General features: G+C 47.5%; 1 pseudogene across 1 annotated transcript; it reads left to right on the plus strand.

The window, feature by feature from the left end:
- The first annotated feature begins 70,383 nt into the window (after nt 1-70,383).
- On the plus strand, nt 70,384-71,774 carry LOC307188111 (disks large homolog 3-like; annotated as a pseudogene). Its single transcript has one exon. The product of its transcript is annotated as a disks large homolog 3-like (transcript).
- Nucleotides 71,775-72,089: the final 315 nt, after the last annotated feature.

Consider the following 72,089-nt stretch of genomic DNA (forward strand, 5'->3'; position numbering starts at 1 on the left):
TTGTAGGAGAGGTCAAGTAAGTAAATGTGTTCATCTTGTTGGGCTCCAGGGCTCTCACTGTGGGAGAAGAGAGACACAAATATGGGATGGCGGAGGTGAGGAAGAACCCCCGGTGTTGGGTTTGAATTAGAGATATCAGACAGGAACACAAATGTATTTATTACCCGTCACCAACAGTGCCAAGAGGCAATGGCATCCCAGGTCCAATGAGCACACCTAGCACCCACACCTTGGTCTCTAAATACCGTTCTCCACTAAAGGGAACCAGGGATCTTTGGAGACATGACTGATGCAGGTAGGGAGGCACAATTTGCACCTGGAACACTGGATTCCAGAACCAAGGGAGCATTCTTGGGCTGATGGGAGAAATGCAAACTGACATAGGAGCTGCCTTGAACGGCCTCCTAGAAGACATACTGTTCATCAGAAAGAATAATTATGTGCTGCAACCAGTTCACCCATGTGGCATTCCTCCCCAGAATGTTAATAACAGGAGACAATCAGGCAGATGCAGAATGCCACATGTCCTTCAAGACAACTAGCCTAGACTGTTCTGTGTCGTGAAAAAAAAAAAAAACCCACAAAAAGTGGGCAACTGTTCTAAAATAAAAGAAAGTAAAAAAATCTAAAAACAATAAAATGCAGTGAAAGAAGTTTAACTGGGCCCTGGGGTAGAAACTGAAACCTCTATAAAAGGCATGTGGGACAATTGGAGAAGTGTGAAAATGGGCAGTGAAGTGGAGGAGACGTTTACATCCAAGTCTCTGTGCTTAGGCACCATCATGGCACTGTGGGCACCTCAGGGATACTGAGCCTCTACCCACCGCAACTGTGTGGCTCCCCATCCCCACTAGCTGGGGGGCCTGGGGGCTAGTAAGGAGGGTGCTCATTCGCTGTGTTTACATCCAACTTATTGAAGGGGGAGCAGGTCATTTCCCTGGCCTAGCTCCCATGGGTGTGATCCATCAATTTTCCCTGTAACGTGTGCCCCTCAGATTCCTGGAATTTATGCAAGAAGATTTTACTGGTGTCTTTGGGTCCTCCTGGCCCGGCTACAGCTATTTTCTGAACATGTGGGTTTCTGGCTCATAAGCTGCCTTCACAAATGATTGAGCTGTTTTTCTTTTCTCCAAACTAAGCATCCTTTGTTTCTTTGCTTCCTCTGCAGGAACTGGATCAGGTGTGCCAGGATGAGGCGGGCATTCTTAATTCCCATCCTTTTTTTTTTTTTAAACATCTTTATTGGAGCATAATTGCTTTACAATGGTGTGTTAGTTTCTACCTTATAACAAAGTGAATCAGTTATACATATACATATGTTCCCATATCTCTTCCCTCTTGCATCTCCCTCCCTCCCACCCTCCCTATCCCACCCCTCCAGGTGGTCACAAAGCACCGAGCTGATCTCCCTGTGCTATGCGGCTGCTTCCCACTAGCTATCTATTTTACGTTTGGTAGTGTATATATGTCCATGCCACTCTCTCACTTTGTCACAGCTTACACTTCCCCCTCACCATATCCTCAAGTCCATGCTCTATTAGGTCTGTGTCTTTATTCCCGTCTTACCCCTAGGTTCTTCATGACCTTTCTTTTTTTTCTTAGATTCCATATATATGTGTTAGCATACGGTATTTGTTTTTCTCTTTCTGACTTACTTCACTCTGTATGACAGACTCTAGGTCCAACCACCTCACTACAAATAACTCAATTTCGTTTCTTTTTATGGCTGAGTAATATTCCATTGTATATATGTGCCACATCTTTATCCATTCATCTGTTGATAGACACTTAGGTTGCTTCCATGTCCTGGCTATTGTAAATAGAGCTGCAATGAACATTTTGGTACATGACTCTTTTTGAATTATGGTTTTCTCAGGGTATATGCCCAGTAGTGGGATTGCTGGGTCGTATGATAGTTCTATTTGTAGTTTTTAAAGGAAGCTCCATACTGTTCTCCATAGTGGCTGTATCAATTTACATTCCCACCAACAGTGCAACAGTGTTCCCTCTTCTCCACACCCTCTCCAGCATTTATTGTTTCTAGATTTTTTGATGATGGACATTCTGACTGGTGTGAGATGATATCTCATTGTAGTTTTGATTTGCATTTCTCTAATGATTAATGATGTTGAGCATTCTTTCATGTGTTTGTTGGCAATCTGTATATCTTCTTTGGAGAAATGTCTATTTAGGTCTTCTGCCAATTTTTGGATTGGGTTGTTTGTTTTTTTGAATATTGAGCTGCATGAGCTGCTTGTAAATTTTGGAGATTAATCCTTTGTCAGTTGCTTCATTTGCAAATATTTTCTCCCATTCTGAGGGTTGTCTTTTGGTCTTGTTTATGGTTTCCTTTGCTGTGCAAAAGCTTTGAAGTTTCATTAGGTCCCATTTGTTTATTTTTGTTTTTCTTTCCATTTCTCTAGGAGGTGGGTCAAAAAGGATCTTGCTGTGATTTATGTCATAGAGTGTTCTGCCTATGTTTTCCTCTAAGAGTTTGATAGTTTCTGGCCTTATATTTAGGTCTTTAATCCATTTTGAGCTTATTTTTGTGTATGGTGTTAGGGAGTGATCTAATCTCATACTTTTACATGTACCTGTCCAGTTTTCCCAGCACCACTTATTGAAGATGCTGTCTTTTCTCCACTTATATTCTTGCCTCCTTTATCAAAGATAAGGTGACCATATGTGCATGGGTTTATCTCTGGGTTTTCTATCCTGTTCCATTGATCTATATTTCTGTTTTTGTGCCAGTACCATACTGTCTTGATTACTGCAGCTTTGTAGTATAGTCTGAAGTCAGGGAGCCTGATTCCTGCGACTCCATTTTTCGTTCTCAAGAATGCTTTGGCTATTCGGGGTCTTTTGTGTTTCCTTACAAATTGTGAAGTTTTTGTTCTAGTTCTGTGAAAAATGCCAGTGGTAGTTTGATAGGGATTGCATTGAATCTGTAGATTGCTTTGGGTAGTAGAGTCATTTTCACAATGTTGCTTCTTCCAATCCAAGAACATGGTATATCTCTCCATCTATTTGTATCATCTTTAATTTCTTTCATCAGTGTCTTATCATTTTCTGCATACAGGTCTTTTGTCTCCTTAGGTAGGTTTATTCTTAGATATTTTATTCTTTTTGTTGCAATGGTAAATGGGAGTGTTTTCTTGATTTCACTTTCAGATTTTTCATCATTAGTGTATAGGAATGCCAGAGATTTCTGTGCATTAATTTTGTATCCTGCTACTTTACCAAATTCATTGATTAGCTCTAGTAGTTTTCTGGTAGCATCTTTAGGATTCTCTATGTATAGTATCATGTCATCTGCAAACAGTGACAGCTTTACTTCTTCTTTTCCGATTTGGATTCCTTTTATTTCCTTTTCTTCTCTGATTGCTGTGGCTAAAACTTCCAAAACTATGTTGAATAAGAGTGGTGAGAGTGGACAATCTTGTCTTGTTCCTGATCTTAGTGGAAATGCTTTCAGTTTTTCACCATTGAGGATGATGTTGGCTGTGGGTTTGTCATATATGGCCTTTATTATGTTGAGGAAAGTGCCCTCTATGCTTACTTTCTGGAGGGTTTTTATCATAAATGGGTGTTGAATTTTGTCAAAAGCTTTCTCTGCATCTATTGAGATGACCATATGGTTTTTCTCCTTCAATTTGTTAATATGGTGTATCACATTGACTGATTTGCGTATATTGAAGAATCCTTGCATTCTTGGAATAAACCCCACTTGACCATGTTGTATGATCCTTTTAATGCATTGTTGGATTCTGTTTGCTAGTATTTTGTTGAGGATTTTTGCATCTATGTTCATCAGTGATATTGGCCTTTAGTTTTCTTTCTTTGTGACATCCTTTTCTGGTTTTGGTATCAGGGTGATGCTGGCCTCGTAGAATGAGTTTGGGAGTGTTCCTCCCTCTGCTATATTTTGGAAGAGTTTGAGGAGGATAGGTGTTAGCTCTTCTCTAAATGTTTGATAGAATTCGCCTGTGAAACCATCTGATCCTGGGCTTTTGTTTGTTGGAAGACTTTTAATCACAGTTTCAATTTCAGTGCTTGTGATTGGTCTGTTCATATTATCTATTTCTTCCTGATTCAGTCTTGGTAGGTTGTGCATTTCTAAGAATTTGTCCATTTCCCCCAGGTTGTCCATTTTATTGGCATAGAGTTGCTTGTAGTAATCTCTCATGATCTTTTGTATTTCTGCAGTGTCAGTTGTTACTTCTCCTTTTTCATTTCTAATTCTATTGATTTGAGTCTCCTCCCTTTTTTTCTTGATGAGTCTGGCTAATGGTTTATCAATTTCGTTTATCTTCTCAAAGAACCAGCTTTTAGTTTTATTGATCTTTGCTATCGTTTCCTTCATTTCTTTTTCATTTATTTCTGATCTGATCTTTATGATTTCTTTCCTTCTGCTAACTTTGGGTTTTTTTTGTTCTCTCTCTAATTGCTTTAGGTGCAGGGTTAGGTTGTTTATTTGAGATGTTTCCTGTTTCTTGAGGTAGGATTGTATTGCTATAAACTTCCCTCTTAGAACTGCTTTTGCTGCATCCCATAGGTTTTGGGTCGTCGTGTCTCCATTGTCATTTGTTTCTAGGTATTTTTTGATTTCCTTTTTGATTTCTTCAGTGATCACTTCGTTATTAAGTAGTGTATTGTTTAGCCTCCATGTGTTTGGGTTTATCAATTTTGTTTATCTTCTCAAAGAACCAGCTTTTAGTTTTATTGATCTTTGCTATCGTTTCCTTCATTTCTTTTTCATTTATTCCTGATCTGATCTTTATGATTTCTTTCCTTCTGCTAACTTTGGGGTTTTTTTGTTCTTCTTTCTCTAATTGCTTTAGGTGCAAGGTTAGGTTGTTTATTTGAGATGTTTCCTGTTTCTTAAGGTAGGATTTTATTGCTATAAAGTTCCCTCTTAGAACTGTTTTTGCTGCATCCCATAGGTTTTGGGTCGTCGTGTCTCCATTGTCATTTGTTTCTAGGTATTTTTTGATTTCCTCAGTGATCACTTCATTATTAAGTAGCGTATTGTTTAGCCTCCATGTGTTTGTATTTTTTACAGATCTTTTCTAGATATCTGTAATTGATATCTAGTCTCATAGCGTTGTGGTTGGAAAAGATACTTGATACAATTTCAATTTTCTTAAATTTACCAAGACTAGATTTGTGACCCAAGATATGATCTATCCTGGAGAATGTTCCATGAGCACTTGAGAAAAATGTGTATTCTGTTGTTTTTGGATGGAATGTCCTATAAATATCAATTAAGTCCATCTTGTTTAATGTATCATTTAAAGCTTGTGTTTCCTTATATAGTTTAATTTTGGATGATCTGTCCATTGGTGAAAGTGGGGTGTTAAAGTCCCCTAGTATGATTGTGTTACTGTCGATTTCCCCTTTTATGGCTGTTAGTATTTGCCTTATGTATTGAGGTGCTCCTATGTTGGGTGCATAAATATTTACAATTGTTATATCTTCTTCTTGGATCGATCCCTTGATCATTATGTAGTGTCCTTCTTTGTCTCTTGTAATAGTCTTTATTTGAAAGTCTATTTTTTCTAATGTGAGAATTGCTACTCCAGCTTTCTTCTGATTTCCACTTGCATGGCATATCTTTTTCCATCCTCTCACTTTCAGTCTGTATGTGTCCCTAGGTCTGAAGTGGGTCTCTTGTAGACAGTATATATACGGGTCTTGTTTTTGTATCCATTCGTCTTTTGGTGGGAGCATTTAATCCATTTACATTGAAGGTAATTATCGATATGTATGTTCCTATTCCCATTTTCTTAATTATTTTGGGTTTGTTATTGTAGATCTTTTCCTTCTCTTGTGTTTCTTGCCTAGAGAAGTTCCTTTAGCATTTGTTGTAAAGCTGGTTTGGTGGTGCTGAACTCTCTCAGCTTTTGCTTGTCTGTAAAGGTTTTAATTTCTCCATCAAATCAGAATGAGATCCTTGCTGGGTAGAGTAATCTTGGTTGTAGGTTTTTCTCCTTCATCACTTTATATATGTCCTGCCACTCCCTTCTGGCTTGCAGAGTTTCTGCTGAAAGATCAGCTATTAACCTTATGGGGATTCCCTTGTGTGTTTTTTGTTGTTTTTCCCTTGGTGCTTTTAATATGTTTTCTTTGTATTTAATTTTTGATAGTTTGATTAATATGTGTCTTGGCGTGTTTCTCCTTGGATTTAACCTGTATGGGACTCTGTGCTTCCTGGACTTGATTAACTATTTCCTTTCCCTTAGGGAAGTTTTCAACTATAATCTCTTCAAATATTTTCTCAGTCCCTTTCGTTTTCTTTTCTTCTTCTGGGAGCCCTATAATTTGAACGTTGGTGTGTTTAATGTTGTCCCAGAGGTCTCTGAGACTGTCCTTGGTTCTTTTCATTCTTTTTTCTTTATTCTGCTCTGCAGTAATTATTTCCACTATTTTATCTTCCAGGTCACTTATCCGTTCTTCTGCCTCAGTTATTCTGCTATTGATTCCTTCTAGAGTATTTTTTATTTCATTTATTGTGTTGTTCATCGTTGCTTGTTTCCTCTTTAGTTCTTCTAGGTCCTTGTTAAATGTTTCTTGCATTTTCTCTATTCTATTTCCAAGATTTTGGATCATCTTTACTATCATTATTCTGAATTCTTTTTCAGGTAGACTGCCTATTTCCTCTGTTAGGTCTGGTGGGTTTTTATCTTGCTCCTTCATCTGCTGTGTGTTTTTCTGTCTTCTCATTTTGCTTATCTTACTGTGTTTGGGGTCTCCTTTTTGTAGGCTGCAGGTTCGTAGTTCCCATTGTTTTTGGTGTCTGTCCCCAGTGGCTAAGGTTGGTTCAGTGGGTTGTGTAGGCTTCCTGGTGGAGTGCGGCGAGCCGTTTCTGACCGGCAGAATAACGAGCCGCCACACGCAAGATTCTTCTCGTATCACACTTTAATGGAGCACAGCTTGGTTGAAGAAAGATGGAAGGAAGACCCCGCAATCCTATAGCAGTCTGCTTATATAGGGATTAAGAACATGTGTCGCTCTGTGATTGGCTTTCGCCGATGGTGCGATTTGTGAGCCAGCATCGGATAGGTCGTTACTTTAAAACCTCATTAGTATACTTAGCGCAAGCGCAGTGGCCACAGGAAGGATGACTCAGCTTATTTCAGCTTCCTGCCGCGTAGCAGTTAGCTGACCGCGCCCTACAGTGGAGGGGACTAGTGCCTGTGTTCTGGTGGATAAGGCTGGATCTTGTCTTTCTGGTGGGCAGGTCCACGTCTGGTGGTGTGTTTTGGGGTGTCTGTGGCCTTATTATGATTTTAGGCAGCCTCTGTGCTAATGGGTGGGGCTGTGTTCCTGTCCTGCTAGTTGTTTGGCATAGGGTGTCATGCACTGTAGCTTGCTGGTCATTGAGTGAAGCTGGGTCTTGGCGTTGAGACGGAGATCTCTGGGAGATTTTCACCGTTTGATATTACGTGGAGCTGGGAGGTCTCTTGTGGACCAGTGTCCTGAACTTGGCTGTCCCACCTCAGTGGCACAGCCCTGACGCCTGGCTGGAGCACCAAGAGACTGTCCTCCACATGGCTCAGAATAAAAGGGAGAAAAAATAGAAAGAAAGAAAGAAAGAAAGAAAGAAAGAAAGAAAGAAAGAGGATAAAATAAAGTAAGATAAAATAAAGTTATTAAAATAAAAAATAATTATTAAGAAAAATATTTTTTAAAGTTAAACAAACAAACAAACAAAAAAATAACGGACAAACAGAACCCTAGGACAAATGGTTAAAGCAAAGCTATACAGACAAAATCTCACACAGAAGCATACACATACACACTCACAAAAAGAGAAAAAGCGGAAAAAATAATATATCTTGCTCTCCAAGTCCACCCCCTCAATTTGGGATGATTCGTTGTCTATTCATGTATTCCACAGATGCAGGGTACATCAAGTTGATTGTGGAGCTTTAATCCACTGCCCCTGAGGCTGCTGGGAGAGATTTCCCTTTCTCTTCTTTGTTCGCACAGCTCCCGGGGTTCAGTTTTGGATTTGGCCCCGCCTCTGCGTGTACGTCGCCGGAGGGCGTCTGTTCTTCGCTCAGACAGGACAGGGTTAAAGGAGCTGCTGATTCGGGGGCTCTGGCTCAGTCAGGCCGGGGGCAGGGAGGGGCACGGAGTGCGGGGCGGGCCTGCGGCGGCAGAGGCCGGCGTGACGTTGCACCAGCCTGAGGCACGCCGTGCGTTCTCCCAGGGAAGTTGTCCCTGGATCCCGGGACCCTGGCAGCGGCGGGCTGCACAGGCTCCCTGGAAGGGGGGGTGTGGAGAGTGACCTGTGCTCGCACACAGGCTTCATGGTGGCGGCAGAAGCGGCCTTAGCGTCTCATGCCCGTCTCTGGGGTCCGCGCTGTTAGCGACTCGCGCCCGTGTCTGGAGCTCCTTTAAGCAGTGCTCTGAATCCCCTCCCCTCGCGCACCAGGAAACAAAGAGGTAAGAAGTCTCTTGCCTCTTCGGCAGCTCCAGACTTCTCCCCGGACTCCCTCCCGGCTAGCTGTGGTGCACCAACCTCCTGCAGGCTGTGTTCACGCCGCCAACCCCAGTCCTCTCCCTGCGCTCCGACTGAAGCCTGAGCCTCGGCTCCCAGCCCCGCCCACCCCGGCGGGTGAGCAGACAAGCCTCTCGGGCTGGTGAGTGCCGGTCGGCACCGATCCTCTGTGCGGGAATCTCTCCGCTTTGCCCCCCGCACCCCTGTTGCTGTGATCTCCGCAGCTCCGAAGCTTCCCCCTCCGCCTCCCGCAGTCTCTGCCCGCAAAGGGGCTCCTAGTGTGTGGAAACCTTTCCTCCTTCACAGCTCCCTCCCACTGGTGCAGGTGCCGTCCCTATCCTTTTGTCTCTGTTTTTTCTTTTTTTCTTTTTCCCTACCCAGGTACGTGGGGAGTTTCTTGCCTTTTGGGAGATTTGAGGTCTCCTGCCAGCGTTCAGTAGGTGTTCTGTAGGAGTTATTCCACCTGTAGCTGTATTTCTGATGTATCTGTGGGGAGGGAGGTGATCTCCGCGTCCTACTCTGCCGCCATCTACTCCTGTCTCTGAATTCCCATCTTGGGGTTGATTCGCCCCTAAAACGCTGTGTTCACGCGAGAGGAGAAGTACCCGGGGCTGAGGAGGCGGCGGCTTAGTGGGCGCATTCGGTGACCCGGGCAGAGCACTGAACTCCTGGGGGCATGTAGGGGGAGGTTGCTTGTCCTGGATGGTCACCTTGGCCCAGTGGACTCCGTGCTTTGCGTGGCAAACCTCTGTGAGTCACTTGCGGAACATTAAAACAATGAAAACCAAAACCATGCAAAGAAAACCATGGCTGCTCTCACTCCTGGGGGCTCTCCTCCAGCAGGTCTGGGTGGGGCCTGAACACACACGTCCTGTTTAGAAAGTTCGCAGAGTCTTCTGACGTGTGTGTGTGTGTGTGTGTGTGTGTCTGTTGGAGAATCACTGGACCGGAACGACGTCCAGCAGAGCTCTTTCCAGAGGCGGGGCAGTTAAGTGGCTTCCAAAACATCCCTGAAGTTCAGAAAAACAACGCTGCAGAAACGGGCTCAGTGCTTGGGTCAGGCCCATTCTTCCCGCGTGAGGCTGAGTCACACCAGAGCTTCTGTCCTCCTCCACTCACATCTGGTCCTCCCAGATGTGGCCACCTCCTCCCCCCTGGGGAAAGAATGTTTTCATGCTCGCTGGCCGGCCCTGTGCCTTCCAAAGGGTCAGTTGAACCGGAGTGGAGCAGTGAAGGAAAAATAGCCGGTGAGTTGACAAGTGGGTTTGATTTCAGAGAAATCTGTTTTCAGACGAGGAAGGGCGGGCTGAGTTGTGACAGCTCCAGCCACTCGGATTTCACAATCAGCCTCTGGGTTTTCTTGAATCACACCCTTTCCAAGAAAAAGCCTAACCCTGACCTAGCAACGTGCTTTTTGCATCAAACACAAAGCTGATTCTGTTCAAAATATGGGAGTGAACAGCCTTGGAAGTGTCACAGGCTGGATTCCCTAAAAATTCCTCAGATGTTAGACCTCAATTCTTCTGTGGCTCCACAGTTTAAAATTCTGTGGCCCAAACTGTTAAAGGCCTCAGAATACATTAATTAAGTACCTAGTTGTCCCCTCCCCAGCTTCTCAGGCGAACACCTAGCAGCTTCTCTCTGGGCTCTTCCTTGAGGAGCCCACGTCAAGGTCAACAGGAAGGGACTCGACACTTGCCTGGGGTCCTGTGTCCTGATGCTCCCACGCCCCTCTGGCCATCACTGGCTCCCAGGGTCCCTGGAGGGCATATTTCTGGCTACTTGGTCTCCTGAATGACACCACCCAGCCCACCTGGGCCCTCCAGGCACCATCTTTCCACCTCACTCACCCCCAAGACTCAGTCCTCCCAGATCAACCCACAGCCTCTGTTCACCGCTCTGAGAGAGTAGAGAAAAAGTCTTCATTAAAACACTGACAAAACAGGTGTAGTGGGTTGAACAAGGGGGTCTCAAAAAGGTATGCCCACACCAGAATCCCTGGGACCTGTGAATGTTAATTTAATTAAAATAAATAACAATTTAAAAGTTCATAACAGGTCTTTGTAGGTGTCATTAATAAGGGACTCTGAGGTGAGGAAATCATCCTAGATTACCCTGTGGGCCCTAAAGCCAATGACAAGTTTCCTTATAAGAGACACGGAAGAAGAGGTGGAGATTGGAGTGATTCGGCCACGAGCCAAAGAACACCAGGAGCCCCCCGAGGCTGGAGGAGGCATGGAAGGATCTGTCTCTGGAGCCTTTGTATGGGCCCTTGAACACCTTGATTTCAGGGATCTGGCCTCCGGAACGGTGAGTTTCTGTAGTTAAAAGCCACCCAGTTTTGGGTCATTTTTAATGGCAAGCACAGGAAACTAAGCGCGCGCACACACACACACACTCACACACACACACACACACACACACAGAGTGAGGGCGCTATAAACACAGAGGCAGGGCTCAGCAGAGGGGTCAGAGGGCAGCTGAAGAGACCTGAGACTTGTGGCCGCAGCACGGAGGCCAGGACCATCTCCTCCTTGCACCCCGCACCTCACTTCCATCCAGGCGCTCCGTGTCTGCCCCTCAGGTGCGCACCATCCAGCCTCGGCCTCCAGGTCATTGACCTGGAACGTCCTGCTCTCAGTTCTGTGGCTCCACAGACCCCCTTGGCAGGAGGGCTGCTCAGCTGACCTGCCCAAATTCCATCGCCCGGCAGGCAGGCTGGCTCTGTCCTCCCAGCTGTCGGCCACCCCTTCATCTGGCCCCTCCCGTTGCTCCAGGACATGTCTGCTTCTGGAGCCAGTTCTGCGGGTCTGTTCTGTCGGCCCCTTAGCATCCGGGCCGCCCTGAGTGCCTGGACTCCAGCTCAGAGTCACTCTGGCCATACTGTCTCATTGACTGCACGTCCCCGTCACGCAGCCACGGACTGAGACTTTTTATTTACTTCTCCTTGAAATATATTCTGGGAATCCTTTCTTTACCATTTGGATTAAAAATGTTTTTTAAAAAATTGAATTATAGTTGAGTTACAAAATTGTGTTAGTTTCAGGTGTACAGCGAAGTGATTCAGTTATACATATATATAAATATATATTCTCTTTTTACATTTTCTTCCATTACATTAGATTATTACAAGATATTGAATATAGTTCCCTGTGCTATACAGTAGGACCTTGTTGTTTTTCTATTTTATATATAGTAGTGTGTATCTGTTAATCCCAAACTCCTAATTTATCCCTCCCCCATTTGGATTTTAAAGATGATTTGAGCCATTTTGGATTTTAATGAAGAAAATCCTGATTTTTTTTTTCTCATCCCCCTTTTGTGTGGGTGTGGTAATTTCGAGACATTGGTTATCTTACAGCGTAGGCTGGTGCCGGTTTTTCCTTTCTCACAGAAAGGCTTTCAGCACATTAATACTGCTAATAACGTAGTATTAACCTTGTTCTGAGAGCAAAAAGTCTAAACTTATTCTGTGTCACTTTTCACTGTGACTGTTAGTGTGATCTAGAATACAGATCTAATGTCTAGTTCATGCATTTTTGTCACCATTTTATTTCTTAACCTATAGAATTTGATGTTTCCTGAAATGGTATTTTCTTTCAGTTTGACGTTTTGTTAAAAAATTAATTAATTTGTTTGTTTTCCGGCTGCGTTGGATCTTTGTTGCTGTGTGCGGGTTTTCTTTAGTTGCAGTGAGCAGGGGCTACTCTTCTTTGCAGCGTGCAGCCTTATTGTCGTGGCTTCTCTTGTTGCAGAGCATGGGCTCTAGGCACGTGGGCTTCAGTAGTTGTGGCTCGTGAGCTCTAGAGTGCAGGCTCAGTAGTTGTGGCACACGGGCTTAGTTGCTCCCCGGCATGTGGGATCTTCCCGGACCAGGGCTCAAACCAGTGTCCCCTGCACTGGCAGGCGGATTCTTAACCACTGCTCCACCAGGGAAGCCCCAGTTTGACTTTTGATAAGACAGTTCAGAGAAAACAAATCTTGATAAAGAAATAGAAAGATGTAGGTAACTCATGACTTCACGAGGGCCCAGGTAACCCGTGACTACCTCTTTTCTGCTTTCACATCAACTCCTGCCATGACGGTTAATTGAGAAAAGCATTCCAGAGTTTTCACTTTTGCTGCTTCTTTGTAGCAGTGCATGAAGTCTAGTTTTCCGCAGGATAAATCAGTGTTGGCCTCTTGATGCCCCTACTGTCTGTGGAGCAATGGGGATGCCTTTCATTCCAGCCATAAGTGTAGCTTCTGATTTTCTGTGTACATTACAGGCATGCCCTTCCTCTCCTTCCCATCCGTCATGGTGGAATGCTCCAGTCACAGACTCTGATGAGAAGGGTCAGGTGGGACACCTGTTGGACGCACTGCTTTTGTCAAACCATAACCAGAAAGAAAATAATTGAAAGCAGACGGACAACAATTCATTACTAATTACACAGCAGGGCCATCTTGGCCTCAGAGGTACAGTTCCAACTAAGTGTATTTGGAAACTAAGTAGTATTAAAAAAAGGTTTATATTTACACGTTGTACATAGCTCATATGTTCTGAGAGACTTCAGAATTATAAGTCACCAAGGAGGCACTACGAGAGACCCAAAATAATTTCACTTTGCATCATGGGTAGCTTCACTTTCAAAATAAAATCTCCCTAGTCATGATGTCACTTAATTACTAATTAAAGCAGTCATAGTCCCATCTTGTGATGTTCTAAAATCGTTATTATTAGAACGCTAAATCTGACAGAATTCACTGCATGCTTTTGGGCTGATGGCAGAGTCCTGAAATCAACCACCAAATCTGTCCTCAGAGGCAAACAGAGGTCCACTAATGACAGATCCCCTTTTTGAGGTGGCCACTGGGGACAGGCTGATGGGCACAACCCCCCAAAACAAACACTTCCTCTCCTCCAGACCCTCCCCCATTCTCTGACCCATCCCTACCCATGGTTAGGGCATTTTGCTGATACAAGTAGTTTGTGATTTGTGTATTTATGTTTTTACTGCAGCTTTTCGGAAACTCAGAGCTAAGTGTAGTGTTCACGGGTAATAATTACTTCACAACAGCTTCCTCTGCTCCTTGAAGATTGTCTCTCTTCTGCCTTGATATTTAATTCTGTGTTACATTCCGCAAGCGTGGGGGGCTGCCAGGGCCTGGCTAAGAATTGGCCTTTGTGCTTGGAAGGAAGAGAAGGGAAGCAGGACAAGCTGGTGGGGGAAGGTCTAGAGGGGCGAGGGAGCTGTACAGTGAACGCTGTTTCCCAGTCTCCCCAGGAGTATCTCCAGTTCTTCCAATATGCCCTCCCCGTTCCCACGGCACCCCTTCAACTCCCCTACACAACTGCCCACGCTCCTGCCCTCTGGGATTACATATGGAGACAGCTATCACCCTCCCTGCCGAGGGGCTGTCTTGCATCCCTGATGAATCCTGGCTGGGCTGGACTGGGGCTGAATCCTAAAGTAATGTGTGGTTTCATTATCGAGTTCTTCAACAGTTTTATATGTATTCAGAATGGGAGATAAGGTGAGTAAAATAACCCCTTGCCCATAATTCTTCTGAAACAGCTGTTTTCAAAATATTGTTTTACCCAGAGGGTGCCACCTTCAGAGAGTTGAAGCAACTTCTGAAAGGGCCAGGCTGTCAACCTCGAATTTAATGCATGAGCTGTACTTTAACCCTGCAAACAAGATTCCCTCAATCACAATTTTTTGCTTCATGTCTGTGTCTCTTAGCTTTTCCCAAGTGTGGTCCAGAGCTACTCGCTTTAGAATCATCTAGAAATCTGTGGACTTGCTCCAGAACTACTCACTTAGAAATTCTCCTGGTAGAACCTGAGTTTAACAGGCTCCAAAAAGATACTTAGGCAACATAAAGTTGGAGACCTGCTACATTAGGAGTCGCCAAACACTTTCGAAGAAGGGCTAGACAGTAAATATTTTAGGATTTGTAGGCCATACGTCTCTGTGACAACTACCCAACTCTGCTACAGGCAATGCATAAATGGGATGGCCATTGGCTGCATTCCAATAAAATTTTATTTAAATAAATAAGCGGTGGGGTGTGTTTGGCCCGCAGGCTGTAGTTTGCCAACCCTGGCACTAGACAGTGAGTTTAGACAGGGGAGATGGTATTTACCTTGCTTGCCACTGCAAGAAATCAGCTCAGTCTGTATCATAAAATAGTCACTTAGTAAACACTGATTGAGTACATCAATGAATGGATGCTTCAAAGGACATTGACTTTTAAGGTTATTTTAAAATTTACATAGAGTAAAATTTACTCTTTGTTATTGAACTCGGGTTTGGCTGCTCGTTGCTCAAGAATCCAGCCCTGAGAGAAGAGTGTTCCCTAAAAGGAAAGAAAGCTTTATTGAGGAAGCTGGCGCTCCTGGAGAGAAGGTAAACTCATGTCCCAAACAACCATTTCCCCACTGCCCGTCAGGGGGCAAGAGCTTTTAAAGGGGAATTTCAGGGGTGTATAGGTGGAGGGAGGGGGCGACACGCAGAGCAGCTCTGACAGTCGTCTTGAAATGGATCATGCATTGTCTGATCAGTATCATCTTGATTGTTTTAAGTACAGTTAATCTTCAACTCTGGGGTTGGTTTGTTCCCATTTCCTTGAGGCCAGTTCCCGGAACTGTGCAAGATGGAGCAGTTTATGTCATGGCTGCTGTCTGGTCATCATGCAGTTGACTTCTTCCACATGGTGGGGGCCTCAGTATCTGCAAAACAGCTCAAAGGATGTGGCTCAGAATATTATCTATAGTGTAGCCCTTGAGAAGGAACTAAAAATCCTTGACTTTGTTTAATGGCTGAACTTACTATTTTGTCTTGTTCGATGGCTTTCCTTTGTCTCTGTATTTTCTCATTTCTCTGGTTAAATTCTTTGGCTCTTTTCTTATAGACACGAGGCAGACGGAGGACATGGGGAGCGGTCTGTCATGGGAAGGTCCCACAGGGTCCTGTTCCATTACACGTTTGGTGTACGGTTCTGTGGGTTTCGGCAAATGCATAGAGTCATGTGGCCACAATTGAAATCAAGGCACAGAGCAGTCCCACCCCACCCCAAAGTCCCTCTAGCTGCCCTTTGTAGTCAAATTGATCTGTTCTCTGTCCCTATGTTTGGCCTTTGTCAGAAGGTGAAATTGATAGCATAGTATAGCAGGCAGCTTTCTGAGTCTGGCTCCTTTCACTTCGCACAGAGCTTTTGAGATTCACTTGTGTGGCTTCTTGAATCAGTGGTCTGTCCCTTTGAGTGCTGAACAGTATCCATGGAACATTTGTGCCACAGTTTATCCATTCCCCAGCTGAGGGAAATTTTGGTTGTTTCCAGTTTTTGGCAATCAGGGATAAAGCTGTTATGAACACTCCTGTGGACATAGCATTATCATTTCTCCTGGTAAGAACCTAGGAGACAATTGCTGAGTTACAAAGGAAGTGTATGTTTAACTTTATTAGAAACTGTCCAACTGCTCTTTGAAAGCTGTCCTAGTTGCATTTCTACAAGCGACGTATTCCAGTTATTCCATATTTGTGCAAACACTTGGTATTGTTGTTTTTTTTAAAAAAAAATGGAAATCATTCCAGTAAGCATTTAATAGTATCTCATTGTGGTTTTAATTTGCATTTTCTTAGTGAGTAATGATGTTGAGCATTTTTTCACGTGCTTATGTGACACCTGTGTATGTCTTTTGTCCATTTTTTAAAAAATTAGGTTTTTGGTTTTTTGTTGAATTTTGAGAGTTGTTTATATATTCTTAATACAAGTTCATTGTCAGTTATATGATTTGCAAATATTTTCTGTCAGTTGGTGGTTTGTCTTCTCATTCTCTGTTGCAGAACAGATGTTTTGAAGTTTTGATGGTGTCCAGTTGATCTATTTTTTCTTTTATGAATTGTGCTTTCATTATCCTATCTTCATCTAACATAAGGTCACAGATATTTTTCCTATGCTTTCTCTAAAAACTTTATAGTTTTACATGCTACAGGCAGGTCTATGATTCACTGAGTTAAATTTCATACAAGGGGGGAGGTATAATTCAAGGTTTATTTTTTGCATATAGGTGTCTAAGTTTTCCAGTACCATTTGTTGAAAAGACCATCCTTTCTTCATTGAATTGCCTTTGAACTTTTGTTGAAAGTCAATTGACCATATTTGTAGGGGTCTATTTCCAGACTCTCTGTTCTGTTCCATTGATCCATGTGTCTGTATTTACCCCTCTTCCATTCCTGATATTAATAATCGGTGTCTTCCCTCTTTTTTCCTTGGTTAGTTTCACTAGAAGTCTGTTAACTTTATTGGTATTCCCAAAGAACCAGCTTTTAGTTTCTTCATTTCCCCTATTATTTTCCTATTTTAAATTTCATTGATTTATGTTCTAATTTTAATTCTTTCCTCTGCTTTGCATTTAGGTTTAATTTGCTTTTCTTATTTTCCTAGGGTGAAAGTTTAGATTACTGATTTTAAATCTTTCTCTAAATGTGCATTTAATGCTGTAAATTTCCCTCTAAGAACTGATTTCACTGCATCCAACATTTTTGTTTTATTTTCATTTTCACTTAATTAAAAATTATTATTTTAACTTCCTTGAGAGTTCTTCTTTAACTCATGGGTTACTCAGAAGTGTATTGTACAACTTCTAAATATTTGGGGATTTTCCAGCTATCTTTCTTATTAATTTCCAGCTAAATTTTGTTATGGTCTGAGAATGTACTTTGTATAATTTCTATTAAAAAAAATTGTCAAGATGTGTTTTATGCCCCAGCATGTAGTCCACCTTAGTGAATGTTCCATGTGCTGCCCTTGGAAAGAATGTATATTCTGCTATTGTTGGGTGTCAATTAGGGTAAATTCATTGATACTGCTCTTCAGGTCATCTATTCCCTTAATCATTTTCTTTCTGCTTTGTCAGTTAGTTATGGAGGAATGTTGAAGTCTTCAACTATACTTGTGGATTTATCTATTTCTCCTTTCAGTTCTATAAGTTTTTACTCATGTATTTTGGCATCCTGTTGTCAGGTGCCTGCATGTTAGGATTGCTGTCCTCTATAAGAATTGACCACTTGATCATTATGTAATGACCCTCTTTATTTTTTTAAACTTTTTATTTTATATTGGAATATAGCCAATTAATAATGTTGTGATGGTTTCAGGTGCACAACAAAGGGATGCAGCCATACATAGACACGTATCCATTCTCCCCCAGACTCCCCTCCCATCAAAGCTGCCACATAACATTGAGCAGAGTTCCCTGTGCTATACAGTAGGTCCTGGTTGGTTATCCTTTTTAAGTATAACAGTGTGTATGTGTCAGTCCCAAACCCCCTAACTATCCCTTCCCCCATGCTTCCCCCCAGTAACCATAAGGTCATTCTCGAAGTCTGTGAATCTGTTTCTGTTTTGTAATACAGAATATTTGTAATACAAATATTTGTAATACAAATAACTTCATTTGTATCATTTCTTTTTAGATTCTGCATATAAGGGATATCATACGATATTTCTCTTTCTCTGTCTGACTTACTTCACTCAGTATGACAATTTCTGGGTCCATCCATGTTGCTGCAAATGGCATTATTTCATTCTTTTTAATGTCTGAGTAATATTCCATTGTATATATGTACCACATCTTCTTTATCCATTCATCTGTTGATGGACACTTAGGTTGCTTCCATGTCTTGGCTATTGTAAACAGTGCTGCAATACAAACTGGGGTGTGTGTATCCTTTCGGACCATGTTTTTCTCTGGATATATGCCCAGGAGTGGGATTGCAGGGTCGGTAAATCATCTTCTTTATCCCCGATAATCTGCCTTGTTCTGAATTCTGCTTTGTACGGGGTTAATATGGCTCCTTCAGCTTCCTTTAGATGAGTATTTGCATAATATTATCTTCCTTCATCCCTTAACTCAACGTATCTGAGTCTTTATATTTTAAATGAGTTTCTTGTGAATAGCATACGGTTGAGTCTTTTCCTTTCAATCCAAGTTGACAATCTCTGTCTTTTAGCTGTTGTGCTTAGACCATTTGTGTTGGTTGTTCATTTACAGGCAGACCTTGCTTTGTACAGTAGTGTAGACTGTGGAAGAGAATATGGAAGATGAAACCACACAAAGTGGTCTTAATAAGCAATGGGAAAAATTATGATGGTTTCATAACTTTTAACCTTTCATAACAGTTTCCTGCTGTTGGTTACAGCCGTATAGGAAAATGAAAAAATTGTAAAACGATTATTTATTTAGAAGACTATAATTTAAAACAGGAGCAACACTGAGAATTAAAATGTTTCATTCTTGGTAAAAACTACCAAGAGTGTGTGAACAGTGCTTACCGTCTGCTCATTTATATAACTTATAATATGTATAAGTTATATAAGCATCTTTTCTATGCTTCTGCAAATTGTCCTCCCCCTTTCTAAATTTGATCAGCCTCCAACATTTTATCCTTTGCTCTCATAATGTCATGAAATATCTCCGAGAGTTCCTTTAATGGGAAGTTTTATCTTGCATCACTAGCACTGGAAAACTTCATCTTTTGTCAGAACCACTTTCCTCATTATGTTGATAAATTTGCCCTCTGTATGTTCCTCTGACTGCTTATGTAGTGTCTTTTGAAAGGTGATGGTGGCATTCTCAGGGTCTTCTATTTCTCCTATAAATCCATTTCTGTCCAACTGGAATTTTCCTTGAACGTTATCACTTTTCACTTACTTGATGCACTTTCACGTACCTTGGCCAGTTTCCTCTTCAGTTATCCATTCTTTGTAAACATCACATGGTTTTATCACTGGGAGGCAAGGAGGCAACAAAACTACATGCTTTGCTGTCTGTGAGGGGACTGAATAACAGATGTGCAGTGACCAACCACCAGCAGACTTTGAAAGGAGTGATGGAATTGGTGACTGGTCTGATACACATGTATCAGATGTGGACCAAAGAGCCAGCAGTGGAATCTGGGCTTTCTACAATTCCTCACAGTCAATGTTCCATGGTACCTGAATGTTGAATGGTGTCGTTGGGGGCATCATTTAACTGGATTGTTCTTCTCTCCCTGCTTGGCTTTGCCCTTCTCAGTCTGCTCTGACAGCAACCCAGCTGTAACCGGGGACCTCATCAACTGGAAAGGAGTGGGGAAGGATTGCATCACACAACGGTTCTCTTTCACTAGCAGGATGGGATATCTCTGTGCTCTCTGGAAACATCCTTCCCAGGAGGAAGGCTTTCGTTCGGTAAGCAGGAAGTTCCTGCTTGGGTTATACAATGGTTACTGCTTTCTTCCTCCTGTTGGGACAGTGGGACGAGGAGGTGTCCCCTCTGCATCCACCCCACTTTTCTCTGTGGGAGTCTGTTAGGGCTCCCAGAAGAAAAGCCTGCAGAGGTGGGGGGGTCCCCCCAGGTCTACGGCCCCCAGGACCTTCTCACGCGACATCCCACACTCAGATTTCAGCAATTCGTCGGAATTCCTACCTTGATGTTTCTGCTGGCTTGTGGCATCTGGTGGTTTCTATTCCAAGTTAACAAATTTCAGGTTTTGAATCTCCCCTGTGAACACACACTTCTTCAGATTTTGGGATGATGGGTTGCCCTGAGAACTCAGTTCTCTGATGGATCCGAGAAAAGTTGTTAATATTCAGTTCATCCAGCTTTTCTTACTACATACAAGGATGACAGTGCTGACTTCCAAGCTCTTCATGTGTCTGAGCTAAAACTAGAAGTCCAGCAAAGCCGTGTTGGAGTTTCCTTCTCCACTTTCTGGCTGTGAGACCCCCAGAGAGGGGGAGGCCACCAGGGGAAAGACATTTGCTGCAGGTCAGAGCAGCTTGGCTCCCGTCAGACCCAGACGGTTTAGGAGTCATTCCATGGGCGTGGTCTTGGCATCTTTCCCCAAGAGGGCTGGTAGCATCCCTAGGACACTCAAGCCAGAGGACAAAAGCTTCGGGGACAGAGCAGACCCGTCCTCCAAGTCACTGGGCTTTTCCTGAGTGCCAGACACTGCTCTGTCCTCCGCATGGACGAGGCATGTATAATGATCCCAAATCCAAGTTCACCTGCCCTGTTGAACCCCTACAATGACCCAGCCTCTGTGCACCTCACCACATCCACTTTCCCCAAAGTGTACTCTGAAGTGCTGGCCCTGGGAGATGTTAATCAGAGTCATGGGGGATTGGGGCAGAGGGGGGTGCCATAGGGAAACTAGTTTGGGAAACTGGCCTGCAACTCGGCGAGGACTCTGATTCCAAGGTGCTAATCCTTGTACAGAGCTGGATTCTGGGACTGAAGGAGGAAGGTGGTAACGTTCATGGGGGGCAGGTCTCCTCCAAGCCATTCACAAGGGACCGAAGGGAACAAATTGATCAGAAGTAGACCCCCTGGGAGGTGATTCAAAGGGGTTCTGAAGACAGGATTCATGCAGCCCAGCTAAATACCTGTTTAAAAATCTTGGTGGAGAAAGAATCTAAATGTACACTAGACTAACTGAAGCAGATGAAATAATTGATGCCCTTAGAGATCACACGAGAAGCCTCCGCCTCGGGAAAGCTTCCCCACAGTCAGAAGGAGGAGGCCACGGCCCCCCGGGGAAACCACATGTCCTCCCGGCCTGCATCAGGGAAAACAAAGCACGTTCACCAAATATCTGACTTAGAGACAGTTTTTACCCTGTCACTGTTCAGGAGACTCTTCCAAGGCAAGACAAGATCAGCCACGCCGTGGAGGTGTCTCATCTGACACCTGTGTCATACGAGCCAAAGTTCTTTCAGGAACATTCTTAAGAGGCGCTGGCTGTCGTCCAAGGCAGCTTATTCTGCAGGAAAGAAAAGCTCGTGCTAATGAGCTGAGTGTTCTCTTGGCTGAGAGACACCTGCACAAATGAGTGCTTATCTGAGACCAAAAATGTCAAGGAAGACTTGCAAAGGTTTACAAAATATCCTTATGTTCCTGATGTTGCACATGGAGCATTTGGCAGACGTCCGCAGGGGTGACCACCCCGAGGAGACGGGAGCACCAGGCTGTGGTGGGTGGGTGTCCAGGGCCCAGGGCCTCTGCAGGGTCAGCCCCTCACTGAGCATGAGAACTCGGGGCCAGCTTTTGATCCAACCCTCCCGCCTCCAGACCAACTGTCTGGCCTGGGCTCCATCCTCCCCTGTCTGATGTCCCTGGGGCAGCTCCTGGGAACAGGACTCTCGTCCCCCTCACCCCCCTCCCAGATTCCAGCACCCGGGGAAGAGACTGACTTCCCCCCGGGGAGTCTTCCTCACCAGGGGCTCCCCCTCCAGGCACATCCTCCACGCAGTGCGGGAAAAAGTGTCTCCACCAAGTGCTGTCCACACAGCAGAAAGTGAAAGCGGAAGTGAGTCGCCTTCCTTCCAATGAGGCTGCTTCTGAGGGTCCAGAACCACAGCAAGTTGCTTTTGTCTCTCCTCAAAGGATTTTGTTTTTTCCCTCTTCCTTTTATTGCTGTTAGGTTTTATTGGCCCAGATGGAAACTTGATAGGGTTTTATTATGCTTAGATAATTTTTATAACTGTAGTTTATATAAATCTGACTCATATAAATTAACTGATTTGATTTGATTATATTTGTAAGGAGTGTATTATAGTGTCTTTATTGTTGTTCAAAAATCACCCAAAAAGACAGAAAACATTTTATTTTGTCTTTTTTTTTCCTGGAATAATTTTGAAATTTTTCTATTTTGGTTTTACCACTACTATTTAAGTAAATATATACATTAACTCCAATGGAGACTTGATAGGAAAATTTTTAGGGCAATGTTTTATAAATCCACATTTGTAAATGTGAGTCTTATTCATTTGTTGTTTCCATCTTATTTGGTGCAATAGTATTTTTGTTATTACTTTTTTTTTTTTAGAAATTCATTCATTTATTTATTTATTTTTGGCTTGTTGGGTCTCGGTTGCTGTGCACGGGCTTTCTCCAGTTACGGTGAGCGGGGGCTACTCTTCGTTGTGGTGCACGGGCTTGTCATTGTGGTGGCTTCTCTTGTTGTGGAGCACAGGCTCTAGGCACAGGCTTCAGCAGTTGTGGCACTTGGGCTCAGTAGTTGTGGCTCGCGGGCTCAGTAGTTGTGGCTCACGGGCTTCATTTCTCCGCGGCATGTGGGATCTTCCTGGACCAGGACTCGAACCTGTGTCCCCTGCATTGGCAGGCCGATTCTTGACCACTGCGCCACCAGGGAAACCCTGGTATTACTATTTACCAGTATCTTCTACTGGTAAACAGTAGACCAAACAGTAAATTTTGGTCTCTCTTCTGAAGTCATATTAAATTTCCTCTCCTTTGATGTCACTGCTGGAGTTAAGTGATTGCACAGATGTTTGGATGGCAGCTCAATACAATTATAATTCTTAGGAGACCCTTTTATAAACGCAGCTTATTTAAAAGTGCCTCTCCTGTGTGCATGGTTCCCTTTCCTCTGTCTCTGCTTGGAGGAAGGACAGCATTTCTCTCATTGCTGTGCAGTAAAGCCCATGCCTGAGCATCAGGCAGAGGTTTACGTGAGCTGTCTCACAATCACAGGTATTTGGAACTCAAAGTTTACTTCTGTTTACCAAGGGGTGAATTTACTCTAGTTATGAGATTAACTAAATAAAGTTTGGTCTTAACAAATAGTTTTGGAAAGAACGAATAAGGCCAAAGACCCTTACCTCAACGTTCATTCTCAATGTTGAGCTGTGTGAGGAGGGGGCTGGGGGGCTTACGGAGGACCCGACAGAGGGTTTCGGCTCACTTCACCCATTTCACCACTAAAACTGAGGAAGAACCACCTGAAAGAGCCCCCAGTGGTCAAAGCCAGAACAATTTTGGCAACAGAAGAGGTAACATAACACTGGATTATAACCCAAAGTACAAAATAAACACGCATGACTCCATACTGGTTTAAATAAATGGTGGAATAAAGGAAGGGGAGAAAAGAATTCCAAATGACATAGGTAGGACTCCCCTCTCCAGGAAGTGGAGCTTAAAATCCTCTGCCCTTACGTGTGAATGGATTTAATGACCAGCTTCCAAGAAACAAAAAAATCCTCACACCACAGTGGAGAGGCCTCACAGATACCACTTTAACCAACTGATGGAGGTTAAGATCTACCAGGATAAGTCGCTCTGATCTCTTGTCCCGCTGATATGAGAAGGTCCTTGCATCTCTGTGGTTTCTTTCCCCAAATCCATAACTGCAGTCTAATCACAAATAAACATCAGACCAACCCAGACGGAGGGGTGCAGTGAGATCTCTGACCAGTACCTACAAGTCTATGAGATCATGAAAATAAGGACACACTGAGAAACTGTCACAAATCAGAGACGACTGAGGAGATGTCATGCCTGAACACAATGTTGGGTCCTGGAACAGGAAAAGGATACTGATGGGAAAACCTGTGAAATCCAGTAAGGTCTGGAGTTCGGTGGACAGTAACGCACCATGTTAATTTCTTAGTTTTGAGAAATGCACCCTAGTTATGTAAGATGTTAACACTGGGGGAAATTGGACAAAGCGGTTACAGGAACTCTCAGCCCTGCCTTTGCAACTTTTCTGTAAATCTAAAAGTATTCCAAAATTAAAATTTTATTAAGCTTCCAAGTCATCCTCTCCCTACTCCTCCTGGTGAATTCAACAAAACCCTGGACATAAGACAACAGACAAAGCTCTTAACAGCAAATCAGGACTGGCTGGGGACCTCAGGACTGAGGAACAACGGGGCAGTAAGTTCCCTGGCTCTTCTTTTTATGTTCCACATTTTCTAGAGTAGATGCTGGAGGAGCCTGAAACCCAGAACTTCCAACAGAAGCAGACAAGAAAAGCCCCAAGAAAATCCCAGTCTTTCTGGCCAAAAGACCGGGAAGGGGACATCCCAGTAGGACAGAAGGGTTTTGACAGCACCCGTGCCCCAACCCAACCCAATGCCACGACACCTCCTCCTCGCCCCACCCCGAGCTGTTGTCAGTGCAGCCTGAGCGGAGAGCATGGACACCCACCCTGCCCCCCAGCCCTCGGTATATTTGAGGACCCAGAGAAGTACTCCCTTCCCCGCTGATTCAGTGTCAAGGAAGACAGAGGGGGGACTCTGGGCTTCCCCCCTCCCCACTTAGAGAGCGAGGGAGACTCTCAGATCAGAGGGAGCTGAAGAAAGGGGTTCTCTCCATTTCCATGGAAAGTCCTGGGTAAACTCCAGACCACCTAAATCTGAAACTGACCTGAACGCATGTGCCAGGACTCAGAGCTGGACCACAGTGTGGAAAACCAGCAGGGCTTTCAGAGTGACCTCTGAGATGCACACAAAGTTGACAGAACGGCACGGCGAGGGCCCCAATCCAAATTGTTGTTGGAACTACAGCCCACAAAGATCAGCCAGACCCTGTGCAACAAACTTAGACTGAGTGACTGCTGCTAAAATAGGAGATTCATAAAGGATCCGATGACCTGATATACCACCCAGATGCCCGGGGCGCAGTAGAAAGTCACTGGTCAGATCAAGGGGTCTCTGGAATGAGGCACCCGGGGTTGTGCACTGCACAGTCTTGCACGGTGACACAAGTAGCCCTGAGAAAGGGCATCTGTACCTCAGCGCTTCTAAAGTTTCCGGTATTTCTAAAGAACGTGTCTTTGGGCACGTGCTTTGGGTGGGTGTGGGGTAGAGACCCCCAGTGACTTTCTCCTGAAAAGCCTTGAGAGTTGCAGGGGGTAGAGGACTGGAAAGGGGGAGGAGAGTCAGCTTGTGTAGGGACGGGGGGTTTGGACCCACTCTCCTGCTGTGTTTGGACCACCACTTTCCAACAGTGTTGAAATAAGAATAGGGCCTTTCCTTGGATCCATCACGTAGACTCTTTCCCATTGAAAATGCTCTTGACTTGTGTTCATGGCCAAGAACAATAAACAGACACTTTGTCATTACCTGGATGTCTCTTCTGAATTGGAGGAAGGATGAATGATTAGTTATTGCTAAAGAACTAAATTTATAGAGCGCCGTATTACAGTTTTAAATTTCACAACAGAATGAAGCCAGGACGCTTTCATCTCTTGTGTAAAACCTACAGCTCTTGCTTCTCTGGCTTGGAACATCCATTCTGTGCTGCTGGTTAGCCCCTGCCTAAGCTTTGCCTGAGAAAGGGGCTGTTGGAGAGTCAAAATCTTGTCTATCCTTTCTTTTCAAATGAGCAAACCAGACAAAACACTTGTAGATCATTAGAAAGCAAAATACCTTGATCACATGACCTCACATAGGCACCCCCCTCATCCCACCCCAAATGTTTCCAATCAGCTATGAGAACAGAGGGGGCAGTACAAACAGTGTGGAAATGGAATACACCTTTCGGTGTCGATCACCTAAGGTTGGTTAACACCCTTTACAGTTTACAAAGCCCTTTTTGCTTTAGCAGCATTTGTTTGAACCTTGTATTAGTCACATGGTGCCCTTTGGATTTGCAGAGAGAGGTTCATTATCACACCACTCGTAGGAATGGGTTTTCCTTCCTTAGACAAGAGGTAGGTCCTTGGGTTTAATGTCCGCAGCTCTTTCTAGATGTATTTGCGTGGCACCTTTTGTTTAAAAGGGCCAGTCAGGTACCAAAGTATTTCACTTTTGACTGGCCTTTAGGAAACTCGTTGCTAAATTTAATATTAACTTGTAATAATAAGCTCGTATTGGGATGTTGTAGCATTCACTCCTTCTGCGTCTTTAAGATGGTCTCCAATTGTACTACGTTTCATTATGTTCTGTCATACTGTGTCTTTTAGGCATGTTAGGGATTTTGGATTTTATCCAAAGGGCTGTAGGAAGCCATAAAAGGGTTTTGGCGGGGAGTTGACATGACTGAATAAGTTTAAACAGATCATTCTGGCTGTCATATGTGGAATGGAGTTGAGTGGGGCAAGGAGGGGAGGAGAGAGACCAAACGTGAGATTATTTCACAGGCCTGGAGCAGGGTGGTCACAGAGGAGAAGGAAAGGGGTGGACAGACTCAAGATCATTTTGGAAGTAGAATTGACAGTCCTTAGTGATGGTCTGGCAGTGGGGATGAGTTCAGGGACAGCGGCTGATGGATGGCAGGTTAGTAGGGAGGAAGCAGGACGCAGGAGGAAGTTTGGGGAGAAAAGGGGAGGAACAATCACGCATATCCGACTTCACGCCGATACGTTAGACTTCTGTTATCTGTGAAGTTGCAGGGAGAGCAGGGCAATGGGTCAGAATGGGAAGGGAGCTTGCATTTCTCAAGGAAATGGGGACACATGCACAGACTGGTGGCCCTTGTCAAGCTGCTCTGGTTACCAGTGTGCACCCTCTGTGAGGGACAGGTTTCCTGTCTGCTGAGTCACGGCTGGGCATTCTCCTACTTGTGACCCAGAAAGAAAAGCCTTTGGTGGTGGTGGCAGAGGTGGGGGCCGGGGTTGCCCTCTGAGGTCTATCTTGGCTGTCACTCACCACTCCCTTCCTTGACGCTCTTGGTGTGAGAAGATAAGGGGGCCTGTTGATCGGCTTCTCGAACCTCGCCTCCTCCGGCTTATCCCATTTCCCCAGCTTGGGGCCCCTCCCCTGTGACTGGGTCCCCCTCTAATTGTGTCGTAGGACATGGCCTTTTGTTGGAGTTATAGTCACCATCATGATGCTCTGATATCGGGAGGGCTGCTTCTCTCTGCTTCTCTTTTCTCTACGACCATGCTGCCCATGCCAGTGTCCTTCTGTGGAAGATCCCATCCTGTCTCTTGCCTGGTGTTCGAGTCCAAGGCTGTAAAAGAGGCATGAGGGCCAGGGCATCAAGCAGGTGTGCGCTCTCATGCCACAGCTGGCTGGTTCCCGGGGCAGTGCAGTTGGCTTCCGTTAAACAGAGACTCAGCGTTACAATGAGGCATAGAGTAAAAGGATGCTCCAGCCTTGAGCATCTCCTGGACCAGGCCACGCGGCACTCACCCCACAGCATTAGTTGGCTAAATGTCTGTTTCTATAAGATTCTGTCTTCAGTTTCGTGTAGAGAGCCTTTCTAACCTAATTCTGTGTGTCAATTCCATGGCTGTAATCAGTGCTCTTAGGTTAACCTCCGCAAACGGTCACATTTTGATGGCTTTATGGGCTGTCTCAGGGAGTCCTTGGGTTACACATGACTGATTGCTGCGTGATGGAATTGCACCGAGCAGCCCGCTGACCTCTAACAGGCACGTTAATGGTGATTGAGCCTTGGCACCGCCTTGCCGTTTGGCCCTTGTGTTGCGTGTGTCCATTAAAGTATGGATAATCGCGGACATGTCTAGCAAATTACAGAGTGACCTGAACTGGTTCCAAGTTATGAGTACTTGGTGAGTTTGCCTAAGAGGGAGTCTCACAATTAGCGCTGAAGTCATTCTCGTATTCCACCGCCCACCCCTCACCTCCCCACTCCCCAACCCAGCCCTGGGTTAAGTGAAGGGATTACAAACGAACCCAGTTAGGTTGGCCATCACGGTAAAATCATGCACAATGTCTCCTTGGAAATCCTGAAACGTGAAAAGGCATTTGTTCCTTTTATTCACTGTTCTCAGCTGTTTCTCATCTGGGATAAACATAAAGGTGCAACAGGAGTGAGAAGGGAGTTTCATGTTTATATCAAGTTATTTGATGTGTTTAAATATTAAAGGTCTCTTTGGAGCCTGTCTAGGTCATTATGGCTTTTCTTTCATGTTTATGAAGCCCTTTCTCCTCCTGATGGGTCCCGGAGATGCCATTTGCTCAACCTCTCTCTCTTTGCCCTGGGGAATTCTAGTGGAGGATATACTTGCAAACCTGTGGTTATCTTTCATCAAAAGTGGTCGTTTATTTTTCAGTGTTAAGGAAGCAGTGACCCGAATGTCTAAAGTCAAGCTATGAAGCTTCTTTATTGTTGTTATTCCTGTAACTAAAGATAAATTATAAGCTCATTTCATGGAGGGAGGTAAAGTAGAACCGGTTGTTTGGGGGAGACATTATCAATATTCAACCACAATAAAACATTAATGGGTAAAAGCAATCCTGATAGACAGTAAAGATTAGCCTCATAGTATAAGGCAGGTTACTCTCTAGTTGAGAAGACTTGAAGAAAAATAAATCACCTTTCCCTCTTCTGGGAGGTAAAATCTGGTGGTGTTTGATGTTAGGTACAGTGTGTATTCTTTAGAGTTCAGGGTTTAGAACATTAAGGTTTCCTGTGCTAGCTTGCAGCTACACTGTTTCTTACAAAAAAAGCAAACTCAGAATTGACTCAGCCTCCCCTTTGCCTTGCCCGGAGTCAGATTGTCTGGTTGTCTTGCCAAAAATGTTTTAACCCTTTGGCATTTATGGGACAAGAGTAAATAAGTTTCATCAGAGTCCAAGCCAGGTGGTGTGGCATGGGAGAAGCAGCGGGGGACTGGTGGTATGCCCTAGGTGGCTTGGGCTTGCTTGCCAGAGCTGACTGTCACATTTTCAGATGCTGGGAGAGCTAGATGACTTCACAATGGTAACTTGAAATTGGTCATGGTGGGAGTATTTACACCATGGCAATTGGCAAGTAATTTACACCACGGCAATTGGCAAGTGCTGCAAAGCAGGGTTGCCCCACCCCAGTCACCTGGGAAGTTAACGTGTATCAGCTCACCACTGCCCAGTCTAGAATACTGTAGGTCACAACCTGGTGCAGAGGCCACCTCCACCATCTGACTCACACAGGGAAATGGGTCATTCCTAAGGAAGTGCTTTGGAAAACACTAAGGCTGTGGGGGGTCAGGGACTGAAGGGAGCTGGGTTGTTTTATCAGCAGCCTTTGCAGCTGGGATTCTGTCACTCACACCCTGGTTCTGTTAAGTTCTGGGACCGGAGAAGCTTCTCTGCTCTGGGTTGCTTTCCTGGGCTCAGAGTCACCCAGCGTTTCAAATAGAGACGGATGAACTCCTGAGACAGCAGGATGTCCCGAAGGGCAGCAGGCGGTGAAGCGGGTTTGCACTCCTCCGTCCTGACACTCAGACTGGTGTGGCTGTCACAGAGAAGGTCCAGGTGGAAAAGTTTTAGGAATAAAAACATTTCAGGAATTTGTTTAAAATCTCTCATTTTAATCTTAGCCACTGACTTTTCCGTATAAAAGACAATCAAGCTAAAAAGATGTTTTTGAGAGGCCGCAGGCAGGCAGTGAAGATATCATCTCCTTGGCTTTATATCCAATCTTCCGGGCTTCGAGAATGAAATTTTACAATGTGTTGGATGTGAATGGCATGTCTCTTCTTCCTGTGGGTTTCCAAGTTAATTGCAAACCAGAATCAGATGCTTTGAAATCTCAGGTCAGGCTTTCCCCTACATCCTTAACCCAATCCACAATTCTGGCTTGTACTACAGCCAGCAATGAGGCATCTGAAAGCTGGCTCTCAATTTTTTAAAAACGTTTTTCGTTTTCACCAGCCAGCCATTTATGTGAGGACGTCTGAGCACCCGCTATCTTATTCCATTTAAATTAAACCTGGGCTCTTTTATTTCCTCTCTCTTCCCGCCAGCTGAAATTATAGGAAACCACAATTTGCAGGTGGAAAGAACATTTTGTGAAGTTCAGTTGCTAAGCTGTCTGCTATGAACGCTCTCAGCCAGAAAGGGCAATCCTCCAGGAATAAGGTTTCAGGAATCCTCCCCTCTGCTCCGTTCACCCATTCCCGCTACTGCTTTCATTTCAAGGGGGACTGGACAGTTTTTGCAATTTCATCTTCACCGTCATAACCCTTTCAGGGTTGATTTTATTACTCACTGAGAACTTTCAAAATACCAAGTTTTATTGTTTGCTTGTTTGTTAAATTAGTCTTAGGCTCTTAGCGGTTTCACAATCTGAATTAAGCAGACTGTTTGGGAAAAGGTAGGAAATTCATGGAATTATTAAGGTTTGAACCTTGCTATTGGAAGCACCCTAATCCAACATTCTACCCTAGTGGGCCTCACCCGTGGTGACTTTGCCTCTCAAGGGACATTAGCAATGTTAGGGGACATTTTCAGTTGTCACTGCCAGGAACAGAGTGCTACTGGCATCTGGTGGGCAGAGGCCAGGGATGTTGCTAAACGTCCTAGAATGCACAGGACCGCCCTAAGGGACAAATTATCAACTGGCCCATAGTCTGAGACTGAGATACCCAGGTCTACCAATGAATGCATCCCTTCCAGCCTTAGATGGGCAGCTCCAGGGATGGAGCAGTTCAAGAAACTATTCACAGGAGCATCTCCCACCTGGACCCTCACTACAGCTTACCTAGCAGGGCCAGCTGGGAGAGCAAGAAAGGCCTGGAGACCCTGGCCCTGGGGACAGACCTCTGGGGACCCGGAAGCCTCAGGTGGCTGGTGGCTGTCTTCTGTGCTTGGAAGGGCATATGTGGATTTATTGAAAGAGATTGGACTTGGTCTGTATGACTTCAGAGGCAGATTTAGAAACGGTAGGTCGTAGTTACGGTGAGGTCAGATTTGGCTCTGTGAGGATGGGCGTACTAAGTCCCAGTTCCCTCTTTTCATTTCTGTTAAGTTCACAGTTAAGCAAATCTTGATGTTTCCTTCATATGCTGTGTTTACTAATGTCTCCAGCCCCCTGCTTCACCTTGTTCTTGTGTAGTTGATATATTGGCCCGAGTGTGGTCCTCATCAGGCTGGGGGTGGGGGGGACGTGGGAGGACAGAGAATGATGAAACTCCAAAGCAGGCCTGCGAGTCACTTCAAGTTCACAAGCACAGTCTCTCTGCCTTTCCTCCTGCCAGAACAGCTTCAGTGTCCCATCAGTGGGACGGGCTGTCGGGGCCAGACCTGTGAATCTTGCCCGAAAGGTGAAAGGAAAAAGCCAGACATGAATTTAAAGTTTAGGACGCGTGTGGGGAATGAGTGTGTGTGGACGGCTCATAGCATATCACTGGCTCTTCAGAAACTCTGGATCGCCCTGCAATAAAAACACCCAGCATCCTGCGCTGGGCTGAGAAGGGCTTTGAGCGTCTCCTGGGGGCGTCTTTGAAAGGCTGCCCAGACCGCAGGCCTGATGGCGGAGGCGCGTGGCTAACAGTTTAACAGGACCTGCTCTGAGTCCTGAGCTCACAGAATGGAAACCTGGGAATCATTTCCCTCTGGAGGACCGCACTTTGCTCCTTTCCACCTCCCGCCCCACCCCTGAGCAGATGCTGCCTCGTCGGGCTAGATGTTTGTTTGCACAGCAGCCGCGGAGGCTGAATATCCAGGGCAGAGCTGAGTCTGCTTCTCTGAGGGGTGGGGCCCGGGAATGTTGGCACAAGGGTCGTTGTTGCTGCACTAATATTGTTCGAGATGAATACTGCTGCTTTTATGCAGATGGATTCTTAAGCACTCTACAAGCTTTACCGAGTCGTTCAAACGAGGTTTAACTCTTTAATTTGTCTATCGTTGAGCGTGGCTTCTGGGTGATTCATGGGGTTTTTTTGACCACACACAGTAACAGGATATTGATCGTGGACAGCGTAGAACCAGGGCTTTCAGCCGAGCTTAAAAGAAGCCAGGCGTTGGTCTGCATTGGAAAAGCGCTGAGACCAGCATCGTCCTGTTGTACGTGGCGTGAGCCTGTGATGAACAAGGTGAACTTGAAGATAAAGAGGCTGCTGGAGCATTTTACATGTCCACGGGTTATTCTTTACAAAACTGTCTACACAGCCACGTGGGATGCCAATTTAAAGACAGAAAAATCCTCAGTGACTGTGGGTCTGGAGAGCAGGGACCTAAGGGGTCCTACAGGCAAAGGGGCCTCCAGGACCATCTGAGGGGTTTCTACTTGGGAGCTGAAAGGTCAGGGGAGGCTGTACCCCGGTCCCTGCCACCTGCTTCTCACCGGTTTCACGTACTGTAATTCTGTACAGGGTTTCAGCTGGAGGAAAGGTTCCACTGGTAAAGGAAAGAAAAATAAAATTTGTATACCTGATGTGTTCAGTGCCTGATATTATATGAACAGAGAGGTTGTGTGAGTGGTTTGAAGTCACACAGCTAATAGTTGGCCAAGCTGAAGCGGGACAGAGCTCTCTGTGCTGCCAGTCCAAGGGGCCACCAGTGACAGCACCAATTTCAGGAGGAGGGGCAACCCTTTCAGGCTGCAGGACTGGTCTCGGTGGGTTTCTAAGGAAGAGCCACTTTTCTTTTCCTTTGAGTTAAAGGATGGCAGATGGGTCGTGAGCCATGGGGTAGGGAGGGAGGGGTTGGTGCCTCTGCTGAGGGGCATGCGATGAAGGGGCCTTTTAATTTAATTGACTGCATCCTCTTTGCCCTGGGACACTGACCTCAGCTGGCTGCACGGGTTGCACGTAGCCTGTGATTGCATTTGCTCAGAGGGGTCTTCACTCGAATGAAATCCCCGCAGTCAGGATTTCTGTGTCATCTCATCCCTCCCTGAGAATATGCCTGTGGTGGTGGAATAATTGCCCCCCAAAGGTGCCCCTGTCCTTGTCCCTGGAACCAGTGAATGTGTCAGGTTACATGGCAAAGGGCAATTGAGTTTGCTAATCAGTTGACCTTAAAATAGGGAGATTATCTGGGTCATACGGGTGGGCCCGGTGTCATCCCGGGTCTTGAAAGTGGGAGAGGAGGGCAGACGACTCATCCAGCAGAAAAGCAGACGTGGGCACAGAAGCAGAGGCCGGAACTGTACAGCTGTTGGCCACGAGCAAAGGAATGTGGGCGGCCTCTGGAAGCTGGCAACGGCCAGGGAACGTGTGACAGGGAAGGCAGCCGTGCTGACACGTGCCTTCCGTCCAGTGGACCCCGTGTCAGACCTCCAGCCTCCAGAACTGTAAGGTGAGAGTTTGGCGCTGCTGTAAGCCACTGAGTGGTCACGTGTTGCAGCAGCGCGAGGAAACTAACATGATGCCCGCAGCATCCTTAGGCCGTTGCCAGTTCTCCCTGTGTGTGCAGGGGGCTGAGGGAGCGTGGCTCCTACTGTCTTGGACGGCGTGAGTTTTGCCACGGTGCCCACCTGAACACAGGTGCCCTTGCCTTTGAGAGGCTCCAGGCGTGTGGACTAGACCAGTTCTGGTCACTGCCACAGCTGACCGCAAGGACAGGCTGGGATGGAGGGAAAACCCTATTGACCACACAACGGGAAGGCCCCTGCTGTTTGCTAAGCTGGGCACAGTCACCTGTGAGTTTCAACCATTCTCTCAACAGATTTGAAGTCTTATAGGTGAATGGCCCAAACACCAGTAAGCGGCTGAGCTGAGGGGTTAGCCCAGGCGCCTGACTCAAAGGCCTGGTATATTTCTCTATTCAATATTCATTCATTCAGTTGTTTATTCAACAAGCATCATGGCCCCCACCCTGAGCCGGGTATGACATTAGGGGCCAGGGGCCAGGATGCAGAGCACAGCTGCATTCCTACACCTTATAACACACACCCTGTAGCCAAGGGCCGCACCTTAGCCAGGCAGGTAACGGGAAGGACTGAACGGCGTAGGAGGGGACTGAGACGTGGACAACGGTGATGTGGCCACCCGTGCTGTAGCTCCTCTAATGATCACCGTGTACGGATGCAGGTCCAGGCTTTTGTTTTTTAATCACTTGGCTTTCGGAGGAAGCCAGATATATGGATTTTTTTCTTTAATGTGAAATATTTAACAAATATTTAAAATAATGAATAAAAAATATTGACAACTAATGCAATTTTCAAATAGTGGAACTCATAAGAACCTGCAGTATAAAAAAATAAATAAAATTCAAAAATAAATAAATAAATTTATTTTTTTAAAAATCGTGGAGACCAACAGAACACTTCTGGGGGCTGGGTTTAATGTCAGCCTCTAGGTCCAAAGCCTCTGGACGGGTCAGAGCTGGTTTTGCTCAAATTGGAGCAAATGACAAATGTAACTTGGGAAGGAAGGAGTGAGGGTCAGGAACAATTTGAGGCCACTCAGCACCGGCCTTGATGGAATCCACAGTCTGCCCTCTGCAGCTCCTGTGTGATGGTGGGAAGTAATTACATGCAGACAGTGCTGGGTGGCCGAGAAGAGCCCTTCCAGGAGGAATTTCTACATTAACTGGTAGAATTGTGTTGCTGTCCTCAGCGGAGAGAAAAATATAACAGGTCAAGACGAAGGCACTCTTCCTCTGATTCTTCACTTCAGCGCTTCTCCTTAGGAAATCAAAGCGGAATCTTCAGTTAACATTAGAGGGCAAGTTTTGCGTGACCTGTGGCTCGCACCCCTGTTTTAAATAAATCTGCAGACTCCAGGACGTGGGCAGTGGGGCTCTGTTCTGGCCCCGCCAACCGCACAGGTCAGCATACCTAAATTCCCGTGCTCTTGGCAGGACCGTAACCCTGCCCACCTGGGGAGACTGCCACTGTCGCTCAGACGGAGCCAGCAGCTGGAGGGGAGGCGTGGGGTCGGCTTCCCCTTCTCCATCTACAAGGAGAGGGCGGGGGAAGCTGGGGCTCCTGGGCACGATGCCAAGGGCAGCTCCTCGCTGGGACTCAGGAAGGCGGTGGGGTCGATCACTGGTGTCCCCTGCCCCCTGCCAAGGTCTGATAGGATTGAACAGGGCATGTGCTTAGCTCTGACTTGTGAGCAGAAGTTCATCGTGTCCAAGTGGGGCATTTATTTGCCCTGGCTTTCTTCCTTGAGCCCAGTTTGAGGTGGGGGCTGCTCCATCAGCCGGATTCCCTGGGTAACTGAGAGCCTCCAGCTGCCCTTCAGTGGACGTGAGTATAAGTGAGAAATGACTTTGTTATTTAGGCACTGAGATGTGGGGATTGTTCGTTACGTAGCATAACCCAGTTTCTCCTGACAGATACATGGGCCAGCTGTCATCCACTGCCCCTCCCTCTCACTGGTCAGTGGTCCATATGATGATAGCCAAGGTCTCACCAATTCCTGGAGCTCCCGACCCTGAACCACATGTTCAGGCCACCCAGGTGACCTCTTAATAACTAAATCTCGGGAACTCACTCTTTGTCTAGGCTCCTTGCTGCATTCTGGTGGTGCCTGGGATACGTGTTCCAAGAGCACCCTGGAGGTCATTTGCACGGCAGCTGTCAGTCACCCTGAATCAGGGTCAGCACCTTTGCAGGTCACCTCTGCACATTGTAAGTCTGCTTCTCTCAGGCTTCCTGCTGCCCCTGCACCTGGCCTCTCCCGGTGTGGACACGGCCCCTTTCACAATTACCCAAGGACAGCAGAGGTAGAGCTGTCGCAGCTCATATGACTTGACTGAAGCCCAGGCCAGCAGGGAGATTATGATGTAGAAAAGTCAACTTACGTGGACTTGCAGCCATTCCTTTCCCAGCGGGGTCCCCCCTGGCTCCACCTGCCCTCAGTTCACCCCCTGTTGCCATGTATCAGGCACTTGCCTCACACCTCCTGGCCTGGGGCTGCCAATGTCCGTGCCCTCTTTTTCCGGGGTCCACAACAACCCCCGTCCAGGCACTTTGATGGAGGACCAGACTTTCTTCTCATCCCCAGGGTCCTGCTGGTCTCCCCATCACAACAATTTTCCAAATTACAAATCTGCCAGCAACCAAAACAGCTTTTGATACTCTTTACTGCACACAGCTGAGCTCTTTCTTGAATTTCTCCAACATTCCTATCTGGAAGAGGATACTGGCTTTCCCTTGCAAAGTGATTATTAGAGTGTTTGATATTACTCTTTTTTCCAAAGCAGAGTAGCAATCTGTCTTCTAGGACAAATCCAAATGGCCAGCTAGAGAGACAGGGACCCTGCCGCCACTTTCATGGCGTCCCCCAATTCTTCCAGCGAGTGAGGTTTCCGAAGCTTGGTGCTCAGCCTGACTCGGAGCAGTGCGTTACCTGCAATCTCCGTGGCCTCACCACACATCTGAGCCTGGGACCCATGGTGGATCATCACACCAGGGTCCCCGTCCCCCAGTGGAGTCCCCTGACCACCAGGCAGGCCGCCACGTCAGGGAGATGCTGATGGCTTCGTAGCACTGCTCATCCTCCCTTGCACCAGACTGGTGGCCCTTTGGAGGGCCTGGGTCTTCATGGCATGGGATTCTACCGGGCCGGAGGGGGTGTGCAGGGTCATTCCCTATTTCCTTCAGCTCATTCTACTCCATGACCTGTGACAGGAATCTGTGCTGCTCTTCCGGAGCAGGGATGGAGATGCCAGAGAGCATCACATTAGACCTCCCAGATCTCCTTTCGCAGGTACCTGGGTTGTAGAAAGGCCTGACACCTCTGCTGTCCCAGCACCTCTCTGGACCTGAGGTGGAACTTCTGACCATTCACAAGGCAACTGCTATACCAAGGCCGGCAGCTGTGCGGTGGGGGTGGCCCCATGGCCTCTTGGGTGGATTTTGCTTGAACCCCGCTGTGCTCACAGCTTCTCAAGAGCCTCAAGGAATGTTTGTGTCAGCCCTGACTCTGGCCTCCCAATGCAGGGGACAGGGCGGGGCTCATGGCTGCTAATACAAGGCGGCAATGTACGTTATAAATGGGATGAAACCACAGCAAACAACGCTTCGGAAATAGAAAAAGGACTAGGATTCCTGATGAATCTTTGACCTGAGCACACCCATTGTTTTCACTTGTCTGTATTCTCTTCCCATCTATTTTCTTTATATCATTATATCATTTCACATCACAGCCCAAGCACTTTCCATATTAGCCTAGAGTGTCCTTAACCACCTTTTGAATGGTTTATAACTTACCACTATTCAACGAATCATTGCAGGTTAAATTGTGTCTCCCCCAGCTTCATATATTGGGGTCCTAACCCCCAGGATGTGACCTTATTTGGAGATAGAGTCTTTTTTTTTTTTTTTCAGGCCGCGTTATGCAGCATGCGGGATCTTAGTTCCTTGACGAGGGATTGAACCCATGCCCCCTGCCTTGGGAGTGCAGAGTCTGAACCATTGGACCGCCAGGGAAGTCCAAGATAGGGTCTTTATAGAGGAAATCAAGTAAAAATAAGGTCATCAGGGTGACCCTAATCCAATGGTTACCATCCAGGGTTCTTGGCCTTCCCCAAACAATAGAAATTGACTAGAGGCTAGACAAGAAATTCAGGCCAGGCTTTATTGGGGCCCCTGCAGCGGGGGAATGGAGCACAAATGGCAGGTTCCCTTGCTTGCTAGCTCCCCGAGGTGGGGCGAGCTTATTTCTTATGTGGGGTGAGGGTAGGGGTGTGTCCAGGGGTCGGGCGGGAGGGGTGGCTTAGGTGTTTTGCCCGCCCCTTTGGTGGTGTGGTGTGCAGGGGGCATGTGCAGTACCCTGTTTTTGCTCCCAACACCCTGTTTTTGCTCCGGGCTCTTCAAAAGTGGGAGTTGGGTTTTTTGGTCTCTTTGTATTTTGGGGTCCAGAATTTGCCCCAACTGCACGTGCACACACTTATTTTTAGTCCCATACAGTTTCTTTGTATTTTGTTGCTGCGGGAGAGGTATGTCCATGTGCAAGCACTGCAGCAAAGGGTCCCAGGTCCCAGGAAAAGATCCCAGGTCCCAGCCTGTCTCACAATGACTGGCATCCTTATAAAAAGTGGGAAATCTGGACACAGAGACAGAAATGCACAGAGGGAAGATGACATGAAGAAACACAAGGAGAAGACACAGGCTAAGGAGAGAGGCAGGAACAGAGGCCCTGCTGACACCATGATCTCGGACTTCCAGGCTCCAGGGCTGAGAGACAATGAATTTCTGTTGCTTCAAGCCACCTAGTCTATAGTCCTTTGTTACAGCAGCCCTAGCAAACTAACTTTTCGTATGTTTGGCTGTTATAAATAATCTATGAGTTATACTCAATATCTTGTAGTAACTATAATGGAAAAGAATCTGAAAAAGAATATATATATGTGTAACTGATTGGCTTTGCAGTACACTTGAAACTAGTACACTGTAAATTAATTATACTGCAATTTCAAAAAGTAATCTATGAGAGAATCTTGTGTAAACAAGAGTGGTGCTTCCGCCTCCTGGCAGGACTCAGCTCACGTGTCCCCCCTGCCCCATAGCCCCTCCACACCCTGTTGCAGGAGGAGCCCCTCTCCATGTGTCCCGGGCCTGTGCGCCCCGTCACAACGCTTCTCCCGGGTGCTGTGCTCACACCGCCCACTTCCTCACTCTCTGCATCCCTCGGTCCCAGCCCCGCTCAGGCAGACGCTCTCAGGTCTCCGCTGACCCGGGGTGTGGGTGGCTGTGATGCGAGTGCTTCTGGACAGTGGCTGCACTTGGAGGCTGGTGGGGACAGTCTGGGGTTCCAGCTGGTCTTCCCTACGGCACGTGAGCCCTCACGTGTGTGACCGGATGGGAAGCCGGCGGTGCCGACCTCCACTCTGGCCGAAGTGGAGGGTCCAAGGGATATGGCCGTAAGGTGGGACATTCAGCAGGGAACGGATCCAGGGCCTACCAGGGGTGGCCAGCCGGGGAGGGCAGAAGTCACACGACAAACACAAAGCACGGCCTGGGTGTGACAGCCCGTCTGGGGCAAGTGCTGCTTTTTTGACACGAAAGAATCTAACAGCCTGTTTGTGACAGCAAAGCAGAATTCACGAGCATTGGAGGAAAAGCTAAAACGCTGCTGCTTCAGACTTCTCGATGTCAGGTTTTGAAATCAAAATGTCCCTTTTCTACAAATAATAAAAGGAATGGATGCTTGCTGGGCTGTTAAGTTTCCTCTTAAAAATAAAAGAGGTTCACTGAGCAGCAGGGAATTCGAGCCTCTTCCAAGTGGATTAGAGCTCACGGTGGGCCCCAGGGTCTAGCTGGACTCTGAAGGCCAAGGTCCAGGCCTGGGGGCTGAGCGAGCCTGGCCGAGAACCTCCCGTGTGAGGGTGTGTGTGTGGTGTGTGTGTGTGTGTGTGTGTGTGTGTGCATGTGTGTGTGTAGGGGTTCTGCTTGGTGGGGACTCAGGTCTCGGGTTGGGGAGGGCTCACTCAGGGGCAAATTCGGCAGCAGCAATGGTTCAAGGCCCCGTCTGCTAGTGGGAAGAAGTGCCCTGGCCTGCTCTGCGGCTGGGCCAGGCCCACCTCTTCTGTCCTGGCACCACCTCACGGCCACAGGGAAAGGGGAGCAAAAGCAGGGAGAGTAGATGCTTCTTGCCTAATAACCTGAGTACTCTGGACCTGCAGGCGTCCCATAAACAAGCCCCTCTGTGCCCCGAGGCCTCAGAGGACTCGGCTAGTCGGTCCTGCTGCCTCGGCGATTTGGGCAGTGACCCCGTCTTGTCAGAGTGCCGTTTTCCAGGCTGTGTGTCGGGCGAGTTTGTGTGTGCACGTGTGTGTATATGAGTGTGAGTGTGTGTGAGCATATGCCTGTGAGTGTATGCATTTGAGCATGAGTGTGAACTGTGTGCGTACAGACACATATGGGCGTGTACACACGTTTGATTAAGTGCATGAGCCTGTGAGCATTTGGATGTGTGTGAACCTGTGTATGCATCTGTGTAAGTGAACGCCTGAGTGTGGACGTGTGAGTCCATGAGATTGTGCACACGAGTTGAGTGTGTGTGTGACCCACGTCCTCCCACCTCCCTTCCACGAGAGGAAAAAGCATTCCTGACTTGACTCGTACACATTCCTTAAAAGTCCAGATGAGGCTAGAGATCACTGCGCCTTGGCTTTGAAGCCAGAAAGCTCTGACCTTTCTGGGCAAGGAAGTGGAAAGAGGGATGCCTGGGGTTCACACTGAGATTAGCCCAGGCCTGATGGGAACAATGAGGTGGCCCTTGTACATTCCTCCGGTAGCCAGGAAACGGGATACAGGATGCTCTCAAGAACGCTTAGTTCTCACAGGGAAATGAAACTAACTAACAACTTCCTTGGAGTAGTTCATTGGTTTTACTGCGGTTGCGTCATTGCAAAGCTGATGAGGAATTCGGGTTGTTTATTTAACAGTGTGATGACACTAGCTAACGTGCCAAAGTGCAGGACTTCCAAATTGTTCTGCGACCCCTGCCTGGAGTGTACTGGGCAAGTCCCCCCAGATGCGATGGTGCAGGATACTCAGGAGGGCAGGACCACAGAGCGGGTGTGGGAATCAGCATCTCTAATGAGAGACATTCATCCACAGAGCCTCTTGAGGGCCGGGTGCCCCGTGCTTGGGGTGCAAAGTCTGCTTCCACCTTATGTCGGTCCCCATGGCAATCCCCTACTTGAGGAGCTGCTGGATGATCTTGGACCAGTGCCTCAGGAAATCAGGAGAGCTGGGCTTGCTCCCACCCTGCACAGACCTCGGGCAGGTGCCGGGCCCTGAGAGGCCCCTCTTCCTTACCCTGGCCCCGGGTGGGACTCAGCCCTCTCCTCTCTCCTCTAGCAGGAGGCTGATGCATGCTGACACCAGTAGCTCCGCAGACCTTGGAATCCAGTGGCCTCAGTTCACTGCCTGGTGAGCTGGTAGCTTCACAAATATTCAAGCATCCAGCGTTTGTTTTCTCTTGAAGGACAGTGGGGGTCTGCAGACTTCCGAGAGCAGACTGGCCCTAGCCTCGCAGCACGACCCTCGCTCAGACCCCGGTTAAAGCCCAGACTTGCTGTCACGGCCTCTGTCACTTGAGCCTGGAGGAAAAGGGGCTGCTGAAAAGTTGCGTGGATGCACCGCAGGTCTGGTTGCATACCTGGCAATGCACGTGCCGATGCGCACATTTTCCTCGAGGCCGTGTTGGTGGGCATTTATTTTCCGTCCTAAGTTTAGCTAGAACATTCGTACGGTCTGCTCATTTGCCCAAAGCACATGTTCAAGACAAAAGCCCCAAGTGAACTGCTTTGTTGAAATCGTTTTTTGGACCTTTTAGGTTTCCCCCATTTACACATCCACAAAATATATGACCTATTTTCAATCCAGAGCTCCCTCTCAGGTGACTCCTGCCATCCATCACGGGGGATTGAATCTCCTGGTAAGCATATCTGGAAACGCACCTCAAAGTATTTGTTAGGAGTCAAAAATTAAAATACGTGCTGAATTTAAACACAGGGACACGCAAGGGCTGAGGTTTGCTGCTGAACGTAGCCGATGGCATTTGCAAATATAAAGGCATTTTCTTTTTCCTGTAAGCAGGTGATGGGGTAAAAACTTCAGACATCGGGTTTGATTAAAAAATGTTGTTCCAGAAACATTTATTCTTGGGTATGAGTGAGGCTTAAGCGTCAATTTGGGGCTATTTCCTTCCAGGAAGGTATTCTTTTGGCCCCATCCTCACTTGGAGTGCTTTGGAGAAGAGTTGCTATTTGAAGAGGTGTTCACTGGATCTGTCATTTTACAGATAAGGAAACTGAAGTTCAGGGAGTGGGTTGACTCCCATACAATTGCTAGTTCATGACAGAAATGAGACCAGACTCCAGAAATCCCACTCCAACATTGGTGGGGATTTTCTCTGCACCCCGCTATCTCCCCTGATTGATATCCTGACATAGACGCAATATTCTGCCTCTTAGTAATGGTAATTCTTCATGTCGTATCTTTATAAAAGCTCCAAATCATAATGCATGCTTCGAGGCCGTGCAAAAGTTTTGAATTTGCAATTCTAAACTTCCTTCTAACTCAAGGAAAATCAGGATTTTTTAAATAAGAGGTTAGACATAAAATACATCTAATTTGATTGAAGGCATCACTTTCTCTGATCAACTCAGAGAGAGTAGTTATTGTTACCAGGCAAAGGCAGTTTAGTCCTGCTGTAGTTTTTGCTGTGAGAACTTAGAAAAGGGAATCTTGTTTTTTATCCATCTTAGTCAATCGATGTGGGGTTGATTTTGTGGTCTTTAAACCAATTTACGTTCAGTTATATTCACTGCAGGAAAATGCAAACAGGCTGATGGACCTTTATTTTTATTTTGTACTTTTGCTTTCCTCTATAATGCAGCAATTTAAAGAATAGAACAAATAAATGGAGGATATGGAAATTTAGCTAAAGAGTTGGCTCAAAAGAATAGAACTCTTTCATGTCTCTTCGGAGTTCTCTATTCATGTATCATGATGCCAAGTTTTGGCAAATAAGCCAAGTTTGGATTAAGTTACAGCCAAGTATGTTGCCTTTGCCCATTCAATTTATTCTTGGCAAACGTCAGAGAGTATTTATAATAAAGTCCCATTTTGAACATTCTATTGCCCCAATGGAATTCTAATAAAACTGGGTATTTATTTAATGTCTAACTCTAGGAGTTCAAAGCACTTTACAGACATTCCTTGACTGATCTCAATGTCTCTGCAAGATTTTACAGATTGGAAAAGTCAGCTGAGGCAGGGAAACTTGCGTGAGATCACCCAGGAAGACCACGGGATACTCCAAGTTAATGTCACCTCCTGACATTTAGAAGTTTCTGTTCCTCAGATGGTGATGCATTCCCAACCTCTTATCTAAATGTTGTCGAATAGACAGTATTTGTTTATTTCTCCATGGTGATCTTTAATTAAGGAAAGTAGAAACCCCACAGACACTTCTGTTTGTATGTCATAGCATCAATTGGGCAAAGTATCTTTCAAACACTTTGATTCTTTGGCAATGGAGTTGGCATTTGGTAGCAAGAGAATAGACAGTTGGGAGGTGTCCCAATTGGACAACGAAATGGTAGTGATTTTTCCCTAGTCTCCAGAGTAATTCACATTTGGATGGGGTGTGTATGGGCAGGTAGGTGGATCGCCGATGGAGAAGCCAGCAAAGAGAGGTGTTCACATATCTCTGTGGCATCTCCACCTACCTGAAGGGCATCAACCTGAATGTTATTACCACCCAGTGCCCTGCTATCCTAGGGCACTGGCTATAAGATGGTTGTTTAGCATTTTCTTGGCACATTTTATGTTTGCCGAGTTAGACTCCTGTTAAACTTTGTATTTGCCCGAGATGGAGAACGTGCCAGGTGGAGCTCGGAAGTTGAAGGTGATTAAAAGGAGGAGTCAATGGCCAAAAAGCATATAAAAAGCTGCTCAACATCACTAATCATTAGAGAAATGCAAATCAAAACCACAGTGAGGTATCACCTCACACCACTCAGAATGGCCATCATCAGAAAATCTACAAACAACAAATGCTGGAGAGGGTGTGGAGAAAAGGGAACCATCTTGCACTGTTGGCGGGAAGGTAAATTGATACAGCCACTATGGAGAACAGTATGGAGGTTCCCTAAAAAACTAAAAATAGAACTACCATATGACCCAGCAATCCTACCACTGGGCATATACCCAGAGAAAATCATAATTCAGAAAGACACATGCACCCCACTGTTCATTGCAGCAACATTTACAATAGCTAGGTCATGGAAGCAACCTAAATGCCCGTCAACAGACAAATGGATAAAGAAGATTTGGTAAATATATTCCATGGAATATTACTCAGCCATAAAAAAGAACGATATTGGGTCATTTGTAGAGACGTGGATGGATCTAGAGACTGTCATACAGAGTGAAGTAAGTCAGAAAGAGAAAAACAAATATCGTATATTAACACATATATGTGGATTCTAGAAAAATGGTACAGAGGAACCGGTTTGCAAGGCAGAAATAGAGACACAGATGTAGAGAACAAATGTATGGACACCAAGGGGGGAAAGGAGCAGGGGGGTGGTGGTGTGGGATGGACTGGGAGATTGGGATTGACATGTATACACTAATATGTATAAAATAGATAACTAATAAGAACCTACTGTACAAAAAAATAAATAAAATAAAATTCAAAAAAAAAAAAAAACCCTTATATGTAAACTGAAAAAAAAAAAAAAAGAGAAGTCAAGTTTGGAGTCCAAGCTCTGGACAGCCTGTGTGCAGGCAGAAGATTTTCCTGTGCTTTTATGTGCAGTGAAGCAGTTATTTTGCCAAATGCGTCTCTGAAGCACCATGTGGAAAGGCCACTTCAGGGACTTTTCCTGATCACCATGGAGGTGGCGTCTCTCCACCAGCCCTAGAGCTGGAGGGGGTGGACTTTTACAGAAAAGGCTCTTGTCTCTACAACCTGCTTATCTTATAACCGACAAAGGATCCATTCTAAGGTTGTTTGGGCCAGAATTTAAGCTCATGGTACCATTTCCCATGTTCTTCCTACTCAGTCACACGGTGAATCCAATGCTGGAACATAGAGCAGCTGGGGCCACTTACGTACATTGGATTAAAGGCATCAAGGGTGTGTTAAGATGCAGACTTGAGCTGGACTGAATTTGATCTGTTGCAGCCACTCAGCAGCTGTGTGACTGGGAACAAGTCACTTAGCATCTGTGTGCCTTAGTTTCCTCCTCTGTAAAAGGGGAAGAGTCATAATAGTACCAGCCTCATGAAGATTAAATGGGTTGATGTATATTAGACACTTAGATAGTTCTTGACACATAATTAGTGCCTTATTAATTTACTAGTTGTTATTATTATTATTCCTATGAACGTTGTGGAGTAAGATTCACTGCCCAGCTTCTCTCTTTCTCGCCTTGAAACTGATGGCAAAGATCAACTGTAAGACAAAAATAGTTGGGAGTAAATGTCATCAGCCCTGAGAGTAGAGGCTGGAGGCTCCGTGGACAAGGATGCTGACAACTTCCTGCCAGCGGAGGGGGTAGAGATGAGACAAGACGGCAGAGGTCACAGAAGGCCCCTCATCTTTCTCCAGAAATCAGTGAGGGTTGTGGGGATCAGTGGGGGCGGTTTTGGGGAGACTCACTGAGCCTCGGGAGGTAGGAGTCAGGAGAGGGAGGTGGAGACGCCGCTTGGCCTTCCTTTGCCCCTTCCCACAGTGACGTTCAGGGAGGCCAAACGGAAACCTGCTGATGAGGAACTTGTGTCTAAGTGGCCTCTCCTGACCTCAGCAGGATCATCGGATTTCACCAAGCGTGTTTGTGACCCACAGTCTCATTCGAGGTGGCAGGATGCCCTCATCCCACTTGGCAGGAGAGGGCCAGCCAAAGCCACTCTGGGTGCTGGAGTGGTGGCCTGGTGGACACACAGCCAGACGTGAGCAACCGGGTATCGAGGTGAGGGCTTTGCCAGTGAGAGAAGATGTCAAGGGCTGACCAAGGTCACACTCACAGCTGTGCCCCTGATACCCAGCACTGTCAGTGTAAATCTGCAGGGGCTCGCTCTCCAGCTGCAAGTCTGGCGGGAGAGGGAGGGGGTGACCGTGCCTGGACAGGGGGAGACCAGAGAGCTGTTTTCAGCTAGACAACATCCTGTGACGTGCCAGACCAGCACACGCACCGTGAGAAGATTCTTGGACACAGGAGAAGCAGGCAAACTCATGTTGCAATCAACAGGGAGAAAACAGATTTAAAAAAATTTACTACAGGAAATAGGAGGAACATTTAGACGTCAACTTCTTTCCCCTTTTACAGACTCTGCACAGTAAGATATGAACCAGGAGATGCTAAGACAGAAGTGAAAAAGGAAATGCCCCCTTAAGAAGAAATGGTTAGAGAAAAATAAAATGTCACAGAATTTAAAATGGGATTTGGTGATATGGAATTAAAAAAATTGAATCAGGCAATTTTTAGCATCTCTTTTAGGATGAAGTAAAAAAAAAACTGATTGAAGAGATGAAGAATATTAGAAAAAATATAATAGCTGTGGATGAGAGGTAGCGGTGTTTCGATCAACTGTGGTTTTGTTACTAAGCCTAAGCTCATACTTCTCACTGCACAACAGGCCAATAAATCAAGAGATGAGTTTTTGGGGCAAGGAGCAGTGACTTTAGTCAGAAAGGCAGCAGACTGAAAAGGTGGACTGGTGTCCCAAAGAACCGTCTTCCCTGAATTAGAATTCAGGCTTCTTTTATCCTAAAAGGAAAGGAGGTGTGGTTGGTGTCAGCATCCTCTGTTCTTTCAGCTGTCCAGGTAGGTCAGGTCATGATGTTCCTGTAAACCTCTAACAGGACAAATGTTATTCTCTGTTCTGCAACTTTTTTTTTTGCGGTACGCGGGCCTCTCACTGTTGTGGCCTCTCCCATTGCGGAGCACAGGCTCCGGACGCGCAGGCTCGGCGGCCATGGCTCACGGGCCCAGCCGTTCTGCGGCATGTGGGGGTCTTCCCAGACCGGGGCACGAACCCGTGTCCCCTGCATCGGCAGGCAGACTCTCAACCACTGCGCCACCAGGGAAGCCCTGTTCTGCAACTTTTTATCTCTATATGAATGGAAAAGCGTTATACCTTTAAAGGTTAGAGCCTTGAGAATGGGCTGTCCTGTATATTTCAGGCTCTAGGCAACATTCCTAACTGGAAGCCAAAGCAATAGTGTACCAAGGTTAAAGTAAAAGAAACAGACCCAATATGGAGTCAGATTTGTTCTTCCCTATTACAATTTTGTTTCTGAAGGAAACTATCTAACACATGAAGAATGCTGTTCAAGCAGATTGTAGAAGACATCTGCCCTGGACCTTCAGGCCAAATTAAACAACAGCAATAGCAAAGCACTGACTTGGCTTTAGTGAAAGAGCTTGCCAGGAATAAACAGAAGGGGGGGTCATTCTTTGCTTTTTAAGAGATAACTTAAGGGAAAAAAATGAAAGTGAGGATTTGAATACTATAATTAATAACTTAGGTTTGAGAGGTGAGAGTCCATTGGTATGCTCTCCAAAGGGACGACCCAGCATCGTCTAACCACCCCACAGGACATCTACAAAAATGGACTATATATTTAGCTATCTTTTAAAAACTCAATAAATTTTAAAGAGCGGAAATAGCACTCTCCACATTCTTTGACCACAATATGCACTAAAACAAGCAACATGACAAAGATATATAAATAGGAAACTGTAGCCATCAGCAAATTAAAACAAACCACGACAAAACAAAACCTTTTTACGTAATGATTGGGTCAAAGATGAAATCAAAACCCCAATTATAAACTACTAAAATGTATCATGTTGTACAAAAATTCAGCCTAAGGAGGAATGCTGCATATCACAGCCTTGATTACAACAGTGAAGAAATGGAACGTCAAAATATGCAACACTGAGGAGCCAGTGAAAAACACGAGGGCGTGCCCTTGCTCTGACAGTGGAGTACTGCGTGGGCGCTGAAACATCTTTATTGACATGGAAGTGTGCCCATGATACGTTCTAAGGAAGAAAGCTAAGTGTACAGAATCACCCCACTTTTAAAAGCTGTGGTTATGTTTCATCTGTGGGTGGTGGGGTAACGCACATATATATATATATATTTTTGCTCATGGCTATTTTCTACTTTGTCTCCATGGGCATGTATTAATTAGGTATCAAAATAGGCAAACATTTATAGACAAACGAGGGGACTAGGGTGAGGATATGACATGTGATCACTGAGCGAAGCATCCCATGACTTCATGTGGGTACTTGTGGGTATGGAATTCACCGTGTGGGGCTTTGCCTGTGCACAGTCTCCAGAGAGTTCACACTTACCACATGCTCATTTAGATATATTCTCATTAGCAACTTTGTGAATTTTCCTTGGGACAGGCCCAGTTGATGATTTCCACTATTTGCATAATAACTGAAACCCACTTACTAACTGGTAATGGTTTAAAGATCCTGAAATGAGTTGGTAATGTTTAACTTTATTCCCAGAAATGCAGAGGCATGTGTCAACAAGATGAGTTTCTCTGAGTTCTGTTCTGGATCATGGCTGCAGGGTACGCACCCCAAAATACACCTTGGTCCAGAATCTAACTGACAGAGACGGTGACTGGTAGAGTAGATGATTCAGATACATGGAGTTGGAAGCTCTCCTCCAACCGTACTATAATAATCCTTGTCTTGCCCTAGAGTATATCCAAGATGACAGTGGTGAACACATCATTGAATTCACCCATAATACAGCATCCTCTCCCAGATAGCCCGCTTCCACTCTTCCTGGGACACAGCACCCCGAGCCATGAATGCATGAGTGACTGTACCCGGGCTGGCCCCAACCCAGCTGGGCCAGTCAGAGGCTCTCCCCATCATTTGGACCTGGAACCCAGTGAATCTAATTAGTGTTTGGGTGAAGAAGTAACTAAATTTGGAGCTGGGAAAGCCATGAGGTCATTGGAACTGGACTGTGAAGGAGATAATTCTACAGGAATGCAGAGGACCAGTGATCAGAGATGACGAGGGTGGACGGGGGCGGCAGGCACGGAAGGAAGTCGGTTGGGCTCCTGTCAAAGCCCCTGTGTACTTGCCGCTGAGTTCCATGAGGCAAACTCGTGCCTCCCAGCAAACCTCCACTTAGGGCATTGGGATTCTGTTACATGCAACCAGGCAGTTTACAACCAAAGCCAAATATTTTGTGCTTGAAATTTAACAAGCTCAATTTCCACATTAGGAAACACAAAGCACTGTGAAAGAGCCTGAATGTGGAAGCGACACTTTAACCATTTCAGGGTTTCTCCTTAAAAATATAGCAGCACACAAACCTGCTGGAAGATTGAAAAAAAAATTTTATAAAACAAACAACAAAAACCAATAATGGCATAAGTCTGTGGGTTTCTACCATTCAAAAATGATTTGGACTTGATCACAATTCCAGTTGTGGAAAAGTGATGTCATGAGCTAGAAATATTGAACAACAACAAAACATCCAGGTAGGAAACCATAACACACATGAGGCAGCAGCTGTGAAATGATTGGTGAGTCCTGAAAAGGAGTAATAAAGTGACTGGGTCTAGCTCCTCCATCTAGCGTTGTCAGATTTAGCAAATAAACATACAGGAAACTCAGTTAAATTTAATTTTCAGATAAACATGGACCAACATTTTTAGTGTAAGTATATCCTAAATATTGCATGAGATATACTAAAAAAAAAATCTGATTAATTTCAGATCATTGAGGATCTGAAATTAAAATTGAACTGGGTGTCCTGTAGTTTATCTGGTAACCCTACCCCAATTCCAAGAAGCTTAGTTAGTCTTCAAAGGTGATATTCATTGAATTGCCTTTGACTTTCTCTCCACTGAAGACATTCTTGACCTTCATAACTCTGTTTCATGTAATCCCTTTCGTCAAAAAGCCATCCTCAGCAATGGGCTTCCTATGGAGAGAAATGCAACGCTGTCTGTGTAGAGTGACTTGGCATTGCAAATGACTCTGGTCTGTTGAATGCAAAACACCTGCAATCCAGTTCCCAGATGTTTGGTGTCACCTGTAAATTTCCTTTGGAAGCAGCCTGTGAGGGCATCTTGGGAAGGTGGGTAAGCCAAGTGGAAATTTTGCTGAATACTCTGCCATCCCAACACCAAGTGTTTAAGAACCTCAAATCTAAAAGAGCGTCCCCCCTCCAGGAAGGTTATTTATTGAACTTATGTATTAATAATGTGATCTAAGCCATTTTCAAATTCTCCATTGCTGTTTGGTCCCACGTGGTGGGAACCCATCACCTTAGTATCCGGCTCCTTCATGAGCCGTTTCAGGGATGGTGAGAAGACTTACCATGTATTTTCCTCCTGGAGCTTTGGCCCCCAGGCCCATCATGTGCTGGAAAATCCTAGCAGTGCTAACATTTCTAAGTGGTTCTAGGATTATTTTATGCAAAGATCTTGTTTCACCTTATTTTCTTACTGTACCTAAGCTGGCTGAAAGCATGGAGGTACCAGCTAGGACAGTCAGGAGGGACTGAAAGAACTGTATTCCTGCTGCTTGTCTGAAAGACAGCAATAAGATGCCCACCTCTAAGCAGGGGAGCCCAGTGAAGGAGGTGCTTGGTTTAGGGGATCAGGATACATCGTGTCCCTTCTGTACCTGTGCTTCTATCTCACTGTGGGAGGGGCATAACTTCCGCCGACCTCGGGCTTGCTTACACCTGGGCTGCAGCAAAGCTGCCCATGACCCCACCCCACCCCAAACCCCACCCCCTGCCAGCACCTGATGCAGCCTCTCCTCAGGCCTTCCTCCCATCTGAGGTCACCCTTCCATCAAAGCCAAGCAAAGCAGAACTTAGTCCTAAAAAGAAAATGCAAGTTCCCTTTTACTGGGACTCAGCCCGCCGCTGCCTCAGGCTGGGTCTAGGAGGGGGACAGGCTGGGGGTGAAGCTGGCCAGGCAGTGCTACCCATCTACAGGAGGCTCAAGCTGGGTGTTCCTCCCCCAGCACCTTGTCTGTCCTGTATTTGCAATGCACATGCCGGGCTGGGGGGTGGACGGCGTAGGACACACCACGGACCAGCATCATCAGGATGGAGAGCCATCTCCTGGCTTCTGGGCCAGGGTCACTTCCAGAGGGAGAAAACCGAGGCTCAGAGGTACAGGGAGGACAGCCCCCCACAGGCAGCCCCAATTTTCTCTTCCTTTTTCAATCAGCTCGAAGAATCACATATTCCCAGCAATCCCAGGTGTATAGAGCAGGCTTGGAAAAAGTGGTCACTTCCACAGCGTGACACTGCTCAGAGGGTTTGGGCCCGAGGGCAGCCAGCTTTGTTCCCAGAACTCTGCTTTCCAGCTCCATGAGATTTGGGGATGTTCAGTCCAGGAATTTTATAACTACTGGGCTCATCATGGGATACCGATTCATTGGAAATTGAATTGTGTTTTTTCCATGGAGTTTGTAGCTAAGAAAATAGATATCTCTGAGCTGCAGGGCCCACGTTCTCTGATCCCCGAGAGCAGTTCCAAGGAGGGTGCTCACTCGTGGGACACCCCGCTCTGGTCCTTCACCTGATCGTGGCGCCAACCCCACAGGCAGCACTGTTACCTCATTTCACAGGTGAGGACCGGGGTGAGGTTATCCCGGTTGTCTCTGTTGGCGAGAGGATTTGAATCCTGTCCGTGTGGCTCTCCACCCTGAGTCAGCTGTACTACTTGACGGAATTCCCAACACCATCGAGACCCAGAAACCTGCAGATGCTGCGGTTTTGTTACCGAATGCAAGTTGTATGCCTGACGCACAGTGAGGCCAAAGAAACTGAAATGTCGGAGCTTGGAGCAGACCAAGGGCCAAGCGTGGAGACGGGTGGCTTGTGCCCAAAAGACCCCGAACTCCTCAAAGGGTCTCAGCAAAGCACTTTCAAAGGCAAGTTGAGGGTGAGGCATGATTGGTGGTTGCAGACTTCATGATGTGGGCATCCTTTGTTCTTGCAGCTGTCCACTAGGTCAGGTCATGGTGCTCCTGTAAACCTCCAACAGGACAAGTGTTATTCTCTGTTCGGCAACTTTTTCTCTCTCTATGAATGCACTCTTAAAGGTCAGAGCCCTGAGAATAGCTACCCTGTATATTTCAGGCTCTAGGCAACATTCTTTTACAAAAGGTGCAGAGCCTGACTAAGCACAGGAAAAGGAACAGATCTAATATGGAGTCAGATTTGTTCTTCCTTATTACAGTTTCCGCAAGAGGAAAGTTCCGAGAACAAGCGACTAGAAGACATCTGTGACAGAAATAACCGGGCAAAAGTGTGCTTTTGTGCTGTTCTACCTCTAAAGCTTGCAGACCCTGTTATTTGGGGTTCTCTGATTATCTGGTTTTGATTTACTAGACTAAGAATAAAGAGGGTGTGGATCCTTTTCAGAAGGGGATCTTATTCTTGTCTCTGTGGACTTGAGAAAGAAAGAAAAGTGAATGCAGAGACACCTTGATTTGCCAATTTCTGGGAAGCCAGCATCTATAAAGTAAGTTGGGCTTGCTTCAAAAAGAAAACAGGGCTTCCCTGGTGGCGCAGTGGTTGGGAGTCCGCCTGCCGATGCGGCGGACACGGGTTCGTGCCCCGGTCCGGGAAGATCCCACATGCTGCGGAGCGGCTGGGCCCGTGAGCCGTGGCCGCTGAGCCTGCGCGTCCGGAGCCTGTGCTCCGCAACGGGAGAGGCCACAACAGTGAGAGGCCCGCGTACTGCGCAAAAAAAAAAAATAAAGAAAACAAAGGGACTTCATAAATCCTGGAGCTCCAGGCCGGTGCTTGTCATTGGAGGAACCACTCCGTTCCCTATAAGCCACTTGACGAGCCAGGACGCTCTACTCAGGGAAAATCCTACCTCTCATCGCCCTGCGCAGTGCGTGAAGTTTATTACCCACCTTGGTCTTGCGCAAGCGCAAATTCAGGCAGACAAGACCAGCCGAAGGTCGGTCATGTGTACCACGAGTGGCGGTGCTGGTATGTAACTATCAGAGTGTTTATTTTCAAAACAATCTCTTTGCCTCCAATTAGAGACAAAATGGAAAGCCATCGTACCGTGCACACTGTATCTGGTCTCCGGTTTCTAAACCTTTCGTCGTAGTTGTGAAGCTTGTCCATTTCGAGCACCCAAGAGCCTGCCTCTCTTGGACCTTTTCTTCCCAGGAGAATAGAACGAGGATCCTCCCCTCTGCTGTCATTTCCCTGCTGCGGACCACGGTGGCCTGATGACGCATTCTTGTGCTCGCCGTGCTGGTGAAGGACCTGGAACTAGGTTTCTAGCATCCAAGGCAGACAGCCTTCTGGTACCTCCATCTTATAAGAGGCACAAAAGTGTGGACTGCCCTCAGGGAAGCACCACGGGCTGTCCACAAGGCTGACTTGTGGGCTGGACCCAGGCTTCTTATCTGGCTGGAATGTACCAGGACTGCCTACCGTCCAGCTTCTATTACGTCAGGGCCGTGCCAGGACTGGGCCAGGCAGCCTTTCAGTATCGCCATGGAACTAGTCTTATTCATGGAGTGACAGTGGGGTTCCTCTGCTCACTAGTGCTTGCTGGTATCTGCAGGTCACATGCAGAAGTCCTTTTAATCCCATACAGAAGTGTTTTTTCCCTTTGGAGAAAGGCTCAAAATGCAAATGTCTGGATGAGGCAAAATAATGGCTGCAACACACAAACGTTATTAATCTAGTAGTGGTATTAATATCTATTAAAAATTGAATTCCTTCTACGTGTCAGACACCATGCCAAAAACCTACAGAATTTTCTCATTTAATCCTTACAGATGTCCCAGGAGGCAGACACTGTGATTCTATTTGACAGAGGAGGAAGGAAAAGGTGCTCAGACAGTTTAGACACCGTCCTATGAAGGGAAAGACCTGGGCTCCAAACACTGGCTCTGAGCTTATCCCAGACCAAGCTTCTGGACCTGGAATTCCCTGCGTGTGGATGGTCTCAGCGTCTTTCTCCTGCTTCCCGCTCTGAGCAAGCCCCAGGGCAGCGAGCATTTGCAGAGCCTTCCTGCCCATGTTCCCCAGGCCACCATCTACTCAGCTGCTCCAGCCAGAAACCTCAGACCCTACAACTCCATCTGCCCTCCCACCCCGTGCCCACTCCCAGACGGATCCGGCATCCTCCACCCTTTTGCCTTCTCCACATGCCCAGGGTGCCTGCAAGAGGCAGTGTTCCCTGCCCCCGCCACGTTCTGTCTCTACAAAACAGCTAGGGCGATGCTTTACAGAAATTCCTATTTTTCTCCTCCTTAAAGCCCTCTAAAATCCCAACGTATATTTAGAATAAAATCCCAACTCCTCACCATGGCCAGTCCCTGCCCCGTCAGGCCCTGTCCCCTTTTCTGAGCACCCCATCCTTTCTGTGTCTCTTTTAATCATTAATCATGAAGGCTCTTTCCTGCCCCAGGACCTTTGCACATGTGACCGGTGCTCTGTCTGTATCATTTCCCCCCACTCTATTAGCAGGGCTCATTCCTTATCCTTCAGTCGTCCGCATAAATGTCACCCCTCAGCTGTGGCTGATCAAACGACCTCAGCTGGGCTCCCTGGCCCTCGAGTTTTCTACCATGTGGCTCCTGTCTTTCTAGCAGATTCGGTCAGTACCTCTCCAGTGAGAGTGGAAGGGCCATGAGGGCAGGGCAGACGGTTCCTGTTCGCCACTCTGTCCCAGCCTGCACAGAGCCTGGCACAGAGCAGCGCCTGGTCATGACCTGTAGAATGATGGGTGTGGCTGAAGCTCACCTTTTCAGCGGGTGGGGTGAGGGCAGCGCTGTGGCCACACTCTGTGTTTGTGGCCCCTTTCCCAACACAGAGACAGTTCTCACCGCCTCACCTCCCAAGTCCAGCACCGTTTCCTCTCTCAGCCCCAGTTCTTCTTTTATATATTATTTCCAAAACGTCACGCAAAGTGGTCGTCAGGCAGAGGCTGAAACACATGGGTCCCGTGGAAGCAGTGTCCCCACTTTCTCTCCATGTGTCTCTGTGTGTATCTGCGTGTGCGCCTGCGTGTGTGTGCCTGCGTGCCTCTGTGTGTGTGCGTGCACGTGCCTACCACTCTCAGCTGCTAGCTCGAAGTGAGTGTGCCCTGTTTGGATGATCAGACCAGAGCTTCTTGCGCTAACCCTTATATGAGGCCTGGGCTAGAACGCTGGGCCCCCAGAGGAGGCTGGCCTGAGCGTGGTGGGTGGACATGAACCTGCGGTGTGAGCCCCGGACCGTCCGATGACCTTCCTGGCCCCACGGCTGCCCCTGGCCCATGCTGGCCTTCCTTGACCTGCTGTGGAAGCTCTTCCCCTCCCTCCAGACTCAGATGGGAAGCCATTTCCAGCCAGGAAGAGGGGACAGGGGAGTCTCTGTGGTCAGTCTGGCTCTTCTGGGTGTGTGGGACTTGCCAGCACTTGGACAGGGGTCCAGGCAACTGGGGTGAACTCACAGGAGCTGAGAGTCTCGGGGTGGTGGCCAGAACTGGAAATCAGGGCAGAGGAGGACAGGATCACGCGGAAGCCGGGTCAGAGCCAGGGCGGGTCCCACAGGGATGCTTGTGGAGAAGGAGTGGAGGGGAAAGTCAGGTTTCCGATGCGTGGTGTCCGGGCTAAAAGGCAGAGAGCACAGAGGACTCAGATGGAAGATTCTGGAACAGAGTGCAGGGAGTCAAGGGTCTGGGTCCCGGTATCCCTTGCCTGGGCAGCAGGTCTCGAGCAGGGATGGCCCTGGAGGTTCCAGCCTGCGCCTGGGCAGAGATGACATTCTGCCGGTCACTACATACCTGGGAAGTTTAGTGAAAGAAAAACACGGATCTTGCCCTGGAACGTGACACCTCTCTTTGGGGCTTTGTGTCAGCAAAGCCTCCGTCTGCACATTGCCTGTGGGTAAGCATGCAAAGGGGACTGGTGATTTTTTGTTTCTTTCTTGTTGCTGATCTCGAGGTATCAGCACTGTGGGTTTATCGGGGACCCCGGGCCCTCCCACTCCTCTTAGCTCCCCCACTGCAGGCCGATAGCTGACCGGATATCTGACCGCTGCTGCCGGCTGCCGCCTGCCCCCTCCTTATCTGACCTGTTGTCCAGAACACGAGGCCCAGGGGTTGCGGGTGTGTCCCCCGTCCCTGTCGCCAGGGCCGGAAGGCTGAACTTTGCCCTGTCATGAGCACCAGGGAAGCCATCCATGGAGATGAAGCCGCTGGTGGTTCCTTTTGCAAAACGATCAATAAACGTCTAATTTGTCCTGAGATTTGGATTTTCATTCTTCTCGGGTTTTTCAAGGAGTCAGAGCTGTAATTCGGTTTCTTACAGAGACGACCACAGAAAATGCGTTCACGCTTTCTCTCCTGTTCCTTCTTCTGTAAAAACAATCACAAGGTCCCCACCTATTTCCAGAGAGTTCCTGAACACCGTGAGAATAGGGTGATGTTTGGGGAAGTGTTCTGGTTTCCAGGGCGATGTCTGGGAGGGGAGAGGCTGTGAAATGTGCCTGGAGCTGGGGGTGGGGGTTGTGGGGGTGTGGCGGGGGGCTGTAGGAAGGACCACACTGCAGGAGGAAGCAGCCACACCTGATAAGGGGCTCTGTTGCGTTTCTCCTGATGCCACAACGTGCGTCTCTTGGGTCCGCACAGCCATCGGCACTGCAGCTTCCCCTCGCCCTGCATGACGGGGCCCCAGGGGACTCAGGAGACCTGGGGGCGGGCACCAGGCCGGCAGAAGCCCCCTGCCCTGCCCCAGGACCTCGCATGCTAGGGATGCTCCTCTAGGGGGTCCGTGGGGTCTACGAGATGAAGCCACGTCGTGTTCCTGAGTGGAGAGGGCCCAGGAATGCTGATTTGGGGTCCAACCATTTTGAAGTGGTTTGAATTCAAAGGAATGCATTTCCAAAAACGTGACAGGCATTCTTGTTCTAAAAATAAACACGAGGAAACCAAGTAGCTCGGGACCACCCGGTAGACAAGCTCAGCTGACAGTAGACACTCGGTTCACTTCCTGATTGGTGCCTCCAATTCTGGGACTGGGGGACGTTACTTAGAAGATTCTACCAAGTAAACTTATTCATCACAAGCCAAAAACAACCGTGTGGCCCCTTTACCATCACACGTGTCGGGTGTAATGCGACTAGCTGTGTGCTTGGCCGCCTCTGCCGGTCACCTGCCTCTTGGAGGTGACGTCCCTCAGGTTCCACTCCCCGCTCCCCAGCGGTTGGGGTCACTGATAACCTGGATCTTGGGTGCTTAGTTGGGAATCTTGAGACCTTGGTGTAGCATCTCGCTGCTTTGGTCAAAACTTCTAATTTAATCTTTTCACACCTGAACCATACACAATACCTAGGAGTTAAAGGAAGGTTTGGAAAGGTCCTTGAATCGGGGGATTTGGGGGCAAGCGCTGCTTCCACCACGGAGAGTCTGAGCTGGTCCCATCCCATGTCTCCTCGTGTGTCAAATGTCAGGCTGGAGGAAGTCATTTCCGAGACGGGTTCAGCTGCAAAATGATCTTGGCATCTGTGATCTCGCGCTAACAAGTAGGCTGGTAAGACGTGGAGGACCTGTCCGCCGGAAAGGAGCGCATGGTATCATGGGAAGCGACTACCCTCCACCTCTCTGAAAGCAAGGAGGTCTCCGGGGTTAGGGGAGGGTCTGACCATGCATTCAGTCCTGCAGGGGAAACCAAATGATACTTCGGGAGGTACTTACAAGGTGGTTAATTACCTGCGGTTTTTTTTTTTTTTAGGCAAACATTTATTGAAGACTGTTGCGTGTGAAATAAGACTTCAGTTCAAGACCGTGAAACTCACAGACGCTGGGGCTGGCTCTTGCGGGTGAGCACGTGGTCCCTCTGAGCCCAGAGCCCTGGCCAGTGAGAATCCTGCTGTGTGTCATGTCAGCGGCTCAGGAGAGCCCAGCAACTCACACGTTCACCACCACCAGTGGGCATTCGGTGGACGGTGCTCTCCCCAGGCCCCGCTCCTCACTTTCTCCAGTGGCTCTCTGTCCTGGGCTCCTGCGGCTACCACCTCACGTCTGCTGTGCACTTTCTGTCTTCAGATGGGAAGACAGTGCACCTTATGGGTCGGGGAGCTGGACTCTCTCTAAATCGAGTTTTGCACGCTGCTTTGGCCTGCCCCTTATGGGTAGATATTATCGTTGGCTCTTAGGGGACCATTTGTTTTCCTTTTTTGTTTTTGTTTTCGTTTTGCGCTACGCAGGCCTCTCACTGCTGTGGCCTCTCCTGTTGCAGAGCGCAGGCTCCGGACGCGCAGGCCCAGCGGCCATGGCTCACGGGCCCAGCCGCTCCGTTGCACGTGGGATCTTCCCGGACCGGGGCACGAACCCGCGTCCCTTGCATCGGCAGGCGGACTCCCAACCACTGCGCCACCAGGGAAGCCCTGTTTTCCTTTTTAAATTTCAAGTTTCAAGGGAATGTTTTGCCCCCTTAATTGGCTCTGTGGTTGGAAAAGAGGTTCCTTACACTTCCCTTCAAATTTTGAATCCACTCATCTATAAACTTTTATATAGCAATTTCGTCTGAGTTGTAGAATAGAGTTGAAGATAGACACCACATTCAGATGTAGGGAATCTCTAGATTTTGAGCTTTGGATGTGGCATAAAGGCAACTCACAGATTCCATTCGGTCGGACTGCACGCTTGCCCCAACAACATTCCCTTCCTCAGCATCTCTTCAGCCCTGCGGCTGAAGCATTGCGCTGTTGGACTCACTTAGCAGGGGAAGACTTCTCCGTTGTTAAGGGCTGGGTTTCAGAACGCCTTGCATGTCTGCATTCCACACGGGCAGAGGGATCCCCGCAGAACTTGTCAGTCATGACAGTGATTGAAAAAGAGGAATGTTTTTTCTTGGATTTGAGCCAAGACACAGGAATCCAGCCGTGCCAACTGCATTCATAGACCATCTTCTGTGGGACGGGTCCCCTCCCCCCTGACCATGTACTCCCCAATCTCTGCATTCACTTAGAATCCTGGAACGCCAGCTGAAAGGGACCTCAGAAACATCTAGTCCTATAGCCTGTGTTTCCAGATGAGGAAGATGAGGCCCGGGAAAGGCAGAAAGGGCACAGCAGGCAGTGAAACCCTGCACTGGGGTGGGTTTCTGTTTTTGACATTGCCCTGGTTCCCACAACTTGTGGAATTATTATTTGCCATTTATAGGTAAACCATAGCAACAAAAATGTCAGGGAGCTGGAGTGACTTGCCCAAGTTGAAAGGTAGATATTTTTGGCGTAGGATTCAAAGGAGGTCCCTCCAGTGCATGCATGTATTCAATCACTCATTCATTCATTCATTCATTCAGGCATTCCCTGAGCTCCTTCTCAGGGACAGTGAAACAGACTGTGAGGAAACCTGGGAAATCCCTTCTCTCGAGGACACAGACGGCTGGCCGCTCTTCTGTTCTGAACCCCCCTCAATGTCAAGCTTTCCTGCAGTTGTGAGCTACACTTGTGTTTTTCTTTCTTGCTTTACACAGTCATCTTCTCTGAGGAACCAGCTCTCAGCCCAGCACAGAACGATGCGCAAAGCCCCATCTTCGTGTACGTTTACCTGATGCTGGGGGGACCCCCAGCATGTTGAACCTGAACTTGTTGGTGCCTCACTTTTCACACACAGAAAGCATCTGGCCCAGAGTGGAGCACTTAGCAGCAGTCTCCTTGTTCCCATCTCCCCATCTCTGGTCCTGTGCTCACCAGGGACAATGGCATCGCCACGCACCTGCCTCCCTCACCTGGGGTCGGGCTCTGCATCCATCTTCCTTGGCCTCTACTGTTGATCCCATTGATGCCAGCTCAGAAACGTCCCCTGCCCCAGCCTGTGGTCCCCACTCCTGGGACCACTGCCCGGTCCTTGCCTCAGGGCTTCTTGGTGGCGAGTGGACCCATCAGCCCTGTGTGGGGAGGAAGATCCAGCCCACCTGGACACCTAAGGGATGTCACCAGCCAGGTGAGGCCGCAAGGCAGAGAGGACCTTTCTTCCTGCGCTCATCCTGGCCTTGTAAAAAAAGAAGCGTTTCCTCTTTTATTGTATTTATTCACAGGGGAGGTCTGAAGACTTGAACTTTTCCCTCCTCCATCCCCACAGCCTGCCCTTCCGAGCCTTGGCATGTCCCTGCTTGAATCAGGTGGACACGGGGCTTCTGCAGCAGCCTCCTGAGTGAGCCGTGGGCCCAGATGACCCACTGGGCTGGAGATGGGGAGTCTTCGCTGGAAGGTGAGCAGTGATGACTGTGGCCAGACCATCGCTGGACGGCCTCTGCCCCGCACGCTGGATGGTCCCTCCAGTGGCCTGAATCCCACCGCTGGGCAGGTGGCGGAGGGACTGGAGGCATAGGAGATGCTGGATAACAATCTCCTGAAGGTGTCAAGCTGCCAGGCAGGGAAGAGGTTGAGAGGAAAACTTGCTGGACAGGAAGGCAGGGCTGTGGGAGAGGTAGACGCTGTCCCCTCGCATGGACCGGCTGTCCCGTCGGGGCTCCGAGGGTGGCGTTCGGGTGGGCCTGCCGCACGGGTGAACCGGGATGGGCAGTTACTTCTTGCCTATGGGAACCTTTGATTCCCCTCCCCCCCCGCCATCTCTGCCAGGACACCTGACATTCCGGGGTCTGGAGCAGCAGGTGGTTCAGTGCCCCCAGGGTGCACCCACCACCAGCCCGGTGCTGCCCCAGGGCCCCTCCGGTGAGGTTTTTAGGTCAAGGAAGGCAGTTAATTTGGAAAAAAGCTGAGAAAAGAAGATCTCATCCTCTTGACATGAGATTCATGATCAAGGTAAGGAAAGAGAAAAGGGACGCTCCTAAGAGCGAAAAGCATCTTGGGGGAGCATCTCTTTGGGAGGCCCCTGAGGGATCCAGTTCCCCTGCACAGGAGCCCCGCAAAGTGCCTGGAGTCCAGAGGGCTCTGAAGACCCGGAACTGCAGGGGCCGCTGAGAGGCCTGGGGAGCAGGAGTCTGCTCCCTGCCGCTCCGCAGCCTCTGACCCCAGCCTTCCTCTGAGTCTCCTCCACCCGGACGTCCGGGCACCGTCCCGCTGCCCCTCAGGCGGAGCAGAGAGCCTGCTGGTACCCAGACCCCACCCACCATTGCAGTCAGATCTGGACACTTAATTCTCTGCATCGTTCACCTGGGCAAACAGCACGGCCAGTGCGAGGAAAGCATGAGGTGGAGGCGTGGTTACACCTTGCAGAGCTTGGGTACAAGTGGGTCGGTGTCCTCCCTCCCCCAGCCCCTCCCCACGCCCGGCCCCTGTGCCGCGTGGCTCCAGTTCCATGGCCTTGATGCCTCTTCTCAACCTCTAAACCAGGGGTCCTCCAACTATGGCCCTCAGGCCAAATCTTGCCCTGGCCTCTTTTGGTTAATAAAGTTTTATTGGGTCACAGCCATGTCTGTTGTGCACGCTTGTGCTTTGTCTCTACGTCTGCTTCCACGCCACACAGCAGAGTTGAGTAGTTGCGACAGAGACGGATGCCCACAAAGCCTAAAATATGTACCATGTGGCCCTTCACAGAGGACGTTTGCTGATCCCTGCTCTATACCCATAGCATCTGGGATGCCTCCAGATTTGCCATCTTGGCTTTTCTTTCTTCCTTTCTTCCTTCCTTCCTTCCTTCCCTCCCTCCTTCCTTCCTTCCTCCTTCTCTCTTGGAGGGTGATCTCTTTAACATTATGACACTTTTTTTCTTTTTTTTTTACCATGTTAATTGCCCCCAAATCTAAACTCTAGTCTTTCTCTCAAAGCCCAGACTTACCTTTACAAGAACTCACTGACTACATTCAACATGTCTAAACTCAAACCCTCTGTCATTTTCCCTGTATCTCCTCGTCTGGATTACCCTAGTTTGGACAACAGCAGATCCCGTTCCCAGAGCTCAAACACTGTAGTCAGTCACCTTTGCTGAGTCCCTTATACTCTCCTGCTTTTTCTGTCTAATCTGATAAAGTCCTTGTCACTGTCCATTCCTGCAGGAGAGGAGATATGTCCTCCTCACGGGGTTGGGAAGTGGAGAGAGAATGGTTTAATGCTTGTAAAATACTCAGCGCTAGGTGGGCACAGAGAAAGGACTCTTATCCATCTGGATGGATGGATGGATGGATGGATGGATGGGTGGGTGGATGGGACATGTACACCAGCTACATGAGGTTTGCTATGGGTGGGGATGTCATGAGAACTCTGCTTTGGGAACTCATTGTGGCAGCAGAGTATACAATAGTGCGGAGAGAGATAGGAGGTTGGCAGGAGGATTGGAAAAGTATTTCCGTATCCCAGATTAATAACATCCTATCTACTAACCCAGGATGGCAAACGTGTGGATGGAAACAAGAAAAATGAGCCAGGAAGATATCTGGAGCCACGGGCAGTGACCAATGCTTTATCAGGCAGAGCAGAAAAACAAAGCAGGGAGTGAATGAGCGACTCAGCAAAGGTGCCCCCAGGGTTTCAGCTCTGGAACTGGAGCTGCCATTCACCGGAAGAGGGTAATCCAGAAGAGAAGTAGGTTTGGGGAAAATGATAGCGTTTGAGTTCAGGCATGCCGAGTTTAGTAAACACATTCTTATAAGAGTATCACATGTTCTACAAAGTGATTTAAGGCAGTTTACAAAACTACAGGCCGTGCAAGCAAAGGAGGTTAGGAAACTGGGCTACTGGGAAACAAGACGAAACTTGTGAGGTTTCTGGAAGTCAGCCTAGGAGCCTCTCCTAACTTTTCAACAGTCAGAACAAAGGGGAGACCCATCCACCCCACGGGGCTTGCAGGGGCGGGAAGGAATGGGTTCATGCTTCGAGCAGCCCTGGGAGGGCAGAGAAGGCCCAGAAATGCTCACTCTTCCTTTACTATTAAATTCTCTTTATTTATTTATTATTATTATTTTGCGGTACGCAGGCCTCTCACTGTTGTGGCCTCTCCCGTTGCGGAGTACAGGCTCCGGACGCGCAGGCTCAGCGGCCATGGCTCACGGGCCCAGCCGCTCCGCGGCGTGTGGGATCCTCCCGGACCGGGGCACGAACCCGTGTCCCCTGCACCGGCAGGCGGACTCTCAACCACTGCGCCACCAGGGAAGCCCTATTTATTTTATTTATACATGCATTATCCACCTGATAGAGGGTTAAGCTTCTTGAGGGGAGGGGCTGTGTCTCACTGCCAGTCTCTCTCTCTCTCTCTCTCTCTCTCTCTCTGTGTTTCCTCCCCCACCTCCCACCAGGTCTAGGACACACTGTCACACTCCACTGAATGGAGTAGTTGAGGCTGGAGGATAATTGAAGAAATGACCTGTAACCTCTTAGGTTGGATCCTTCCTGCACATCTGCTTCTGGCACGAAAGGGAAGTCCCTGATGTGTTGAGAACCCAGCAACAGGGTCCGGGGCTAGTCCCCCCCCCCATTCATCTCCACCACGCCCCCTCCCCAGTGCACATGTGCAAACCTCGGCACGTTGCTGGAAACAGAAATGAATGGGTGTTCTGGGGGCAGAGCGAAGATTTATAAAGTCTGTTGAAGGTTTTATGTAGTGTGCAATAATTTCTCATTTTATTTACTTGGGCTTTTCCTTAGCAGTGAGCACCCAAAGCCATGCTTAATTTAATAATGTATTTGCTTATCATATGCTGTGAATTCCAATCCTAAAATCTAGAATTGGTACTGGAAGTTGGCAGAGGTAAACACATCCTGTGTCATCCCTTCAGAACCGGCAGTTCTGGACGTCAAATAGTGGATGTGACATGAATTTTTAAATTATTACTCTTGCTATCCGTGTGGGCATTTTATAATTGAAGATTAGTAAAATTTTTATTTAAAAAGATTTTTAGATCTTTATACGTGCATCTAGTTCTATTTTTAGGTTACTTGAAGATTGATTTTTGAATAGTAAGTACCTGCAATAATTACTTATACTTTTCCAAAATTTTTTGAGAGGGGCACGACTTTTCTGGGGATTCAGGGGAACTGTATTTAACCAGGTTTCTGTTTGTAGATGGAAAGATTCATCTGCCACCCCAGGAATGAGGCCTGGGTGTTATTACTTGCTCTGCAATGTCCAATTTGGCCTTTGATCTTTGGGGCCACTGTTAATTTTATGGTTTACACAATTCAAAGTGTCAGACAACTGTGCAGTGCTTGCTCAGGAAAGAAAGCCAGAGCAGAACTGCCTCTGCTGCCCAGCTGCCCTCCTTAACAAGCCTCTCTAGGGATACAAATATTTGCACAGCAAATTGCACAGCAAATTCTAAGGCTATGTAAGCAACTGCAATTCTCCTTTGGGGTGCCCGAGACACTCAGGCATCCTGGCTACCTGCCTGGAAAAGTAGAGGTGGACGGTCCATCCTCTTTGACTGGCCTTGAGGTGCTCTGTACACACCAGAACAAAAGGACAAAAATATTCTGCTCTCTGTGAGAAGCACGTAGATCAGTGTTCTTCCCGGGATAATTGGTAGAAGATCTCTAGGGTGATTTGTTGCAGATATATTCCTTGTGTTGTGTGTGTGTGTTAAATGTACCGCTTCTGCTTTAACCCAAGTTTATTGTGTGTTTAATCTTAAGGATGGGTCCCTGGAGTCGCAACATCCAGGAGGGCACCCACAAGTCCACTAAGGGTTGCTGTTATCATTGTCCTTGTTATTATCATTAAGAAATCTTCTTTTTACATTCTCTTCCATTATAGGTTTTTACAAAGTCCCTGTCTCTTGTGCAGTGTCACGGCGTGGCTGTGACTTTCCCCAGCAACAGACAGTGGATTCCCCACCCAGTCTAGGCTGCCCTGCCCTTCAATTTGAAAACGATTCTCGCACAGAAGTGGACTGATTGTGCTACCCCTTGTCTCTGGTGGTGGTGGTGTCCCACTGGCTTGTGTCCGGATCATTACGGCAAACTGGCTACTCTGGGCGGGCCCAGGGATGGACTGGGGAGCCTGACAGGAGTCCTACAGACAAATAGAGGGCAGCCTCCATCTGGGCTGTACTTGGACATCTGTCCTCGGGGCAACTCCTGCTGGGAGATCGGTGTGTGATTTGGATAGAAAAACACGGGAGTTGTCAGCAGCGTATAAATTTCCATGCCTTTGATGGGATCATGAATGATTTTGTGGCTGAAGTCTCATGATCTGTGCTGCAAGACAGGCACTGTGCAGACAGCAGGCTATGGACCATGGAATTTTAAAGTCCCGGGGGAAGGGCATCTTTTTAATTTAATTTTATCTTATTTTAAATTTTATTGAAATATTGTTGATTTACAATGTTGTGTTAGTTTCAGGTATACAACGAAGTGATTCCGTTATATATATATGTGTGTATATATATATAGACACACACACACACGTATATATATTCTTTTTTAGATTCTTTTGCATTATAGGTTATTACAAGATATTGAGTATAGTTCCCTGTGCTATGCAGTAGGTCCTTGTTGGTTGTCTATTTTATATATGGTGGTGTGTATCTGTTCATCCCATACTCCTAATTTATCCCTCCCCCTCCCCCTCCCCCTTTGGTAACTGTAAGTTTGTTTTCTATGTCTGTGAGTCTATTTCTGTCTTGTAGATAAGTTCATCTGCACCATTTTATTTAGATTCCACATATAAGCAACACGGGAAGGGCACCTTTTAAAGCCACAGAGCTGGGGACCACGTGTACTTTTCAGGCCAACAGGTGTTCCGGTTGCTGGAATGTAAGTCACGAGTGCTTGGGTTCAAGTTCCAGGCACAGAGGACCTTGGAAAGCTCTAGGGAGGGACTTGGTTGACTGAGGTGAGAGGTAGGCTGGAGCCTCAGAGTGCAGAGGAGGGGAGGGCATGCAAGGACAGAGTAAAAAGGCAGGCATCAAGGCCCGGGACCCTCTCCAGGGGATTGTCACAGTGCTGGGCTCATGCAGGGATGGGTGGTCCACGGTAGAGCATCTGTTGAGAACTTCAAGGCCAGAAGAGATTCAGACACACACTCAGGCTACAGGGACCCAGGCTCCAGGAAGACAGAACCACTGGTAACTGAGACTGTGGCCCAGGCCATAGACTTGAACTCTAGGGCTAGTTCCCTGTTCTCTTGCTTAATAGCAAGGGGTTTGGCTGTTCTTCGGATCTACTTTAATAACCTAGACAAGTCATCTTCCTCTGGAACTCCACGAATGATCCAAACCGTCCCATGCTGTTTCTGTTCGGACATCCATCTTTGGAGCATGGATCATAGAATACGCTTTGAGTTATCTGGCTTTTTTAAGCACTTATTGGCTTTTTGGCTAATATCAGATATGCATTTCTTACTTGAAGCTGAAAGGAGCCTGGCTTTATATGGACATTTTTAACTGACATTTCACTGGACACCTTCAGGTGTCAAAATGAAACAGAATTAACCTTTCTGTCCTATTCACACATTATAATTACTACCACATTCCAATATTTATGTACACTGCTGGGTTACCATTTCCAGAAGGTCTGAATCCGAAGAAGAAAATCCATTTTGCCTCAGGTCTGTCAACTGGCCAGTAGTTTCCTATTATGCATCGAAATGACATGTACCATTATTAAAGCAAACCTGACCTTTTAAAGGAAGGCCCAATCAAATGTCATACCCAGTGTTCCAACACGGCCTTGTAAAAACGCATTCTCACAGTGAAAGCAATCTTGGGAGAAGCCATTTCTCAAGGAAAGCCAACTCAGGATCCCGTGAAACCTTGATGGGTTTTAGTTTCCTCTATCAGATTACACCCTGGGTTTCCGAGGGGATTACAGATTACAAACCAAAGGGAAGGCCTTTCCTTAGTTGGAAGAAAAACAAATAAAATATGCAAGATGTTTATATTTCCAACAGCTCAAGTATGTATACACATACACACATCCCCACACACCCCCAAGGATGTAAAGTTTTAATGAGTGCCTGCAGCCCTCTCTGTTTTCTGTGCACCGGTCTTCAGCATAAAAATCCAGCTGCATCGGGAGCAGTTCGGCAGTGCAGGAGCACAAAAGCCCCTGAAGTCTCTCTGCTTCCTGGAAGCCTGTCCCAGCTCCCTGGGAGTGACCGGGACCTCTTTCCACACCTGGCCACCCACCCTGCTTCAGGGTCCTCTTCCTCACTTACCTACCCCAGAAATGCACGTACCTCCCGGTGGTTATACCACGTGCATGCAGGTTTGTCTAGGAAAACAGAAGAAGGAGATGCATTCCAAAGCAGTGGCCTCAACAGTCCTCAAAAGACAATGACCCTAATGGACATTTGCATTACACGCCCAGCTTTGCAGAGCGAGCTCGGGTCCACTGTTGTGTTCCAGCCCTTACTGCAGTCTGAGCTCTTAAGGATAATGAGACTAGTCCTCAGAGTTGGATACAAGGGGAAATGCGACCTCAACCTGTGGACCCCGGCAGATGAGAACCAAGGACCTGTTTCCTAATGGATTTGAGAGCTGCCGCTCATCTACCCCCAGCCCACCGTCTTCCTCAGGGATTCTGGACCACGTGGCACTACTGCCCCCAACCCCATCTTCTGTAGGGCTGACCCTCCTTCCCGCCCCGCACCTCTCTGGTTATTCTGTTCTGCTGATGCCCTGGTTAATGTGAACCTATTTCCTGATTCCCCAGTCAAAGCTGATCTCACCAAGATGCGGGCTGCCATCTACACCCCCCTCCCTCCCTGCCCAACCAGCCCCTCCCAGCAGAACTCCCCTGCTCTGCACCACCCCACCCCGCGTACTCAATTTTGAGTCACAAGGACATCGATGATTTGAATGTACTTAAATATTAGGTACCCATCTCCCCACGCTAGACTGTGAACATCTTGAGGGCATATAATTTTCTAATATTTTGTATCTTGCCTAGAGAGCGTGTGATTATAATATTTGCTTGATCTTTATTGGTTGAATAAATGGAGGCGGGTGTCAGGCGTGCGTGAATGTATGAATCTTGTTCCCAACTCTTAAAAACGTGGGGCAATTTCCATCTCATCAATTGCAGGTGTAACAACACTCGGACTGGAAGATTCTTCTGACGATGAAATGAAATCACAGGGCATGATCTTGCATATTAAGTGCTCAGAAAACATCAATTCCTTCTCCCTGCTTTCTTCAGCATCACGGTGTCTTTATACACAGTGTTTCACTATCAACTGCAGGTGAGTGTGTATCTTACCTGCAGGAGACGTATTATGTCCTCTGTGTCTTGGTGTCTTCATCCTGCCCAGCAAGGACTTCAAGCATAATTTCAGGTGCATGCGGAAGCGGGTGGTTTTCCTGAGCCCGTTTCGCCTCTTTCCTCGAGGGCAGTGGGGGTGGGAGGAAGGTGCCACCTTGTCACTCCTGAGCCACATCTTCCAAGGTTCCACACCGGGACCTGGACCGTGACATGCCTCTGTCCAGCTGCCCAGGGTCTGAGTCTCATCTCCAGGTCTGACTCTCCCACTCCATGGGCTGGGCCGTGGCCATGACCGTGGCCAAGAGCCATGGAGGTGAGGTCCAGTAGATCATCGTCATCGCCCAGAGGCTGGCAGCTGAGGACTTGAACCTCCACAAGGGAGGAAAGCACTCAGAACACCCTGCATGTTGACCTGCCAGACACAGCATCCGTCTGTGGGAACGAGAGCCATGGCGTGCCTGGGAATGGGCTGGGATGCCATAGGGACCCGCCAGGTGCAGAAAAGCAGGTTAGAGGGAGCAGGTATGTCTTCAGCTGTGGTAAAGAATAATGTTTATATCCCAACTCAGTACACACACACACACACACACACAACACACACACACACACACACACACAGAGCGCACACACCTGAAACAAATGTCTTATGAAAAAGCATATAAGATGCATTCTGATATTTTCGATTCTTTTTTATTCCTCTCCAGGCTAGTCAAGACCGTTTCAGATTTTTAGATGTTGGCCTAGGGTCTCTCCACTGATTTCACATCAGTTTACACTAGTGGGTTGAGGCCTTCATTTGCAAAACAATGTCTTGGGCAATTACCTCCAGGACCAGAGAGAGACTCCAGCCCAGCTTGGTGGGCGTGAAGTGAGGGTACACAGGTGGTTGGGCTCATGCCACAGTGGACACAGCGGGGCTGGGACTAGGCTGAGGCAAGGTAGGAGCCCAGTGGAAAGGCACAGCATCTAAGGAGGCACCCGCTCTCCATGCCTGTGGGGAGCTCTTTAAATTCTGTGCCCCAGGCACCTGGCTCAGCTCACCTAGCCCAGCCCTGGTCCCTACGTAGCATTTCACAGGTGAGAACTCTGTCACTAAGGGGACAGAAACTGTCGCGGAGGCCACCGTGGCTGAGGTAGGATTCCAGCCCGGACCTGGCTGACCTGAGCCAGAGCCGCTTCCCAGGTGTGGTGGGTCCTCTTCCTAGCCCTGTGGGGAAGGTGCAGGCCCAGCCGCATCAATGGGACAGTTGGCCTGTGTGGAGACTCGACTTACGTGCAACCGAATGGGACGGCGTCCGAACAACGCAGTGGTGTGAAGTCGAGAATCCTGGGGAACGTACTAAGTTTCTGAGCACGGGAAACCACACAGCCTATTCCACAGCCTTCGGCTGGGCTGGCTTAACCCTTCCTGCTTATTACCGGGTCCTTTCCCAGCCACCAGGACCTGGGGCAGGTGTGCAGAGGAGGAGAGCATCTGTGGGAGGGATGCAGCCAGTGCCCACAGAGGAAGCTTGCCAGTGACACGGCACCTGCACCCCAGGCTCAGCTGTTTCCCAGTTTAGCACATCTCAGAGGAGAAGCTGCAGGTGGCATGGGAGGACCACTGAGCCTGCCTGCCCCCGTGGGTATTTCTCTGTCAGGTACCCCTCTCCCCCCAGATCTCCCCTCCTGTCTCAGTCCCTCCTCCTTCACCGGCTCCTTTTATCCTGCTGCAGACGGGCCAGATTCCATCTCAGTGAAGCTTCCCTTCCCACTTGTCAACGATTCCCCACCAGCTGGGATGATGTGGTCCTTCCTGAGTCAAAGTGGAGCCTGTCTGCCTAGGCTGGATTGTGGCCAGTTGTGGCTAAAAGAGCCTGAACTTGCATCTGCCCCATGGGCTGCTGGACTTTGATGAGCTCCCATAGGAATCATGACGTAATCATGAAGTCAAGACACAGTTCTCATCCAGTCCATCATCCCCTCTGTGCAAGGACCGGGGGCTCTAAGACACATGGACACCTTCCACAATTCCCAGCCTAGCCTGGTGTTACAGGGAAAGCAGGCTTGCAACAAATATTTGTTGAATTGATAAAGAGCCCACATAAAGACCAGCCCATTAAGAAAGTCCAGGCAGTAACTGAGAACGTTGGTACAGGGGAGTCTGCAGACAAGCCAACTGTAAGCTTCAGGTCAAGAGGAGAGGGTCTGTTTGCTTCTGCTTAGCCGTCGAGTTTCAGAGAGGACAGAGCCTTGATTCAACTCCTGGTTAATTGCTGAAACGTTAGTTTCCTCATCTGTGAGATGGGGACAATACGGCATTGGCCTCCGAGGTGAGTTTTGAGCGTTTAATGAGGCGGTGAGTGCAAGAGCCATCGTAACGGTGAATGTCGGCAGCTAGCCCTGAAACTTGGGCTTGGCCGTGCCCTTGGCAGTAGGCAGGCATCCCCGCCACAGCCCTTTACAGGACCCAGGAGCAGAGCAGTCCAGGGTTCCCTGTGCATGGCCTCCCCTTCCCTGGAGGTTGGCTCTTGGAGACCCCGCAGTGGGCTGTGGACCAGTTCCTTCTCTGCCCTGGCAGCCTATTCTGAAGTCTGCCAGTGGCTGGCGCTGGACTTTCACAGCCTGGAGGTCTAGGCAGGGGTTCTAACACCAGAATTTTTAACCCTTTACAGTCCAAGGTAGTCTTCAAAGGCTGGGAAGATGTGCTTCTTCATATAATTTCTGTCCAGGGAGCCATAAGTGAAAATCAGACACATTTTCTCTTTCTGTCTTTTATTAAAGTTTATTTGATTTAGGTGTCCGTGGTCTCCCACGCGGGACAGAGGGGCCGGCCGGAGCTGGAGCTTTCTCAGTACTAGACCTGGACTCCGACCCGGCGCCAGAATACAGCCGCTTTGAATCGAAGATACGTGACTCGCGAGAACAAATGATGAACAGCAATGTGAGCTCTGGGTCTGGGTCCCTGTGAACGAGTGAGAAGAGGTCCTTGTATGTCAGGGCCTTGTTTGATTATGACTGGACTCGGGACAGCTGCCTGCCGAGCTAAGGCCTCAGCCTCTCCTATGGTGACATTCTACATGTCATTAACACCTCTGATGATGACTGGTGGCAGGCGAGACTGGTGACCCCCCCCCCATGGAGGAAGTGAGCAAACTGGTGTGATTCCCAGTAAGAAGGAGGGTGGAAAAGAAAGAAAGGGCTCCATTGAAAATCGTGAAGTTTCATGCCAGGACGGGCATGATTGAGTCTAACAGGTCGATCAAAACGAAACGTAAAAGGAGTTTCCGCCTCTCTCGAAAGATTCCATTTTACAAGAGCAAAGAAAACATGGCCCAGGAGAGCAGCGTACGGGAACAGGGAGTGACATCCAGCACCAGTGACGGCGAAAGAGGTTCCAAAGGACAGGAGGACGCTATTTTGTCATATGAGCCAGTGACACGGCAAGAAGTTCACTATGCAAGGCCCGTCATCATCCTGGGCCCAATGAAGGACAGAGTCGACGATGACCTGATTTCGGAGTTCCTGCGTAAATTTGGATCCTGTGTCCCACATACTACCTGGCCTCGGCGTGATGATGAAGTGGATGGGCAAGACTACTGCTTTGTGGTCTCCCGAGAACAGATGGAGAAGGATATTCAGGACAAGCTCATCGAGGCAGGCCAATTCAGCGATAATCTCTATGGGACCAGCCTCCAGTCAGTGAAGGGAGCTGGGGGAGGGGCAAGCACTGCATGTTAGATGTTCCTGGCAATGCTATCAAGAGGCTGCAGCAGTCACAACTTTATCCCATGGCCACTTTCTTCAAGCCCAAGTCCATTGAAGCGCTTATGGAAATGAACCGATGGCAGACATATGAACAAGCAAATAAAATCTATGACAAAGCCATGAAACTGGAGCAGGAGTTTGGAGAATACTTCACAGCCATTGTACAGGGTGACTCACTGGAAGAGATTTATAACAAAATCAAACAAATCATTGAGGACCAGTCTAGGCACTACATTTGGGTCCCATCCCCTGAAAAACTCTGAAGAATCCCCTCCAACCATTCTATTGTGAACAGAAGAAATCAAGTCTCTCTTCCCTCCTCTCTCTTCATTCCTGTCCCCATGGGGAGAACAGATGACTACTGTTCTTGTCCCCTTTTTTAGATATGTCCAAAAAATTGAGTTTTCTAGTCCTGTCCTGTTTTTTTAAATTTTTGTTTTGTTTTAGTTTATTTTTGGGGATGACGCCATCTCACTCATCCTGTGACTGCGCCCATTCCTGCATGGACCTTGCCCAAGCACTAGCACAGGTGCAAATCCATCAGAGTCATTGTTTTCATAAAACCAAGCAGAAGCGAAGAGAAGAGAGGAGGACTGATGGAAAGACAGACGGGACAGCTGCGCGGCTTATGAAGCGAGCTCCGTGCACCCCGCGAGGAGAGGTTCCCAGGCTTTGCTACGATCTGTGCGCTGCCTCGTGGCTTGGGACAGCGCGGTCATGGCAACAGAAAGTATCTTATTTATATATAGATATATATATATATGTAATGTATATAAAATATATAGAAATTATTATATATATATATTATACACTCTCATATATGTATAT

This window comes from Stenella coeruleoalba, assembly GCF_951394435.1.
Source record: "Stenella coeruleoalba genome assembly, chromosome: 6".
Taxonomy (NCBI): domain Eukaryota; kingdom Metazoa; phylum Chordata; class Mammalia; order Artiodactyla; family Delphinidae; genus Stenella; species Stenella coeruleoalba.